The sequence below is a fragment of the Salvelinus namaycush genome, chromosome 15, assembly GCF_016432855.1.
Source record: "Salvelinus namaycush isolate Seneca chromosome 15, SaNama_1.0, whole genome shotgun sequence".
Classification (NCBI taxonomy): Eukaryota; Metazoa; Chordata; class Actinopteri; order Salmoniformes; family Salmonidae; genus Salvelinus; species Salvelinus namaycush.
Window position 1 is genome coordinate 38,207,410 of NC_052321.1, and position 71,937 is coordinate 38,279,346.

The following is a 71,937-nucleotide window of genomic DNA, read 5'->3' on the forward strand; positions in this document are numbered from 1 at the left end:
GTCTTCCAAATGGACAATGACCCCAAGCATTCTTCCAAAGTTGTGGCAAAATGGCTTAAGGACAACAAAGTCAAGGTATTGGAGTGCCCATCACAAAGCCCTGACCTCAATCCTATAGAACATTTGTGGGAAGAACTGAAAAGGCGTGTGGGAGCAAGGAAGCCTACAAACCTGACTCAGTTACACCAGCACTGTCAGGAGGAATGGCCCAAAATTTACCCAACTTATTGTGGGAAGCTTGTGGAAGGCTACCCGAAACGTTTGACCCAAGTTAAACAATTTAAAGGCAATGCTACCAAATACTAATTGAGTGTATGTGTAACGGATGTGAAATGGCTAGCTAGTTAGCGGGTACGCGCTAGTAGCGTTTCAGTCAGTTACGTCACTTGCTCTGAAACCTATTACTAGTGTTGCCCCTTGCTCTGCAAGGGCCGCGGCTTTTGTGGAGCGATGGGGTGACTGTTGTTGATGTGTGCAGAGGGTCCCTGGTTCGCGCGAGGGGACGGTCTAAAGTTATACTGTTACATTGATGCTGTTGACCCGGATCACTGGTTGCTGCGGAAAAGGAGGAGGTTGAAAGGGGGGTGAGTGTAACGGATGTGAAATGGCTAGCTAGTTAGCGGGTACGCGCTAGTAGCGTTTCAATTAGTTACGTCACTTGCTCTGAAACCTATTAGTAGTGTTGCCCCTTGCTCTGCAAGGGCCGCGGCTTTTGTGGAGCGATGGGTAACGACGCTTCGTGGGTGACTGTTGTTGATGTGTGCAGAGGGTCCCTGGTTCGCGCCCGGGTCGGTGCGAGGGGACGGTCTAAAGTTATACTGTTACATATGTAAACTTCTGACCCACTGGGAATGTGATGAAAGAAATAAAAAATTAAATAAATCACTCTCTCTACTATTATTCTGACATTTCACATTCTTAAAATACAGTGGTGATCCTAACCTACCTAAGACAGAGAATTTTTACTAGGATTAAATGTTTGGAATTGTGGAAAACTGAGTTTAAATGTATTTGGCTAAGCTGTATGTAAACTTCCGACTTCAACTGTATATACCCCTTGACTTTTTCCATATTTTGTTGTGTTACAGCCTTTTCCCCTCATCAATCTACACACACACACACACACACACTACCCCATAATGACAAAGCAAAACCAGGTTGCGAAATGTTTGCAAATTTAGTTTAAAAAATATGGAAACATTACATTTACATAAGTATTCAGTCCCTTTACTCAGTACTTTGTTGAAGCAGCTTTGGCAGCAATTACAGCCTCAACTCTTCTTGGATATGATGCTACAAACTTGGTACACCTGTATTTGGGGAGTTTCTCCCATTCTTCTCTGCAGATCCTCTCAAGCTCTGTCAGGTTGGATGGGTTTCTCCAGAGATGTTTGATTGGGTTCAAGTCCAGGCTCTGGCTGGGCCACTCAAGGACATTCAGAGACTTGTCCCGAAGCCACTCCTGCATTGTCTTAGCTGTGTGCTTAGGGTCATTGTCTGAGGTCCTCAGCACTCTGGAGCAGATTTTCATCAAGAAACTTTCTGTACTTTGCTCCATTCATCTTTGCCTCAATCCTGACTAGTGTCCCAGTTCCTGCCGCTGAAAACCATCCCCACAGCATGATGCTGCCACCAACACGCTTCACTGTAGGGATGGTGCCAGGTTTCCTCCAGACGTGAATCTTGGCATTCATGCCAAAGAGTTCAATCTTGGTTTCATCAGACCAGAGAATCTTATTTCTCATGGTCTGCGAGTCTTTAGGCAAACTCCAAGCGAGCTATCATGTGCCTTTTACTGAGGAGTGGCTTCCATCTGGCCACATTACCAGAAAGACCTGATTGGTGGAGTGCTGCAGAGATGGTTGTCATTCTGGAAGGTTCTCCCATCTCCAGAGGAACACTGGAGCTCTGTCAGAGTGACCATCAGGTTATTGGTCACCTCCCTGACCAGGGGCCTTCTCCCCCGATTGCTCAGTTTGGCTGGGCGGCTAGCTCTAGGAAGAGTCTTGAGGGTTACAAACTTCTTCCATTTAAAAATGATGGAGGCCACTGTGTTCTTGAAGACTTTCAATGCTGCAGAAATGCTTTGGTACTCTTCCCCTTATCTGTGCTTCGACACAATCCTGTCTCGGAGCTCTACAGACAATTCCTTTAACCTCATGGCTTGGTTTTTGCTCTGACATACACTGTCAACTGTGGGACCTTATATAGACAGGTGTGTACCTTTCCAAATCATGTCCAATCAATTGAATTTACCATAGTTTGACTCAAATCAAGTTATTTAAACATCTCAAGAATGATCAATGGAAACAGGATACACCTGAGCTCAATTTTGAGTTTCACAGCAAAGGGTCTGAATATGGACATTGTTAATTCTGGCTTTCTACTTCAATTTCAGAGCACTCTCTTCTGAGTGCCAGAGCGCAGAATAACTGATGAATTTATGAACGCTCAACACCTGTTGAATATGGCCAGTGTCAGTAAACGTTGGCAAAAAAAGCATAGTTAAATTGTTGCCAGCAGCACAGTTACAGTCATCAACGCAATGGATAACATGAACACAGCCTAACCAGCTCTGCTAGGGCAAGAAAAATGGTCAGAATGAGGTGTTCTCTCATTTGTGTCTGGAAGTAGCTAGCCAACGTTAGCTTGGGTGCTTGACCACTGGATTGTATTTAACCTTTATTTAACCTTTTAGGCAAGTCAGTTAAGAACAAATTCTTATTTACAATGACAGCCCCTGAACAGTGGGTTAATTGCCTTGCTCAGGGGAAGAATTACACATTTTTACCTTGTCAGCTCGGGGACTCGATCTAGCAACCTTTATGGTTACCGGCCCAACGCTCTAACCACTAGGTTACCTGCAACCCTACTCCTCGGCCAGAGCATCCAAGAGCAAAGCTCTCTGAATTTATGACCTGACAATCTGACTCTGGCACTCCAGACTGAATTTACAAAGGCACCAGACATCGTAAAATGTGTAGCTAGTAATATGTTATGCTAACAAGCTAGTAAGAGATTGCATAAAAACAGCATCAACTTTCAGTAGACAGGCACTAGTACGCTCAACTGAAACGATACCGCTCGTTTACAATATACTAAAATTAACTAATAGTATGTAGTATATACTCATTAAGTATGTAGTATACACTATGTTAGTATGGGTAGTCGAACGCACTGATTCTGTGTTAAATATTCGGTGGTACCACAGATAGAACAACGAGGCAGATATTTCAATGGATGTATAAATGTGAAGCATCCGCCTGGCGTTTCCACTCAATACCAAATATGGTAGTGAGAGGAACCCCACTGGCGGGCAGTGGGAGAAGATGGAACGAAATGGATTTTGGTCTACATTCTGCACATTTTCTCATCGATTAAACATTTGATCTCAATACAGTTTTCTATTCCACAAACTACAATATGTTATGAACAGAGTGAACTACGGTTTGTATACTTTACCCTTTGAAATGTAAAAAAAAAAAATCGCGTTTAGGACTGCAAAGGCGAATTGTCTTATTGCACACGCGCACTTAACAGAAAAGGCGTTCCCTCACGGAAATATGCAGATGATGCTTGAACGCGCCAATAGGATCGCGCTAGCTCGTTGTTGGCTCTGCCCGCCTCCTTGCTTGTTCTGCCCACATTGGAAGAGACAGGCTGTTGTCTATCTTGGTTTAGTTATACATTTTTTTTTGTTGGTACTCAATTTAGCTTTGTTTAGATTTTCTTCCGGGTGGTGGAAATCTAGCCGCCAAATTGAAATTATCCAAGGCGCATTAATGTGTTAGCGTTAGATATCGCTAATGCACTTAATTTGTGTTTTTTATATTGCCATTCGCTTACGCATATCCAACAATGGCTGAATAAAAAATAAAAAACTAACGTTACCATAGCTAGCTAACGTCTTATCTCACACGGCGGACACAATGGACGAGCCGTGAAAAGGTAACGTTAGCTAGCTAGCCAAACCAGGAAGCTAACATAACTGCGTGTGCATTATCAATAGTTTATACAGTTTTCATGTTTGAATACAGTTGTGTCAAATGTGCGTCATTTATCTTCCTAGTTTGTTATAAAAACGTTATTATATGCCTCGTTAAAAACAACTGGGAATTATTCAGTGCGTTTAAAACAACTGGAAACTCTGAAAAAACAAACTCCGACTGGGAAAAATCGATATGGTCATCCAACTCGGTGTTCTTTCTAGAGCTTCGGCCTTACGACCTGTTCTCAGTTTTGAACGCAGCATACCCTTCCACAGAGTTGTATTATTTTCCAGAGAACGCATAGAGCGCCGAGTTGATTATCCCTTTTATACCATGGCCATAATTTAACAAATGTACCACTAGAAATGTATTCAACATCCACTGAAGTAGCTAGTTAGCAAGTTTACTAGGGGTGTGTTCGTAAATTCACTCTGGCTATCTATTCCGATTTCAGAGCACTCATACGAGTGTGGCAGAGCGCAGAATAACTGATGAATTTACGAACACACTTGCTATTATTAAAATCGAATTTAGCAATGCCAATAATGTTTTTAATTTGACTTTTGCTTTCAAAAGCAGCTCAAACATAGAACATGTAAGCACTATAGCCATTGAATTCTACTTGCAGATATACTGTGCGTTTATAGGGAAATAATGCATGCGCTAGAATGCCCTTCAAACCAATCAGAAACGAGTATTCAACAATGCCATGGTATAAAATGTATTATCCAAATCTTTTATTTCCACAGATGTTTTGGGGTACTTGAACATATTGGAAATGGAAGCTAACAACTTGGCAGTGAAGCAGCAGGAATTCCGGCAGATTAGTCGCGAGGAAGAGCTGAATGCAACACTACAGGAACTCCTCACTAAAAGACCAGTTAAAAGTTTAAATAAAAGCAAATACACTAAGTAAGTTAGCTAGTTCATTTTCTGAGATCAATTATACGGATGTCACATTACCTATCAGTTGTGGTCTGAATCAATGGATGCTTATATAGCAGATGGGCATCTGTGAAACTCACTCCGCAGACTGAAGTGTCCCCACTTGACGCTTCAGGAGGGCGGTCACGTGTGTTTGCGAGGCAGAGGTCCTGAATTCGACCCTCGGTATGAACTGAATCGGGGGAAGCGGTAGTCGCTAAGAAAGCAGTGTGACGTCCTTTAAACATACTATTATGTGGAGGTGTTAAAGAATGTTTAAAATTTTGCAAACCTGTTTGATGCTACTTAAAACCAAGGTTAACATAGAGGGTGCAGCAGATGTATCTGAGAAGTCAATGTGTGGTTGTAGGCTGCTGCTTAGAGCTCTTACAGTAGTTCAACATTATGTATTTCTTTCTAGTCCCTCCAGAAGCTGAGAACTCTACTGGACAAAACAGGTGTTCCATGTGAGAGGGATGAGGATGACCTGGAGGATGGCTCAGAGAACTCACGACTTCTGCTGTTGATGGCCAGACACACAACTGCAGGACCTGCTTCATGGTCACCACCTTATCGGTACCTATAATCCAAACTTGATCAACAATCTATTTGTGTGTGTGTGTGTTGTATATCGCTTCTTTAGTTTAGACCATTGGTTCCCAACTTGGCCTATCCACAGGGGTGTACTTAAGACTTAGGTCGTCACTAGTTATCACAGCCACAGAGTCATGATTATGGTCACTAAACCCTGCTTATTTGTACAATTTATCTTCAAAAATCAAAATTAAACCTAACCTTAACCACACTGCTAACCTTATGCCTACCCTTAAATTAAGACCAAAAAAGCATTTTTGTTTTCATGAATTTTTACGATATAGCCAGTGACAACAAACGACTCGTTACCATAGGCCTACTGGTAAAATGTACACGAGGGGGTACTTCAGGCTACTCCAGGCCTTGCAAAATTCAGTTGGTGGTACGGTAATTGAAAAGGGTTGGGAATCACTGGTTTAGACATTATCACCAACCATCTATCCACACCTCTTTTGCCTTCGTTGTCTTTCTCAGGTGGGTATGATATAGGCGTCTACCTTGAGACATATAACCTGGAGATGAACCTGTTGTCTAATCTGAGAATTTGTCGCCACAACATCCCTCCATTCATCCCCATGGAGAGGCTGGTCAAGCAGAGCAACATGCAGACAGACGTCAGGGCTTTCCTGTATACCCTCAGCCAATATCTCAATGCCTACGTTGGCCGCAAGCAGCAGCTGCACCTCATCAAGGTATCAGAGTACCAGCCATCCACATTGATATCTGAAATAGAATATTCATGTTATTCGTCTTTTGCAGAACTAAAAATATGCGTTTGTCTGCTCAATGTAAGAGAGGTGTAATAGTCTTTGAATAATCTAGTATAAGAAACTTTTGTTGTGATAATGGCTGTATACAGTATGTTAGATCATGCTATTTGTTTTTCATGGCATTTTGAGATCCTTGCTCTGAAAGCTCCTATAGACAAAATGTATACACCATCGCTCAGACCAGTCTTCTCCCCCTTTTCCCTGTCTGCTTCCAGGAGCTTCATAGCTCTGTTCAGGTGATGGAGAGTAATACTCTCTATACTATACTGGTGCTGATGTTCACTATACCAGGAGAGAAAGCCGGGGCTGCACTGTGTACACTGGAGTATGCCGACCACACACACGATGCCTGCCCAACCGGGTCAACATAGTCTGAAGGTAGAATTCATAAATACCATCTAGATACTTAATATTAAATGACCTTTTAAGGGTTGTTGTTGATGCAACACAGGACAATATGTACTATGCTTTTCTGGAGGATGTTATCTTTAGCCATGTGCATGCCTGTTGCTTCTGTAAAATGATTGATACCTTGCTAGATGCGAGTGAAGCATTTCGCCACACTCGCATTAACATCTGCTAACCATGTGTATGTGACCAATAAAATTTGATTTGATGTGTGTGTGTAGACATCGCGCTGGCCAGTTCTCCACAATGGAAGAAGAACCACGCCCTACTCCTGGAGACCCCAGTACACACAGCCTTAGTGACCATTAAAAAGACCAGCAGTATCGCTTAGTCTGAAGACACAGTATGCTGTAAATATACTCCAGACTGAACCGTTGTTTATGTCAATGTATGAAGTTTATTTTACATTTGTTTTTATACTAATTTATGTCAGTCACTATCTAGGCTAGTAATTGTCAGATACCTATACATGTACTGTATATATTGTTGTTTTAATCTAGTCTGACAACCCTGTTTGTAATATAATGACAATAATACAGTATGTTGTTAAACTAAACTGGCATAGTGTTGACTCATTTGACTGCATCAGTTAACTTAAGGCAGTGGTACTATTCCCCTGAGCGACCCCATATAGACCTCAGAGTAAACCTAATGGTCTACATTTACAGTCCTTCAAAAGTGTATAATTACTTCACAAAGTTTACTAGGAAACCGTGTACATGAAACAAGACGAGAAGATCAGGTTCCCCCCCCCCAAAATAATATAACTGCTTTTTTAACCTGACTTGAATGCAATACTACTTTCATAGGGTTGTTCTCCATTTGCTCACTTCAAGTGTTTTCAGAAAGGTGTTTATTTTTTGGATTAGCTTATCCCTCTGACATTGTTTGAGTCTCTCCTTCTCTCCTCTATAGCATGTTGTTGTTGGCTGGCCAGCTCCTTTTCAGAGATACAGTCAATAGTGGACATTTGCCTCAGTTTCATAATAGAAAACACCCCTGCCTTGCTGTCTCTCTCTGTACTTCACAGAGTGCACTGCCCCTGCCTGTGTCTCTGCTTGGCAGAATGTACGGTTTTGGCCTGCACTGACTGAGATCTCTTCGAGCTCAGCAGTGGTGTTCCTCTATCCTCGACCCCAGCCGTTCTAGGTTTCTCTAGAATGAGATTACTGTGCGATGTCTGGCAACGTGAGACTAGTTTTCCTCCGTCATTGGAAAGAGATTAACTGGAGTCAATCTTCTGTTGTCAGAGACCGAGGCGGCACAACCCACCCTTGCCTTTTTAGTTTCTGATCTCTTTCATGGTTTTGTAGATAGCGGCGCGAGGTTCAGACTTTGAGAAGTAGTCTTTTTTGTGTTCCGTCATCAGTGTCTCCTGAGGATGTACTTGTGCCTCATGTCTAGCAGGTTCAGTATGTGTTGAAGAGTAACGTTCTCCTGGTGATTTCATAAACTTCACATCCAAAACAGACTTTATAGTTCTCTGGGAATTGTTGAACTCTGTTGGTATGTATCTTAAAAATAAGTTTTAAATAGTATAATAGTAGAAACCAACTTGGCTTTGCTGAAGCCTGCCAACAGCCTACCAAATGTTGAACTGTCTATTACAATGTAGAATAAAGCACATCAGCTGACTTTCAATAGTTATTCGTATTACCAGAGCTCCATCTTATTCAAGTATTTCTATGGTGGATTCGCAGCTGCAATTTATGGAAGATGGCTAAACTTTGGCGATAGCAATAGATGGTGAAGTCAAACACTTCAGTGGTTACCATCTGTGGCAACGTTTTTCCTAATGCTTATGACAAATCCAGCTCCAGAACCAGCCATAGAGCCAGCTGGCTAATATTTGGAATACGGTGTAGTAAAAAAGACCTCAACAACCAATAACATTAGCTAGCTAGATAAGGTTAACATGCTGTTGGAAATTCCCACACCCAATTTGTGAATATATATATAAGTAACCTAAACGTGCATTTCATCTCTAGGACAGGAAATTAGGGGGGGCTTTTAATTTGGTTAAATAATTGTGGTGCGTTAAGAACAGACTTCAAGTACAAAAGGACTTGTGGCGGATAACATGGACATGGATAATATATAGTTGGCTGGGTTTTCCGTGCATCGGCAAGACCGAACAGCTACCTCCAGTAAGAGGACGAGTGGTGGTCTGTGTCTATTTGTCAACAGCTGGTGCGCAAAATCTAAAATTAAAGAAGTCTTGAGGTTTTTCTCGCCTGAGGTAGAGTACCTCATAATAAGCTGTAGGCCACACTATTTACCATATATTTTTAGTGGCTGTCTATTTACCACCACAAACCGATGCTGGAACTAACACCGCACTCGATGAGCTGTATAAGGCCGTAAGCAAACAAGAAAATGCTCATCCAGAGGCGGCGCTCCTCGTAGCTGGGGACTTTAATAAAGGAAAACTTAAATCCGTTTTACCTAATTTCTACCAGCATGTCACATGTGCAACCAGAGGGAAAAAAACTAGACTACCTTTACTCCACACACAGAGACGCATACAAAGTTTCCCTCGCCCTCCATTTCGGAAATCTGACCAGAATTATATCCTACTAATTCCTGTTTACAAGCAAAAACTAAAGCAGGAAGTACCAGTGACTCGCTCAATATGGAAGTGGTCAGATGACGCAGATGCTAAACTACAGGACTGTTTTGCTAGCACTGACTGGAATATGTTCCTGGGATTCATCCGATGGCATTGAGGAGTATACCACATCAGTCACCGGCTTCATCATAAGTGCATTGATGACGTCCCCCCCACAGTGACCGTACGTACATATTCCAACCAGAAGCCATGGATTACAGGCAACATCCGCACTGAGCTAAAGGCTAGAGCTGCCGCTTTCAAGGAGTGGGACTCTTTACACAGACGCTTACAAGAAATCCTGCTATGCCCTCCGATGAACCATTAAACAGGCAAAGTGTCAATACAGGACTAAGATTGAATCCTACTACACCAGCTCTGACGCTTGTCAGATGTCGCAGGGCTTGCAAACTATTATGGACTACAAAGGGAAGCCCAGCCGCGAGCTACCTAGTGACACGAGCCTACCAGACGAGCTAAATTACTTCTATGCGCGCTTCGAGGCAAGCAACACTGATGCATGCATGAGAGCACCAGCTGTTGCGGACGACTGTGTGATCACGCTCTCCGTAGCCGATGTGAGTAAGACCTTTTAAAAAGGTTAACATTCACAAGGCCGCAAGACCAGACAGATTACCAGGACGTGTACTCAGAGCATGCGCTGACCAACTGGCAAGTGTCTTCACTGACATTTTCAACCGGTCCCTGACCGAGTCTGTAATACCTACATGTTTCTAGCAGACCACCATAGTCCCTGTGCCCAAGAACGCCAAGGTAACCTGCCTAAATAACTACCGACCTGTAGCACTCACGTTTGTAACCATGAAGTGCTTTGAAAGGCTGGTCATGGCTCACAACAACACCATCATCCTGGAAACCCTAGACCCACTCCAATTTGAATACTGCCCCAAAAGATCCACAGATGACGCAATCTTTATAGCACTCCACACTGCCCTTTCCCACCTGGACAAAATAAACACCTACATGAGAATGCTGTTAATTGACTACAGCTCAGCGTTCAACACTATTGTGCCCTCAAAGCTCATCACGAAGCTAAAGACCCTGGGACTAAACACCTCCCTCTGCAACTGGATCCTGGACTTCTTGACGTGCTGCCCCCAGGTTGTAAGGGTAGGCAACAACATATCTGCCACGCTGATCCATTCTACATACCTTTCTTCAATATACTCTGTTCGTCATCACACACTTGAAACATGACCAAATCCTTTACAATTCTTACACTGCAGTGGTTTGGGGACAAACTCTTACAGCGTATCTTACATAACCAAGCCTCACATACGTAGGTATTTGCTCTTTATCAAAAAACAACAAGACCGACACACTTTCTTTTTTCTCCATTCACCCAGCGGGTCAGACCCCAGGCACCAACCACACCAGAATTCTCTTCAGGTATTCAACCTGAACATACGTCATCACCCCTGAGATGACTCCTTTGATGGCTGTTCTACTCCGAAGTTCAAAACACAAAACTTCTGTTGTCCGGATTCTTTATAGGCCCACTGCAATCTTCCTCTGCTCTTCAGAAATACAATTAATCAAAATGATCATTTACACAAGTATTCTCTACTCCAATTTTAGACAATTTCCTTTTTGTTCCAGTTTTCAATACTACTGTTGTCCATTCAGAACATTCATCTTCACCAAATTTATTTGACTCGATGCTTAATTCGAACTCAGCATCCACTTCCGCCATCTTCCCTCGATCACCATTGATCATCTGTCCCGGTTGGGATTCGACCTATTTGCCCATTGACCTTCTCTTCAGTGGGGTTTATTGGCATCCAACGTTATGGTGCATTACCACCACCTACTGTACTGGAGTGTGGGCCAGAGACAGGGAGAAACTATCATGGCACAAGGCGAGACCCAGATGAAGACACAGGAGGAAGATGGTTGGAGTCTTAAAATGTTTATTACTCCAAAGGGGTAGGCAAGAGAATAGTTGTGGACAGGCAGAAGGTCAAAACCAGATCAGAGTGGCAGACAGGCTCATGGTCAGGCAGGCACAAAGTCCAGAAAACAGGCAAGGGTCAAAACCGGGAGGACTGGTAAAAAGAGAATGCAAAAAGCAGGAGAACAGGAAAACCGCTGGTTGACTTGGAAACCTACAAGACAAACTGGCCCAGAGAGACAGGAAACACAGGGATAAATACACTGGGGAAAACAAGCGACACCTGGAGGGGGTGGAGACAATAACGAGGACAGGTGAAACTGATCAGGGTGTGACAGAAACTAAGTCCTACCTGCCCGCCCCCGTTGCTCTTAAAAAAGATATCAAAATATTTGAGACTATATCTAATGATGTTCTACTCAATATACTCTTTAAACTCATTTCCTGTATCCCCTTCTCCCTCATACTAGATCTCAGCCTCTCTCTTTCCCTCTGATACTCCCCACACTGTAGCAATACATGCTCCACCGTATCTGTTTCCTGGCAATAATCACACTTTCCTATTGGATGCTTTCCTATTACATTTAAGGTCTTATTCAACTGGCTGTGTCCCACCCATAATCTTGTAAAAATAGCCTCCCTCTTCTGTCCCTTCCTGCCATCCTCCCCTCCTTGACTTTCCTCTGTACTTGAAATAAATGCCTGCCCTTAGTATCTCTATTCCACTGCTCCTGCCATCTCTGCACCATCACTGTCCATATCAGGCTTTTTGCCTCTGCCGTGCTCATTGAAACTACAACCTCAACATCCCCACTACTAAGTGCTTGTTTAGCCAGTACATCAACTGCCTTGTTCCCCTCCACCCCCACATGGGCTTGGACCCAAGTAAATCTTATCTGTATACCCATCTGTCTAATCCTGCAATGGGTTTGTAGCACCTCATAAAGCAGGTTTTGTCTGCTATGTGAGCTAAAGGACTGGAGACTCATCAACAACGCACATGAATCAGAGCAAATAACTACTCTGTCTGGCTTGACTTCCTCCACCCATTGCAAGGCCAAGAGTATGGCCATAAGCTCCGCCGTATATACAGCCAGATGATCTGTAATACGTTTCCTGACTGCCACCCCACATTCCTGTACTACAAATGCTGACCCAGTACGTCCTGTCCTTGGATCTTTTGAACCATCTGTGTAAATGGTCACAAAATCCTGATGGTATTCATACTACCCACAGTATCTAGACATCTCTTAAACAAATCAAATGGCTCAACACCCTCCCTATCTTAAGTCTCTCCAACACTTCTAGACAACTACTGGAGGTGGGAGTAGCCATGGTGGATTCACAGGTACAGCTACCATTGGACTAAACTCCCTTCCATACAGTCCCATCTCCTTCGCCTGGGTATTACCCACCCACCCAAAGTTTGTGTTCTGTCTTCGCTCATGTTCCCATCACGCCTGTAAAATCCCTTTCGCAGGATGAGAAACCCCATGTCCCTGAAGGTTGACCCAATAATTCATATCCGCCATCTCCACCTATAGGGTAGACACTGGGGAGGTCTGAAACGCTCCACTACATATTCTGAGTCCTTGCCCGTGTATGACATCTAGCCTTTCCAATGAGGTGGCGTCTAAGCAGAGCACTGGGTCCATAGTTCCCCTATCCTTCCTGAACCCACTCTGATGTGGTGATACTAGCCCCCTCCTCTCCAGGAAGTAAGTTAGCCTCTCCGTAATCATACATTCCATAATCTTACATACATTTGATGTTAAAGCTATTGGCCGATAGCTTGTTATACTGCATCAGATGTTGGATGTTATGCGTCCTTTTCAGTACTCTGAGTGCCCTGTTCCTACTCCTCACCATTGCGCCACACTCCTCCGTCCACCATGGGACTGCTTTCCCCGTCCTCCTCCCTGAACTCTTAGGTATAGCCTCAGTAGCTGCCCCCACTAACGCTGTTCTCACCCAGTTATTCATACTACCCACATCCCCTCTCATATCCACCCGAGCCATCACCTGCTCACTCAGCTCCTGAAACGGATCCCCTTTTGCCCTTCCAAACACCCACCTCCTACTCCCTCCGGCTTACTGTCCATACTATGGGGTAATGATCACTCCCTACTGTCGACTCCTCCCATACCTCCCACTCACAGATTTCGGCCATCGCACTAGATACCAGAGTGAGGTCCAAGGCAGACTCTTTCCCTGTGGCTACATCAATCCTGGTCCCTCGGCCATCATTCAGGCACACCGGATCTTTAATTTATCAGATTTTCCATCACTTAGCCATTTCCATCCATCCATTTCCCCCTTCACAGTGTGTTGTGCGCATTAAAATCTCCACACCACATTACCTTACTTCTATCCTGGCCCTCCACCCTCTCCAGCACTTCCAGGTCCAATATCTGACACAGATTATAGAAGTTCTCTACCACTAGCACCCCTCCTCTCAACCACACCTCCACCACCACATATTCCTGTTCAATACCTTTGCCTAGCATCCTGTAAGGAAGTCCTTGCATTATGAAAGTGGCACATCCCCCCTCCCCTACATCTCTGTCCCTACAAACCCCTACATATCCCTGTATGATAAACTCCACAGTCGGTTGGAGCCATGTTTCCTGCACACAAATCACTTCAGGCTTAGCTGGCACATCTACTGTACAATGAACTGCTTGAACTCCTGCCCATTAGCCAACAGGCTTTGAGAATTTCATTGTAGTACTACCACCATAACTAAGATCCAGTAATACATGACTCCACCCTCGGCTGATTGAGGTCATCTCGAACCTCTTCCCATGTCAACCCTGTCATACTCCGATGTCTCCCAGCAGCTTTCACTATTAGCTGAATCCTCTCTGTTTTAGACTCTTCTTTAGCGGTGCTATTGATAGCTGCTGCTATGAACGTCACCAGCTTTATCTTATCTATGTATAACATATCGCTGCCCACCTTCCCCGTAATCCCCGGTCTAGATCCTACCCATCTCTCCCTTGGTCCTGTATCTCCCTGGACCTGGACCACACTCACTGCCTCAGCATATGATACCTTTCTTTTCACTCTCACTTGTTGCACCTCCACCGCCTGCTTCATTGCCTCACACCCACCATATGCCACACTATGAGCCCCATTGACCTACAAATATCCATTTACATAAGTATTCAGACCCTTTACTCAGACTTTGTTGAAGCACCTTTGGCTGCAATTACAGCCTTGAGTCTTCTTGGGTATGATGCTACAAGTTTGGCACACCTGTGTTTGGGGAATTTCTCCCATTCTTCTCTGCAGATCCTCTCAAGCTCTGTCAGGTTGGATGCTCAACAGCTATTTTCAGGTCTCTCCAGAGATGTTTAATCGGGTTCAAGTCCAGGCTCTGGCTGGGCCACTCAAGGTCATTCAGAGACTTGTCCCGAAGCCACTCCTGTGTTGTCTTGACTGTGTTTTTAGGGTCGTTGTCTGAGGTCCTCAGCACTCTGGAGCAGGTTTTCATCAAGGATCTCTCTGTACTTTGCTCTGTTCATTTTTTCCTCGATCCTGACTAGTCTCCCAGTTCCTACCGCTGAAAAATACCCCCCACAACATGATGCTGCCACCACCATGCTTGGTGTTGTAAAGTGTTGGTCTCATGTTTCATGAGCTGAAATAAAAGATCCCCGAAATGTTCCATATGCACAAAAAATGTATTTCTCTCAAATTTAGTGAACAAATGTGTTTACATCCCTGTTAGTAAGCATGTCTCCTTTGCCAAGATAATCCATCCACCTAACAGGTGTGGCAAATCAAGAAGCTGATTAAACAGCATAATCATTACACAGGTGCACCTTGTGCTGGGGACAATAAAAGGCCACTCTAAAATGTGCAGTTTTGTCACACAACACAATGCCACAGATGTCTGAAGTTTTGAGGGAGTGTCCAATTGGCATGCAGACTGCAAGAATTTCCACCAGAGCTTTGCCAGGGAAGTGAATGTTAATTTCTTTACCATAAGCCACCTCCAATGTCGTTTTAGAGAATTTGGCAGAACGTCCAACCGGCCTCACAACCGCAGACCATGTGTATGGCATCGTGTGGGCGAGTGGTTTGCTGATGTCAACATTGTGAACAGAGTGCCCCATGGTGGCAGTGGGGTTATGGTATGGGCAGGCATAAGCTACAGACAATGAACACAATTGCATTTTATCGATGGCAATTGGAATGCACAAAAATACAGTGATGAGATCCTGAGGCCCATTGTGAGGCCCATTTTTTTCTGTGACCAACAGATGCATATCTGTATTCCCAGTCATGTGGAATCCATAGATTAGGGCCAATTGACTGATTTCCTCATATGAACTGTAACTCAGTAAAACCAATGAAATTGTTGCATGATGCATTTATATTTTTGTTCAGTATATGTAGGGGTAAAAGTGACTAGGCATTCAGGATAGATAATAGAGTAGCAACAGCCTGTGTGGAAAAGTGTGGCTGTGTGTGGCGCCAATATGCATGTGTGTGAGCGTATGTAGTGTGTGTGTTTGTTGGAGTGTCAGTGTAGTATGTGTGAGTGTGTGGGTAGAGTTTAGTGAGTGCGCATAGAGCCAGCGCAAGACAGTCAATGCATAAATTCAATAAACAACAATAATAAAGGGGGTCAATGTAAATAGTCCGGATAGCCATTTGATTAACTGTTCAGCAGTACTGCTTGCCGTGCAGCAGCAGAGAGAACAGTCTATGGGTGGCTGGAGTCTTTGAGCATTTTTAGTGCCTTACTCTGACACCGCCTGGTATAGAGGTCCTGGATGACAGGAAGTTTGGCCCCAGTGATGTACTGGGCTGTACTCACTTTCCCTCTGTAGCGCCTTGCGGTCTGATGCAGAGCATTTGCCATTCCATGCGGTTTAATTATGAATCAAGGGTTTGTGCTTGCAACATTGAATGAGTATTTGATAATATGTCTATTATATGCAAACAATTCAGTGTGTATATACAAATCTTACACATACAGAGAGATAAATCTATACAGAGAAAACATTTAATCAACATAGACTTAAGAGATTTTTTTTTTTTAGCAGATGTCATCCAGTTGGACCCAGTTGGTGGGTCCAACTGGGAGAGGATGTGGTAGCAGGATTACAAGATTATGTTATTTATGCACCAAATTGTTGTTTTATTTAATAGAGTAAGGTTCTTAGGACTCTCTCCTTTCTGAGTTAACTGAGAGGGTTCTTTATGGAGCTTGGGCTGGCAACTGATTAAGTGATGGCTTGCTGATTAAAAAGCTATAGCTGGCATTCCATAGATAAAATATGGTGAGAGTCACCAAGATAGAGAAAGCCTGGAGGAACAGACCAAAGGCCTCAGTATTCCTAATTATCCTAGCATCTGGGAGACAGCACCAGAGGCAGACGACCAGAGGATAAACCCAAAGTGGCTTATGGTGCCCCCCAATCTATATGGGAGGGGTGGAACCAAGCATTCTGGGTATCAGCTATATAAACTGTGCATTGTCTGTAAAGGGTAGGCTCTCAGCCTAACAGTCAAGACTGTTGGGTTGACGGTTTCATTATTGCAATAATTAATCAATATTAAATAAAAATGATTGTTTGAAGAAATGACCAAGTCTCTCTAAGCAATGAGTACAGTACAGTTTTTTGCATATCCTACTCCCCCTGACTAGCCATTATTGACAGCGACCCTAATGTAATTAGGGTTAAGTGGCTTGCTCAAGGGCACACCGATATATTTTTCACTTAGTCAGCTCGGGGATTTGAACTAGCAACCTTTCGGTTACTGGTCCAACGTTCTTAACTGCTAAGCAACCTGCTGCTCTCAAACCTCTAACTCTCACATCATGCAATTAAATAATTATGCCTTTCCCCGACAGCAATGTATTTGTTAATACTTCCTGAATGTAAAGTGTGTTTTTTCCTGTGCAGATCTGGTGAGAGCCTTCTCAGAAAGGGCACTACCTCACTTCTCAGACCCTATCACCCCCCCCTGCCTGCTGAGACCTGTGATCGACAGCATGTTTACCCTGGAGAAGATAGCTGATGCTCACAGACACATAGAAGCCAATATAAACAAGGGAAAGATTGTCATCAATGTCATGAACCCACAATGATGGGACCTCCAGTGACATCTCTCCATCTACTACCAAACTGAACATAGTTGTTTCACACCAAATGTAACATTTGGTTGATCAGCTTGGTTGACAATGCATATGACCTGAATGTTATGTGATTCTTATTATGTTGATATTTGTATTACATTCTATTTAGTGTTCAATCAAATTATTCTTATTTTTACTTAGTAGGCTGAAACAGAAATGGGTTGTTATTGGTATAATACAAATAGTTTGGCGCATCTGTGTTTTCATAAGGCATCAAGAATAAAGTATTTTTTTCAACAAGAACAATCAACATTGTTTGTAATAATGTAACGCTGTTACATGTTCCACTATATGTGTTCATTTTCCATGTGTCGCGGATAGAAACATATGGCAAAGATTCTATGCATATGGCCGCAATTACATTCCAGTACAACTAGAGCGCGTGTGTGATTTTATGCGCAAACCCGCCACAAGCGAACCCGGTCACTACAAACCGGAATTGGCAGGCTATAATGCATGTTCTACTTCCTGAAGTCACCGGCAAGTTTTGTTTTGGGAGATTTTGTTTCTTTGAGTCTACACTTGTTCTTTTTTTTGATTGGCAAATGCGTCAATAATAATTGTGCACGGACACCAGGAGACTATCGACCCCCGTCGAAACAAAGTGGGTAGAATGTGGCTGTGTGTGATTATTTGTGTTTTATGCACTTGACTTCCTCATGCATAGTTTATCTAACCAAGTGAAAGCGTAACTTTCCCACAATCTGTTTCAGGATCAGTCTTTAATGGCGGATCGATTATTTTATTTTCTCATCTATGTTTTCATTGTCTCAAATTAATAAACTACGGAGGTTTATTCAACTAGCATGTGTGAATGGTTATGCTGTAGGTCAGTACTGGGTGCGTTAGAGATGTCGACGATGAGTATCAAGTGTTTGTTCGCTAACGCCCAGGAAGCTCATATTCAAACTCCCATTAGACTGCTCTAAATCAAATCAAATGTATTTATTTTCTACAAGCATTATAATGTCAAAAGCAGTGGTCTCGTTCATGTCAGGGACAGCAAAAATAAAGGTGTGCCAAAATGTGGGCACTCAAATTATCATAAAAGTATAGCCCACGCTATACTCTACTGTAATCGATCGCACCCAGAAACCATCTAAAATGGGATTTCGCATTACAGACCAATAGTCTTGTAGGCCTACGTAAATCCGTTACTCTTACGAAACATGCGACTCACATAGACCTACACATAATACGCCATAGGCCTATAATTAATGAGAATAGAACATAATACCCTGATGTAACAGTAATAATCACAATAGGCTTGGCAATCTCTTACTGGCTCAACCAGGAGATAGTAGGCTAGGCAAGGTTCAGCGACCAGGAGATAGTAGGCTAGGCTCAGCGACCAGGAGATAGTAGGCTAGGCAGCCACAGATGTAACCATTTAACACTAGGAGAGCTGAGAGCATCATATTGACTCAAAACGAAAGTACTCTGCCATTTTTAAAGTTATGTCCTCCCTGTCCTTGACCTTTCCTAAATAAGCCTAACACACTATCTTTGTTAGAATCTTAATATCACAAACATAATTTGTTAGAATCTTAATATCACAAACATAATTTATGTTATAAGCAGTTTAAGATTAAGGCCTGACCATAGGCCTGACCATCCTGACCATAGGCCAGCCTGACCATCAGGCCTATGGTTTCAATTTCACGCCATATGTATTGAATTCAAAATAAAATAAATCGTTAACATGAAAAATAAAGTTGAGAATGTAAATATATTTTTGTGGATGGGTGAAATAATGGATGTTGAAATCAAAAACCAAACAACTGAAAGCAAAATGTATAGAATTGTAAACAAAAGTAAGACATCAAAAGCAAAACCCCAAAACTTGTAAGCAAATAATTTTTCAAATTATTAAAAAAAATATATTTGAAAACAAATGCAAAAATCGTTTTCGGTTAAACCTTCCCAGCAACCAATCCTATTGAATACATTTTGCCTCTTGCCCGCATGTACTACCTTTTGGTTACGCTACTCGTATCTTTGTTTTCACAGCCAGTCTTTTCGATTGCGAGTTTTGGCATTATTTTTCCGTGAAGGGCGGGGTTTAGAGGGAGGCGTAGACAATGAGTCCGCTAGTTTTGGAGTGACGGTTCGTCTTAACCCAATCAATGATTTGATTGTGTCACTGGCTCTGACCCTTCTAAACTTAGGTAATTAGGTAAATATATGAATGACCTGTTGCACAACGTTTGGCGCAGGTGTTGGTAACTGGTTCGCCATTGTTTAGAACATGCGTGCACATGGGGGAATGGATGGGATTCAGTCCTGTCGGAGGCAACACTGATTGCTACGCAAATGGATGTTGCACCTCAATTTAGCAAGGAACACAACCGCCAGAGGAAAAGGAAGATATTCCATGATGAGACCTCTGAAGAGGAGACAGCTCAGGACAGTGCAGCAACGATGTTTTGGGAACACAGTGGTTTTTACTGCTATGGACAACATCATAAATGACTTGGACACTAGGTTCCACACCACTGCAAAAAATGGTAGAATCATTTTCTGCTGTTCTGAAAGTTGGACAGATTAGTGAGGATAAAGTCCCTTCTGTGTGCCAACCACTGATCATGAAGTATCCCAGAGATCTTACACCTGAGTTTCAAAATGAAGTAAGACACCTGGACACTGTATATGCTGCCACTTTCCCCACTAACTTGTCCCCTCTTGGTCACCTGAATACAATTTGTAAGATGCAGCTGTAAAACATTTTTGAAGAAGTGTGCATTGCTGTACGTATATTTTGCACACTGCCTGTGACTGTTGCTGTTGGCGATAGAGCTTTCAGTAAGCTAAAACTGATGAACTATTTGAGGTCCCAGGACAGGCTTTGCAGTCTTGCCATGCTGTCCATTGAAAGTCAGTTAGCTAGGAAGCTGGACTTCAAAGACTTGATCAGTGACTTTGCTAGCAAGAAGGCTCGGCGCTGGGCTCTTGGTGAGTAAGGCTGAGCAAAGGCCAGTGATTAACTGTTAAATTGCATGGCTATGGATATTGGATCACTACACACATGATGCCCACAGACTGAGAACAGACTGAGAACAAGATATATCTCAAAGTAATGGCTGGATTGCCATAAAATTAGTTATGCACAATCAAGATCCCAAGTGGAAGAAACCTATTGATTTCCTCTAGCGCCACCATCAGGCCTTTTCATTTCCATTTTGTTTTCCATTTCCACTTTTACAGCTGCTTATTGTCTAGTTGGTATGTATACTTAGTTCAAAAATCTGCTTCTGATTTTATTATTTTGTTTGTTATGTCATTCTATAGATGATAATGTTAATTTATTTTAATTGAAGAGGTTAATGTATATTTAAGTTATATTTATTTTAAGTTATTTATTCATTTTAAGAGAATTTTCCATTCAAGAATTTTACCATTTAGACTGTAAAAGATGGCCTTCAGCACATTTCTTATAGAGGATATCAGTCTTGCATCAAATAGTGAATTCCACTTTATGCAGAATGTTGCATGTATGTCTGCACAGTGTTATATTTTCACAGCTCACTGTCAGTAAATATCGTACAATAAATATTGGACAACAAGAGAGTTGCAAGCCTGCAAAGGTAGAGTTATTTAAAGCTTTGAATGGGTCGATTGGGTTCTGGAGGTGTGTGGTTACAGCAATTGCGCAGGGTTGGTGTGGCCTTTGGTAGTGGGGCCCAATGTGATATCTTTTCATGGGGCCCAAAATCCCTCGTGGCGCGCCTCGGACTACACCAAAACTATATCGAAACTAATTTCACACGTACACTGAGATTACAAAACATTAAGAACACCTGTTCTTTCCATGACATAGCCTATCCTTGCCAAACAACTCTTAAATATTAACCCTTGAGCTCTATTTCAAAATATATATTTTTGGGGGCTGAATTACTGCCATTACTTGCAACAAACACTCAAAGCACAGTTGTGTATTTAAACTCAAAATATGCCATTCTGTTCCTTTGAAATGCATTTTCTTAAATTCATAAATTAATTCCAAAAGACCTGCCCTTAACAAAGTAATAATGATCTTTGTGATGGTGTTTATTTAAAGGGATTCTTTGGGATTTTGGCAACGAGGCCATTTATCTACTTCCCCAGAGTCAGATGACCTAGTGGAGACCATTTTTATGTCTCTGTGTCTAGTATGAAGGAAGTTAAGAGAGAAGAGTCAGGCCATGCTTATCGTCAACATCTCTAACACACACTGGTGCCGGGTGGGGTTAATGCGTAGTTGATGGGGTCGAATGCAGGCTGGTGGCAGACAGAAACATAATGTGGCACATTTTTTGCATCCTTGTGTCATGAGCTAAAACACAAGCAAAGCCTATGATCTTTCACTATATCCTCATGGCATACCAGTCATAGCTGTTGTCTTTATCATTGTTGCAGATCTAAAACATGGCGGAACCAAACCAAAGGCCTCAACGTAAGATGTCCACCGCAGGTGACAGTCTATACAATATACTAGGACTGGAGAAGGGGGCATCCGCAGAAGAAATAAAGAAGGCATACAGGTATAAACGGGTGAAAGTAGATCACATTTCTTCTTGGTACGGGACCTCCTATATGTGCACCAAAACATTTTCTGGGCCTAATCATAGAACTACATATAGAATCCCTGTTAATTCAATAGGATCTCTGTGGGCCTAGTCGTAAAGATTTGTCATTTAACTTTTAAAATGTATTACCTTTTATTGTGGCATAAACACAACCGGTCACGATGCTTTTTATCTGATTGTCAAACGATCACTTCAAAGGGCTCCTTTACTAGGCCTTTACTAGGTATGTTCATCCACTCGCAACATATTTCCAGCCTCCAAACAGTGGTGAATGGAAAGAGGCGATTGTCATTAGGCCAAAATGCATGTGTCCACTGCTGTCCGCACGCGCGTCTCTGCCATGGCAAAATGTCAGCGTTCTTGTCACATTTTAGAGTGTAGGCTATACCACCTGTTGTCATTAGCTCATTTGTCATGCCTCTGACATACGGGAATGATAAATAGTGGTGTAATAGCCTACAGTCTTCTTGACACTTCGATTTAATTATTGTGATGTTTTACTGGTACGGCATACGCCCACTATTTATTTTGCCGGACCATACCGCCTTACTTTCACCCCTGGTTATAAAACTCTCAACCACAGACAAATGCTTTGAGAAAGACTACAGAACAGTTAAAAACACATCTGTTTTCTTAATGAAAGCACCATTAACTGAAACGATAGCATAGGCGGTCCTTACTCTTTTTGGAAGATTTCTAGTGGATATAAAACAAAATACATATTTGCATACTGGTAACCTGATTACCTGCTCTGTGGTTTTTGCAAATGAGGTCAAATGATTCTCGTGTATTATATTTCTAAACTCAAACTTTCCCGTGACTTACTCATGTGAATAAAAGCAGCGCACGACTTTACGTTTCCCCGTGACAATATAAATAAAAGTCCTCCTCCTCCCAGGAAACTAGCACTGAGGCATCATCCTGACAAGAACCCAGACAACCCCGAGGCAGCTGAGAAGTTTAAGGAGATCAACAATGCCAACTCCATCCTCAACGACGAGACCAAGAGGAAGGTCTACGATGAGTACGGCTCCATGGGCCTCTATGTGGCCGAGCAGTTTGGAGACGAGAGCGTTAAATATTACTTCCTCATTCACAAGTGCTGGTTTAAGGTGAGAAGTCTTTTAGGGCTTACACATTTTCATATGCATACACTTTGCAGACGCTTATACCCAAAAGTTACTTATTGTACAGTGAGTGCATACTGTACATTTTTACTAAGTGCATGTGATCCCGTTAGAAATTAACTCACGACCTAGGCGTTGCTAAATTGTACTGCATGTTAATCATTAAGGTCATTAGGGTTCACAGAAATCAAAAATCGGGTTATTATAGTTTTCTAACACTTACAAGTGTATGCATGACAACTTATGTCAATTATGCCCTGTGTGAAACAAATTCCTTCTTTATTTCCCAGACCCTGATGGTGTGCTGTGGGATCTTCACCCTCTGCTGCTGCTGTTGCTGCTGCTTTTTCTGCTGTGGCAGGTGCAAGCCACTGGAGGGGGAGCACGGATACGTAGACCCAGACGACCTGGAGGCTCAGATCAGAGCTGAGCAGGACAGGGGTGAGTGGGGGCAAGGCCAGGGGGAGGCAAGGCCTGGGGGAGGCGCATGAGGGGAGGCGCATGAGAGAGTACTAGATAATCCTTTAAGTATTAGGCAGAGGCTGCGGATCCATATAGGCAACCGCCTCGCCCCGCCCCTTGGATCCATTTTCTCAGAACTGAAGATCCGATTCATGTTCTGCGCATGTGTTTCATTACCTCTACTTTACACACACATTTTTTGGGGTTACCCTCCCTTCACATTTCTTACTGTCAATCGTGAATTATAATTCTCCAAGTTTTACCGGTGAAACGTCCAAGCAGCATCTACATACCAACCATTTGATCTCAGTCAGTTTTATGGGGATATCCATTTAGATCTTGAGTTATACAGTGCTGTTTTGAATGATGTACAGGGAATTAATTTTAGAGCAAACTGTAGCATAACCTACCTGTGATTAAAGCACATATTTTGCTACTGGGGCATGCTGTTGAGTTTTGGCCACATGAGAAAAATGCGACCAATCGCACAACCATCCTAAAATCTCATAAGAAATTAGGTGGTGTTTTTTGTCTTACAGTAATGTTACACTACGCTATTATATTTGGTTCTGTTATGTAGAATACTATCGTAATGTGATTTTGCAGACATGTCTTTTTTCCAACTGTATTAAACAAGCACTATTTGCCACCAGTAGCCTGTAGTGCGTAAAGTAGAGAATCCTGCATATGCGCAAAACCTTTGGGGCCTTTAGCCATTTTGGCGCGGCAGGTAGCCTAGTGGTTAGAGCATTGGGCCAGTAACCGAAAGGTTGGTGGATCAAATCCTCGAGCTGCCAAAATCTGTCCTTCTGCCCCTGAACAAGGCAGTTAACCCACTGTTCCTAGGCCGTCATTGTAAATAAGAATTTGTTCCTAACTGACTTGCCTAGTTAAGTAAAATAAAGAAATACAAATTGGCAAGAGGGGTTCAGAAAAGTCAGATCTGCAGCCACTCCATACGTACGATGTCTGTGTGGGTCAATGTGTTAAACAATACATCTTTAGAAGCTAGTTTTAGAATCCGCCTCTTTGTTTAGAGCAACCAGGACATCACTTTAAAGATGGTCCAGTGCACATGCTTAAAGGGATGAAGTAGAAGGAGTCTGAAAATGTTTTTTCATTTCACAGCCGGTGGTGAGACTATAATTAATAATGGCTCAGCCAGGCCCTAGGGCAACCTCTGGCAACTCAGTTGAAACTCCAAACTGGGTCGGCTTTAACACTCTTTGTGCATTTTGTATACTGTATATCGTGCTTACTGCTTACGCCCGTTGATTAATGCTATTGTGGGCTAGCAGCTTATTAACCCATATTCTTTTGGCAATTGGAAATTGAGCTCCGGATGTGCTCACTAACTCGAACTATGCTAGTGTGATTATCACTGTGATTACTTTTGTTGTTGGGAGCTTTCTTTAGTCTTTCATGCTACAGCTCTATCGAAAAAGCTTGTCGTGTCCCTTCACACCACTAGCTGAACTCATTCCAATTCTTTCCCCCATTGCCAACCATGCGTTCTTTGTGATGTTGACATGATTAAGGCCATGCTTTAATTTTGTTCTGTTAATCAATGGCTGTTTACACAGGCAACCCAATTATTGGCAAAAAGCTGATCTGATTGGTCAAAAGACCAATTAGTGGGAAAAGAACGCAGCCTATGTTTACAAAACGTTTATTATCATTACTAATAGGAAGGGTTGGTTCAAAAAAGCAGAATACAAATTTGTATTTCATATAGACTAATAAAAGTATATTTTTCTAATAGGTGATTTCTGCCTGCTTGTGTCCTGGCTTGGACTTAAAGATAAGCGCTCAGTGAATTAACAGTACATCTCTGTTCTCCCTGCAGGGGAACACGAACCCATTGTGATCCAGCCTCATGCTGCTGCTAATGAGAAGACCGAGTTCGACCACGAGCAATCTGAAGCCAAACCACTCTGACCCTATACTCACCACAGCGGACCAGTAAAAACCTGTCAGCAAGACGTCTTCCCATAGCTTGGTCCCAGATCTGTTTGTGCTGTCTTGCCAACTTGTCTGCACAAACTGATATGGGACCAGGCTAGTCTGCCCACTCTGGTTACTCCCAACTAGGGTTGCAAAATTCTGGTAACTTTCCCAAAATTCACAGGTTTTCCCGAAATAAGGAGGGAATAAGCAGGAAATCTGGAATCCTCCATCCAGGATTTCTGGAAAAACAGCGAACATTACTGTGATCAGTTTCTGTGGTTCGTTTTTTAATCAGTGGCTGGTGCTTAAATCATGCAGTCGACCCACCGTACTATATGTGGCCAAAGCCTTATATTTGGATATATATCTTTTTATGTCTCAATATAAGGGTCTGTATGTGGCTCATTTTAATTATAAATTGGGGTCTGTGTTTACAAGAATCATACATTCTTATGATTGTGCCAACTGCCAAGTTGACCTTAATGCTGAGGGGATCTTTCTTTGTAGATTGAAAAATGTAGCATTTTTTAATAGTACAGAACAATATGTGCAGAGTAATGGCTTCTATGTATGCTCAATGGCGAGTGTAGGGAGGGTGTTTGAATAGAAACTGATGTGCCTCCCAAATGACACCATATTCCCTATGTGTAATGCACTACTTTTGACCAGAGCTATGTAGTGCACTACTTTTGACCAGGACCCATAGGTCTCTGGTCCAAAGTAGTGCACTATATAGGGAACAGGAAGCTATTTGTGAAAGAAGGGAAAGCGCAGCCTGAGTCTGAAGTTGTAAATTAATGTGCACTTTAAACGTCTTGTGGGTCGTTCAACAAAATGTGTCAATTTTGGGTAGGGTAACTTGGCAAAAACGTTCACGTAATTCTGTCATAAAGAGCACATGTTCAACTTTAATAAAAAACACATTTTACCATTGAGGTTAAATGGGTTAAAATCTTCTTAGAAGTCACAGAGGGTGCACAAAGGAACATACCAAAATGCTGAATCTTTGCACTTTATTAATATTAAAGTCTTTATTAATATGAATAATCAGCTGTATTGAAAGTTGTGGTCTACATTAAATGGCACTTTTTTTTTGTAAATATTGGTGCACAATTTCTACTTTAAATATTTAAGGAATGCAAAAGGGACTCATTTTGTGGAACGACCCTTCTAAGCATAATGATCCAGTTATAATAAGGGCCGCTGTGGACTGTCACGACCCCTTGTGTGGGAGCCAATCGCTGCAGCTTCAACCTATGAACCAATGTGAAGAGACGCCAAAAGTTTAAATGTGTTTATATGTTTGTTTTAGGCAATATTTTTGTGCTGTCAAGCTTTATTTTCAATTTTCCGAAGCTTATGATTCCATACATGTGCTCACTCTTCATTTTCTCATATGCCTCTCTTATACCTCCCTCTCAAAACAATGGAATAATATTGGAGTTCTTGTCATTTAAAAATGTCTTCCTGACCCATATGACTTCCCATTTCTTCTGATGTCTGTCCTCTTCTGTGATCTGGAGTCAGTGTCAAATTCTGTTTCTGTGCAGTATATATTTTATATGGAGCACTTCCTGAGCACACCTGCTCAAATTTTTAAACACTTGGGACACCAAATAATGCCATTTGTTGAAAGCCATTGTCTCACATACCAGCAATTCTCAGATTTTAAAGTGGGTTTCTTTTGTAGTTCAGCAGTATCACATTCAGTGAAAACTGAAGAAAAAATATATATAATGCAGTTTAAACATTGCTGTGATTATTTGTCCATTGACTTTAATTTCTCCCTGAGGATTTAACTGTGGTGGCCTTGTGTCAAATGCTGTTGATGTGATATTTAATCCATAGCTCTTTAATTTCCCCAACCTAATATGCAGGATTCCTCAAAGGCTTTATTTTTGAATTAATGTGTTACTAACATTCACCTTTAATAAAAATGTTTCCTTTTTGTTTTGATCCTACTTTCTACTTTATATACTGTTGATACTGTAAAATATTTATATAAATGTATATTGAATAAATTGGGGGTTATGTAAAGAAATTTCTGCCTATTCATTTCTCACAGAAGTTCTACAAACTTATTTTTCAGGAAAATACCATACTTCTACAGCATATGAACGCATGTAATGATCCTTGTTGAAAACCACACCTGATGAACAGGTGGCAGGTTTTCAACAGACGCAGGCATGAACCAGACCAATGTTAAGAGACTGGCAGAGTTCATTTGGAGATTTGTGTCGTAAACTTAGAGGTAGCAATGCCATAAGGACAGTGGTGTTTCCTTTTAGTTTAAGCAGGCACTTTTTAGCCTGTTTGATTCTTTCTAAACTTTCAGTAGCTGTTTTAGGAGGAGAATGAAATGTTCCGATGATGGATTTGAGAAACACCATCTCATTGAGGATGATACTACATACTCAATTACATTACTGGTGTATGTAGCACTGGCGTACCGGACCCCCCCCCCCCCCCCCCCCCCCGCAATGAGGGGAGCCCACAAGCTCTGGGGGCCCATGTGCCTGTCACGATGTCTATTTTTATTTAATAAACCGTTTTGACAGTAACCCTCAAAAGTAATTCATAAACCTTTTTAATTTCCATATGTACTAGGAAGATAAGTGTTTGTTTCTTGGGCTTCAAGAATGGGACTAAAAAAGAAACAAATTGAAAGTACAGTATGAGTGGATGTCAGTGAACAAACGTGGCCAACGCTACGACGGGGCCAGTGCAATGATTGGAGCTTACAGAGGTGTTCAAAAACACAGAGAGCCTAAGTGCTTCTTAGGTAGTTCTTTATGAGTTTTCCTTTAGAAAACGATCTCTCCGCAGAAGTGACAGTTTCAGGTGTGGTAAAAACAGCTTGATTGCCGTAGCAACAACAGGGAAACTGGGCAGAAGGGAGTGGTGCTTCAAATACAGCAGTTCCGTAACATCTTTAATTGAGGCTCTCATTCTCCTTAATTGCCGGCCTCGACACGTTGCGGAAAGAGTAACTGTATAGGAAGCTCTGGGGACAGATTGTCTGGATACTGGACAGCCAATAAATTGGCAGATGCAAACCGGTCATCTTTAGCAGAAAACAGTTCTTGAGGACTTGAACATAAAAAGATGTTTGCGATTTCTTTCAAACTGGTGAACTGCCGTTTGAGTTGTGTGGTTGCCATATCAACAGTCTCTTATCTCTGGTATATCTTGTCATGCATCGTTCAATACTAAGATTAAATTGTGTGCAGCGCAATGGACATATAGTGCATTCTGAAAGTATTCCGATCAAAACAAGCAATCGGAGGAGAAGGGCCTTGGTCAGGGAGGTGACCAAGAACCTGATGGTCACTCTGACAGAGCTCCAGAGTTCCTCTGTGGGGATGGGATAACCTTCCAGAATCAAATCAACAAAACAAATTGTCACATGCGCCGAATACAACAGGTGAAATGCTTACTTACAAGCCCTTAACCAACAATGCTTTAAGATGTTAAGTAAAAAATTGAAAATAAAAGTAACAAATAATTCAACATTAGCAGTAAAATATCAAGCAAGGCTATATATAGGGGGTACAAGTACAGAGTCAATGTGATTCAGGATTCCTATTTGACTCAGCCATGCCTCCTTGCCCATTCAACATTTCCTCATCTCCCACCCCTTCTAATGCAACTATCCCAGATGCGTCTTCCTCTTTTTCCCCTGCCCCGCTACACAGTTTCTCCCTGCAGGCAGTCACTGAGTCCGAGGTGCTAAAAGAGCTCCTGAAACTTGACCCCAAAAAAACATCTGGGCCAGATGGTTTAGACCCTTTCTTCTTTAAGGTTGCTGCCCCCATCATTGCCAAGCCTATCATTGCCAAGCCTAGAGGAGAGACCTAACCTGTCTCTCCTCTCTGGGGAGGTTCCCATTGCGTGGAAGGCAGCCACGGTGCGTTCTTTATTTAAAGGGGGAGATCAAGCTGATCCTAACTGTTATAGGCCTATTTCTATTTTGCCCTATTTATCAAAAGTGTTGGAAAAACTTGTCAATAATCAACTGACTGGCTTTCTTGATGTCTATAGTATTCTCTCTAGTATGCAATCTGGTTTCCGCTCAGGTTATGGATATGTCACTGTAACCTTAAAGGTCCTCTTACCATTGCCCTTGATTCTAAGCAATGTTGTGCTGCTATTTTTATTGACTTGGCCAACGCTTTTGATACGGTAGACCATTCCACTCTTGTGGGCTGGCTAAGGAGTATTGGTGTCTCTGAGGGGTCTTTGGCCTGGTTTGCTAACTACCTCTCTCAAAGAGTGCAGTGTATAAAGTCAGAACATCTCTTGTCTCAGCCACTGCCTGTCACCAAGGGAGTACCGCAAGGCTCGATCCTAGGCCCCACGCTCTTCTCAATTTACATCAACAACATAGCTCAGGCAGTAGGAAGCTCTCTCATCTATTTATATGCAGATGATACAGTCTTATACTCAGCTGGCCACGCCTGGGATTTTGTGTTAAATGCTCTACAACAAAGCTTTCTTAGTGTCCAACAAGCTTTCTCTACCCTTAACCTTGTTCTGAACACCTCCAAAACAAAGGTCACGTGGTTTGGTAAAAAGAATGCCCCTCTCCCCACAGGTGTGATTAATAGCTCTGAGGGTTTAGAGCTTGAGGTAGTCATCTCCTACAAGTACTACCAGACGAGCTAAATGCCTTCTATGCTCGCTTCGAGCCAAGCAACACTGAAGCATGCATGAGAGCACCAGCTGTTCCGGATGACTGTGTGATCAAGCTCTCCGTAGGCGATGTGAACAAGACCTTTAAACAGGTCAACATTCACAAGGTCGCTGGGCCAGACGGATTACCAGGACGTGTACTGCGAGCATGCGCGGACCAACTGGCAAGTGTCTTCACTGACATTTTCAACCTCTCCCTGACCGAGTCTGTAATACCTACATGTTTCAAGCAGACCACCATAGTCCCCGTGCCCAAGAAAGCAAAGGTAACCTGCCTAAATGACTACCGCCCCGTAGCACTCACGTTAGTAGCCATGAAGTGCTTTGAAAGGCTGGTCATGGCTCACATCAACACCAAACCCTAGGCCCACCCCAATTCGCATACTGCCCCAACAGATCCACAGATGACGCAATTTAAACCGCACTCAACACTGTCCTTTCCACCAGGACAAAAGGAACACCTATGTGAGAATGCTGTTCATTGACAACAGCGTTCAACACCATAGTGCCCACAAAGCTCATCACTAAGCTAAGGACCCTGGGACTAAACACCTCCCTCTGCAACTGGATCCTGGACTTCCTGATGTGCCACCCCCAGGTGGTAAGGGTAGTCAACAACACATCTGCCACGCTGATCCTCAACACTGGGGCTCCTCAGGGGTGCGTGGTCAGTCCCCTCCTGTACTCCCTGTTCACCCACGACTGCGTGGCCAAGCACGACACCATCATTACGTTTGCTGATGACACAACAGTGGTAGGCCTGATCACGATAACGATGAGACAGCCTATAGGGAGGAGATCAGAGATCTGGCAGTGTGGTGCAAGGACAACAAAGGAGGTGATCGTGGACTACAGGAAAAGGAGGGCCGAACAGGCCCCCATTAACATCAACGAGGCTGCAGTGGAGCGGGTTCGAGAGTTTCAAGTTCCTTGGTGTTCACATCAAACAAACTATCATGGTCCAAACACACCAAGACAGTCGTGAAGAGGGCACGACAACCCCTTTTCCCCCTCAGGAGACTGAAAAGATTTGGCATGGCTCACCAGATCCTCAAAAGGTTCTACAGCTGCACCATCGAGAGCATCCTGTCCGGTTGCACCACCGCCTGGTATGGCAACTGCTCGGCATCTGTCCGACACTCAGCTAAAAGTGTGTGCAAGAGTGTGCAAAGCTGTCATCATGGCAAAGCGTGGCTATTTGAAGAATCTCAAATATAAAATATGTTTTGATTTGTTTAACACTTTTTTGGTTACTACATGATTCCATGTGTGTTATTTCATAGTTTTGATGTCTTCACTATTATTCTAAAATGTAGAAAATAGTAAAAATAAAGAAAAACCCTTGAATAATTAGGTGTTCTAAAACTTTTGACCGGAAGTATATCTACGTGTATTTTTGGCTGAGTGTCGTCTGGTTCAGTTGGGTTTCCGTTATGACAGAGATGAAACAAGAAAAAGGCCAGTGGTCCTGGCGTTGGAGCATACAGCTGAAGAAGCATCTTCCTTCGTCAGAGCTCACACGCATAGGAGACGTTCTCTTTCTTTCTCAGACTCAGTCCTCAATTCCGTTCAGTCCAAAGAAATAAAGCTTGTTAAGGCACTAGGGTGCAGTGGAATGTTTCAGTCCCCTTAGGGAGATTTTTTTATTTCACCTTTATTTAACCAGGTAGGCAAGTTGAGAACAAGTTCTCATTTACAATTGCGACCTGGCCAAGATAAAGCAAAGCAGCTCAACACATACATACAACACAGAGTTACACATGGAGTAAAACAAACATACAGTCATTAACACAGTAGAAAAATAAGTCTCTAGACAATGTGAGCAAATGAGGTGAGATAAGGGAGGTAAAGGCAAAAAAAGGCCATGGTGGCGAAGTAAATACAACATAGCAAGTAAAACACTGGAATGGTAGATTTGCAGTGGAAGAATGTACAAAGTAGAAATAGAAATAATGGGGTGCAAAGGAGCAAAATAAACAAATAAATAAATACAGTAGGGGAAGAGGTAGTTGTTTGGGCTGGAAGGAGAGGCGGCCAAAGGAGGAATTGGTTTTGGGGGTGACCAGAGAGATATACCTGCTGGAGCGCGTGCTACAGGTGGGTTCTGCTATGGTGACCAGCGAGCTGAGATAAGCGGGGACTTTACCTAGCAGGGTCTTGTAGATGACCTGGAGCCAGTGGGTTTGGCGACGAGTATGAAGCAAGGGCCAGCCAACAAGAGCGTACAGGTCGCAGTGGTGGGTAGTATATGGGGCTTTGGTGATAAAACAGATGGCACTGTGATAGACTGCATCCAATTTATTGAGTAGGGTATTGGAGGCTATTTTGTAAATGACATCGCCGAAGTCGAGGATCGGTAGGATGGTCAGTTTTACGAGGGTATGTTTGGCAACATGAGTGAAGGATGCTTTGTTGCGAAATAGGAAGCCAATTCTAGATTTAACTTTGGATTGGAGATGTTTGATGTGAGTCTGGAAGGAGAGTTTACAGTCTAACCAGACACCTAGGTATTTGTAGTTGTCCACATATTCTATGTCAGAACCGTCCAGAGTAGTGATGCTGGACGGGCGGGCAGGTGCAGGCAGCGATCGGTTGAATAGCATGCATTTAGTTTTACTTGTATTTAAGAGCAGCTGGAGGCCACGGATGCAACTCAGCGTTTCGTCGTGAGTGAGCAGAGTGTGTTGTTCGGCAAAGTTCCTCTCAGGTGATTCTTCTGTTTGAGTGGAATAAGGCTTCCTCGATCTGTATTTTGAATTTCCAAGGAGATGGGATCATTTGTCCCACGGGCGTGGCCTCGCCTTGCAAAACTGGATCTGACTTTTGTTTCGTAAGTCCTCTTATTTATAGGGAGACTCAAAAGGCAGGCAGGCTCTAACGGCCGGACAGTGTGAAACACGAATGCTCTGTTGTTCAGGAAAACCCCGCAAATTAATGTTCTTATGAGATAAACCTGAGCCTCATGTTTTTCTTGTACAGAAGACTGTTTCATAATCTTTAACATAGAATATGTAGCCTTTACAAACACTTCTTGTGTAAAATCCATATATTTTATGTTACACTAAAATACCAATTATACTTATTGTATGACATAGGAAAATCAGAAGAAAGATATCACATTGTTTCAGGTTACATCAACGTGTCATGAGTCCTTCAGTTTTAATACAGTGAAGAAAACATGTTTAAATGTCCTTTTGTACTCTTGGTGCCATTTTCTCTTCGTTACAAAGAGTAACAATTCCTGACTGCCCTCTTGGGATACACATGCAGATCACCAGGTGGTCTGCTGACTTGCAGAAGGGTCTGGTTTATGTTTCCTGACCTACTCAGGGCCATTCAGAGTCGTAAAGAGATAAAGGGATAGCAGTTTATTGGTCTTGTTGAAAGGGGGCGGCGTCAATTACAGAACTGTAAATCTTGGCCTGGAATGTGGTACTCTGTCCATTCGTGGGCTCTCATTACAACAACACTTTCTAACTGGGTTAAGTTTAGACTGTAGTATTTTTTCATAACACCCGCAACCCATTAAAAACCTCCTGCGACCCAAATTAGGGTCGCGACCCACCCGTTGAGAATTGCTAGTCTACTGCATGTAGTACCAGGACCCCATGGACTGACACCACTATCACTATGAGGGTTGAGACTGAACTAAAGGGACCACTATGGGGGAATGACTTAACGCATTATGGGTTCTGTCATAGGGAGATCTTACTGCTGTACTCAGCACGAACCAGAACAAAATCTAGCATGTACTGGCTAGCTGCTTGAATAACATTTATGTTAACAGTGAGTGACAAGTTATTCTCTAATACTTTGTCGTATACCTCCTGAATGTAAAATATAGAATTCAATCTCTGTAAAATTGCTGTTTAAAAGCAGGAACATTTCTGAACGACCGCCATGATTCGGTCTTATGTAGCAAAAAAATATATATATATATTTTTTAAACATTGGATAAAAGTAGAGACTCAGAGATACAAAATTGTATATCATACACTGCAGTTGAAGAACAATAGGAAAGTAATTCTGCTTTGAAAGTTGATAAACTTCGAATCCCACTTGAGAAAATGGCCCTTGAATATTTTGGTACACCTACTGGAGCGCTCTTCTTTGTCTACACCCATTCAGCATCGTTCACACCCTCTTAAGCGTTAGCTCCACCCATCTCTTTAAGGATTCACATGTGAGACCATTTGCTAAACAGAGTGATTAGTTTAGTAAACATCCAAATATGAATCACCCCAGACACACTTAGCTAACTTGATGGGTCATGTAATCATCTGGAAAAGTGTTTTGTTTAGACATATAGTCTTATCTTTTGTTCAGATGTAGCTCGCTAAACAATGAACCGGCATAATCCCAACTCATACTACTACCAACCAATACAAACATTGTCATAGATGTAGTATGAATCTGCAGGTAGCTAAAGCTAACCAACCAGGTTCAATGTTAGCTCGCTAACATGAGGCTATAACTAAGAATGCAAACGGTTTCTGATTCGAATAATATTACTACACAGATCATACACATAATGTTCACTTGCGAGCCAGCAAGCTAACGTTCGCTAGCTAGCTAACAGTACAATTTAACTTGCCATGAAAACGACTTTCTGACAAAACTAGAAACATATAATATCTGAAAATATAACTAGACTCTTACCCGTATACATGGATGAACGCTTCACGACAGACTGGAAACATTTAACTCTTGCAGCTACATCTTGTTTTGCCAGCATTGTGTCAAGTTACACCAGATCACACTGACCGTGGCGTATCCAGAAAGTACCAAATCACTTTTTTCCAACTGATCTGTCGATAGCGCCTGCTAAATTCAGGGCATCAATATTTAGAAAAGTAGCAAAACTTTTGTAGTTCTCAATGGCTAACGTTATATATTTCAAAAACTGTGCGGTAGAAAGTATTATCAACACATACAGAGCAGCTCACGTCATAAACAGAAGCCTGCTACATGGCAGACCAATCCAAACTCATCTCCCGGCATGTCCAGACCATCCATTATCTCAGCCAATCATGGCTAGCGGGAAGGTTCCTGTAATTTCCATCACTAAACTAACTAGGCTCGTAATTTAACAATTTACGGATGGAATACAAGTTTGTTATTAAGGCACATGAAAGTTCACATGTTCCAGAAGGCATTTCTGCCCAAAAAAAGGCATTTAGATTTTTTAGAAATATGTTCAAATGACTCTCCTGTGTAGTGACGTGCTTTTGTGTTCCTGGTGTAGCACTTCTGTGGGAAAGCTCCTGTTTCTTTCAATATTGTTTTTCCTATTAAGATAACAGACAAGGTCTACCAAAACTAAATATATTGTCTGGTGTCGTTGTAACACATCATTTACATGTAGCACAAGGAATGTAGCACAAGAAATCTGATCATATTTACTTAAAGAAATACATTTGTCATATTTATTTAGTTTGTTATATAACAGATGTTGGATATGAACAGAAATACTGAAACATTTCAATCTCAAAGTTTGTTTTTTAAACTCTACACCTCAACTCCAAGGCATACAGAGTCCAAAAGCAGCTCTAACTTGAAAGTCTTTATAAATGCTGTTCAGTTTGTAGGCCTTTTTGTTGCCTTATTTCCCTCTAAATTCTTGCTGATATAACACCAAAGTGAGACAGTGGTGACTTTCAGGAACTTCACCCAAGAGGGTGAGATTCAATCCAAGGCCTCTTATAGAGCAGAGCACTGGACAGCTGACCATGCTCCACTCAAAGAAAATTTCCCTGACGTTCGCGGAGATCACATTCACGGTAAACACTGTGCATGTCAGCTCCCCGGGCGCCGAAGACGTGGATGTCGATTATGGCAGACCCCCCACACCTCTCTGATTCAGAGGGGTTGGGTTAAATGCGGAAGACACATTTCAGTTGAATGCATTCAGTTGTACAACTGACTAAGTGTCCCCCTTTCCCTTTCCCTCAAGCGTAAATTACCTTTAAAAAGGTCAAGAGCCATGCACTGCTATATAACATGCCTTGGATTGAAACCCGGACTTGGTTGTTCAGGCTCTGAGTAATGTCTTGAGCCGAGGGAACAGGCGCAGGGCATTCTGTGTCGTCACCTCCATCACCATTTCCAAGGGAACCCCTTTGATCTTACTGATGTACTCAGCGCAGACAGAGATATTCTTTGGCTCATTTCTCACCTATGTTAAAGATGCAAAAGCATGACTAGTGTTAGTAACACCATCTCTAAAATATATTCTTAGATGCATCAATCACTTTCAAACATTATTTGATGTACAACCACTTTCAAACCAGGATAAAGTCAATGGCATATGGATTTCAATCTACACTGAACAAAAATATAAATGCAACAGACAACAATTTCAAATATTTTACTGAGTTATAGTTCATATAAGTAAATCAGTCAATTGAAATAAATTCATTAGGGCCTAATATACAGATTTCACATGACTGTGAATACAGATATGCATCCTTTGGTCACAGATACCTTAAAAAAAAGGTAGGGGTGTGGATCAGAAAATCAGTCAGTATCTGGTGTGACCACCATTTGCCTCATGCAGAGTTGATCAGGCTGTTGACTGTGGCCTGTGGAATGTTGTCCCAATCCTCTTCAATGGCTGTGTGAAGTTGCTGGATATTGGCGGGAACTGGAACACGCTGTCGTACACGTCGATCCAGAGCATCCCAAACATGCTCAATGGGTGACATGTCTGGTGAGTATGCAAGCCATGGAAGAACTGGGACATTTTCAGCTTCCAGGAATTGTGTACAGATCCTTGCGACATGGGGCATGCATTATCATGCTGAAACATGAGGTGATGGCGGCTGATGAATGGCACAACACTGGGCCTCAGGATCTCGTCACGGTATCTCTGTGCATTCAAATAGCCTTTGACAAAATGCAATTGTGTTTGTTGTCCGTAGCTTACGGTGCATTTGGAAACTATTCAGACCCCTTGAATTTTTCCACATTTTGTTACATTACGGCCTTAATCTAAAATCGATTAATTATTTTTTTTCCTTCTCATCAATCTACACACAATACCCCATAATGACAAAGCAAATAACAGGTTTTATAAATGTTTGCAAATGTATAAAATATAAAACCCTGAAATATCACATTTACATAAGTATTCAGACCCTTTACTCAGGACTTTGTTGAAGCACCTTTGGCAGCATTTACAGCCTCAAGTCTTCTTGGGTATGATGCTACAAGCTTAGCAGACCTTCATTTTTTTTAAAATACATTTGCAAACATTTCTAAGTACCTGTTTTCACTTTGTCATTATGGGATATTGTGTGTAAATTGAAGAGGATTAAAAAATATATATATTTTAGAATAAGACTAACGTAACAAAATGTGGAAAAAGTCAAGGGGTCTGAATACTTTCTGGAGGCACTGTATACCTGCCCATACCATAACCCCACCATGGGGCACTCTGTTCACAACTTTGACATCAGCAAACCCACACAACGCCATACACGTGGTCTGCGGATGTGAGGCAAGTTGGACCTACTGCCAAATGGTAGAGAAATTAACATTAAATTACCTGGCAACAGCTCTGCAGTCAGCATGTCAATTGCACGCTCCCTCAAAACTTGAGACATCTGTGGCATTGTGTTCATTGTTTTGTGTGACAAAACTGCACATTTTAGAGATGCCTTTTATTGTACCCAGCACAAGGTGCAACTGTGTAATGATCATGCCGTTTAATCCGCTTCTTGATCTGCCACACCTGTCCGGTGGATGGATTATCTTGGCAAAGGAGAAATGCTCACTAACAGGGATGTAAAAACATTTGTGCACAAGAACTGAGAGAAATCTAATTTGAGTGTGTTTGGAAAATTTCTGGGATCTTTAAGTTCAGCTCATGAAATATGGGGTCACTTAGAAATGTCCTTGTTTTATATGTTGCATTTATATTTTTGTTCAGTATATATACTGTGTTATGTTTTATGTACACTAACGTTCAAAAGTTTGGGGTCACTTAGAAATGTCCTTGTTTTTTAAAGAAAAGCAAAAATGTTGTCTATTAAAATAGCATCTTGGAGTCTATTTACTACTATTTAATGAAGCTGCCAGTTGAGGATTTGTGAAGCGTCTGTTTCTCAAACTAGACACTCTAATGTACTTGTCCTCTTGCTCAGATGTGGACCGGGGCCCCCCACTCCTCTTTCTATTCTGGTTAGAGACAGTTCGCGCTGTTCTGTGAAGGGAGTAGTACACAGCGTTGTACGAGATCTTCCGTTTCTTGGCCATTTCTCGCATGGAATAGCCTTCATTTCTCAGAACAAGAATAGCCTGACTAGTTTCAGAAGAAAGGTCTTTGTTTCGGAACATTTGGAGCCTGTAATCGAGCCCACAAATGCTGATGCTCCAGATACTCAACTTGTCTAAAGGCCAGTTTTATTGTTTTTTATATCAGGACAACAGTTTTCAGCTGTGCTAACATAATTGAAAAAGGGGTTTCTAATGATCAATTAGCCTTTTAAAATGATGAACTTGGATTAGCTAACACAACGTGCCATTGGAACACAGGAGAGATGGTTGCTGATAATGGGTCTCTGTACGCCTGTGTCGATATTCCATTATTTTTTTTATTTTTTTTAAATCTGCCGTTTCCAGCTACAATAGTCATTTACAACAGTAATTAACAATGTCTACACTGTATTTCTGATCAATTTGATGTTATTTAATGGACAAAAAATTAGCTTTTCTTTCAAAAACAAGGACATTTCTAAGTGACCCCAAACTTTTGAACATTAGTGTATATTGCATTTTGTTTTTGAGTGTAAATAAATAAATAAGTTAACAATCCTACCTGTTTCTCTGGACCCAAGGCAGGTGAATCGGTTTCTAGACACATGCTCTCCAACGGCAGCTGTTTCACTAGGTTCTGCTTCTTGTGGGATTTATTTTTATTTTTAAGGAAGTGACATAAGTTCAAATTAGCACATGACATAGTGACATAGTTCAGACAGTACAAGACTCACATCTGTTCAGATAAAATGCATCAACAATTTTTTTTTCTAACAACGAGCGAACAAGTGCTGTAGTGTTAGTACTACTTAGTGTGAGAAAACAAATCAAATCACAATTCATTTAAAGTGAATTTAACAAAAGCCTTAATACACTTACAGAAAAATAAAGTTTTAATTAAAAAACTCTTTACCTGTTCACTTCTTACTATAGATGGAGGAATGGAGAAGTAATACCCAGCCTTCACTCCCTCCATGGCAACTGAGGGTTTCCCATCAAAAGCATGAAGAAGAGCTTTCTCAACACCTAGTGGAAAGTCAAAATCAATCAAATGTATTTATAAAGCCCTTCTTATATCAGCTGATGCCACAAAGTGCAGTACAGAAACCCAGCCTAAAAACCCCAAGCAATGCAATGCAAGCAATGCAGGTGTAGAAGCACGACGGCTAGGAAAAACTCCCTAGAAAGGCCGGAATCTAGGAAGAAACCTAGAGAGGAACCAGGCTACGAGGGGTGGCCAGTCCTCTTCTGGCTGTGCCGGTTGGAGATTATAACAGAACATGGCCAAGATGTTCAAATGTTCATAGATGACCAGCAGGGTCAAATAATAATAATCACAGTGGTTGTCGAGGGTGCAACAGGTCAGCACCTCAGGAGTAAATGTCAGTTGGCTTTTCATAGCCGATCATTCAGAGTATCTCTACCGCTCCTGCTGTCTCTAGAGAGTTGAAAACAGCAGGTCTGGGACAGGTAGCACGTCCGGTGAACAGGTCAGGGTTCTTGTAAGGTGCAGGCAGAACATTTGAAACTGGAGCAGCAGCACGGCCAGGTGGAGTGGGGACAGCAAGGAGTCATCAGGCCAGGTAGTCCTGAGACATGCATTGTTTACTATATGAATTAACTTGGCAGATTCCGTGGCTTCAGAAAGTATTCACACCCCTTGACTTTTTCCACATTTTGTTGTGTTACAAGGTGGGATTAAAATGGATTTGTCATTTTTTGTCAACGATCTACACAAAATACTCTGTCAAAGTGTAAGAAAAATGTGAACCTTTGTAAAAATAAAAACAATATTTTAAAAATACTAAAAATAAAACACTAATATATTATATATGGATTCAACCCCTGAGTCAATACATGTTAGAGTCACCTTTGGCAGTGATTACAGCTCTGAGTCTTTCTGGGTAAGTCTAAAAGCTTAAAACACCTGGATTGTACAATATTTGCAAATCATTCTTTTAAAAAATTCTTCAAACTCTGAAGTTGGTTGTTGATCATTGCTATTCGGCCATTTTCAAGTCTTACCATAGATTTTCAAGCCAATTTAAGTCAAAACTGTAGCTAGGCCACTCAGGAATATTCAATGTCGTCTTGCTTGGTAAGCAACTCCCAGGGTCTGTTGGAAAGCAGACTGAACCAGGTTTTCTTGGATTGTGCCTGTGCTTAGTTCTATTCCATTTCTTTTCATCCCAAAAAACTCCCTAGTCCTTGCCGATGAAAATATGAAGAGCCCTTCTCTGTGATGGGTTGGGTTGTATTTGCCCCAAACATAACACTTTGTATTCAGGATATGAAGTTCATTTTTTGCAGTATTACACGCCGACACAGTTAGAATGTACATTTACAAAACAGGGGACCATGTATATACAGTTTATACTACAAATGTAACAAAATGTGGAAAAAGTCAAGTGGTTTGAATACTTTCCGAATGCACTGTATACAAAAGTATGTGGACACTCCTTCAAATTAGTGGATTCGGCTATTTCAATCACACCCGTTGCTAACAGGTGTATAAAATCGAGCACACAGCCATGCAATCTCCATAGACAAAAATTGGCATTAGAATGGCTTTACTGAAGAGCTCAGTGACTTTCAGAAAGGGAAGAAACACCAGGAGAAGAGTTCCAGTAAGGAGGGGGTGGTTAACTGTGCCTGTACATTGATTTAGAGTTGCCCTAAACTGTTTATTTTGAGTATCATGTTGATTTTGGAGGTCTACACACTGGGAAGCGTATTGTAATTTAAATTAAAATGCATTGAGTTACCGATCTGTCATTAAAATGCAACTCGCGACAGTAAAACAGATACAAATGGGGTCTGTAATGAGAAAAGTTAATACTGGTAATATAAGTAGTATAAACTGTATATACATGGTCCCCTGTTTGTAAATGTACATTCTAACTGTGTCGGCGTGTGCTAAATCGAGGGTCTTGAATATGAGTGATAGACTCAACGTGAAACACTAAGGACTGTCATTCTAAATTTGGGTTGTATAACCATGATGGGTTTTATAACCATTGATAGTAGGGGTTTTGTTTTACCATGTTATCAGTATTCTAATGTTAAAGCGCTTCAATACATATGGCTTTCTGGATGATACAGTACAATTGATATGAGCATGTTTTAGTATGTTAATAACTATATAAGTGGAATAGCAGTAGTGACTAACATGTTATGGGTTAGATGGAATGATTTATGTGCAAATGCATTTGTAGCCAAAGGTTAAGTACATACAGGGCATGTGTTTGAGACAGAATGTTTGCTGCACAAGGGTGTTAGTTGTAGATTCTAGCGGAGATAGTGTTTTCATTTCAGACATTATTGTAACTTTCAGTGAGGGGTTTGCCAAATAATGTACAATGCTTGAAATAGCCAAAGATCCCTGTATACAGGAGGCCATCTTACCAGAAGGGAAGTTCGCTGTAGTAGTAGCATCACATCTTCTGCAGAGTGTGCCGAAGGATAAGTGACCATTGCTGTACATTCATACCCCAGGGTGAGGGTAACTTGACTATTGTAGTGGAACATCTGAAAGAGCTCATCAGTGATCTCGCAAACAAACACCAAACGAAGCGATTGCCTTGCGTGTGGTGATGAAGCGTGTACCGATGTTTAATTCTTATGTTATTTTTCCCCTTCTGAGAATGAATTGCACTATGAGAAGGTTTGAAACTCAATGACAAAGGAGGTAATTTACGATTGTAATGTACTAAGTGTAAGAAAGTCTTCAATTTTTCCTCTTTCCCCTCATGTTAATGCTTGTTTGATGAAAATGCTTGTAAGTAATTTTCTATTAGGTTGAGACATAGTCTCAAAAGGGTGGACTGTGGTGGAAAATTACTTTTAGACATCATATGCTGTTTTTTCTTAAGAGAATTGTGCATTGTTAAATGTTAGTTGCTTTTTTGCTGACGCAGGCTTGTCTTGTGTGAATTAGTCATACATCTGGGTGTACAGATAAGAACCGGGTGCGACCACAGTATGTGACATCCCATTTGTACTAACTGTAGGAACTCATCTGTGTGGAAACTTGCAGGAAGGAAACAGACAATGGTGGCAACGTCAGCTATCAATTTGCACAGACAAGCAAAACGCCTTTTATACACTATGTTCCCCACCCGTTTGCACATATCTGCTAACTGCCACATAGACAAAGAGGTTGGACTTTACCATAAAAGCTAAGAGCCAACTCTGTTCGTTAGGCTCTTAATTCTGCACCTTTGAGTGTTAACCGCTCCATTTTTGCAAATCTTATAATAAAGTTGTTGTTTGAAGAAACTAGTCTCTCTTCTTCTGGTTAGAATTTCCACGACAGCTGTTATTGTGAAGTGGTAACGTAGAGGAGCAACAACAGCTCATCCGTGAAGTGCTAGGCCACACAAGCTCACAGAACGGGACCGCCATGTGCTGAAGCATGTAAAAAATCATCTGTCCTCAGTTGCAACACTCACTACAGAGTTCCGAACTGCCTCTGGAAGCAACGTCAGCACAATAACTGCTCATCTGGAGCTTCATGAAATGGGTTTCCATGCGTTTCCAATTCCCCTGTGCACAAAGCGAAGTCCATACAGAAATGGTTTGTTGAGATCGGTGTGGAAGAACTTGACTGGCTGGCACAGAGCCCTGACCTCAACCCCATCAAACACCTTTGGGATGAATTGGAACACTGACTGCAAGCCAGGCCTAATTTCCCAAAATCAATGACCAACCTCACTAATGCTCTTGTGGCTGCATGGAAGCAAGTCCCTGCAGCAATGTTCCAACAGTGGAAAGCCTTCCCAGAAGAGTGGAGGCTGTTATAGCAGCAAAGGGGGGACCAACTCCATTAATGCTCTATTAATGCCCATGATTTTGGAATGAGATGTTCGACGAGCAGGTGTCCACATACTTCTGGTCATGTAGTGTACATAGAAATATATGAAATTACCTTGTTCCTTTAGCAGGTGTATAGTAGGTCTGCCTGCAGATCTTGAATGGACATTTCTAAACAATTGATACACCATGTTACAAAAAACATCTGACAAGATATATTGATTAAAACAAATGGACTGCGAGGAAAATGTATCAATGCCAACAACAACGCATGATCAATAATTTTGATTTGGTTTATATTAGTGTAGGACTCACAGCGGAAGGTCCAGTTGTTTTGCAATCTCTGCCTGCCGAATAAGCACCTGTCTTTGACTGTCTTTGTCTGCGTCACCATTGACAAATCTGGGGGTGAAATCCAAGCCTACCTATAAGTGAAGGCAATGATGACTGATTATCAGTGATGTAAGATCCTCAACCAACCACTTAGTTACTGTCTAGTGTGGATCTAACCCCAGCCCCAGGCTTATTACCACATACAGTGCATTGCAAAAGTATTCATACCCCTTGGATTTCTTCAATACAGCGACTACAGCTGTGAGTCACTCCAGTGTAGATTTAACCTTGTGTTGTAGGTTATTGTCCTGCTGAATGGTGAACTACTCTTCCAGTGTCTGGTGTAAAGCAGACTGAAGCAGGTTCTCCTCTAGGATTTTGCCTGTGTCTAGCTCCACCCGGTCTCTTTTTATCCTGAAAACTCCCCAGTCTTTGCCGATGTCAATCATACCCATACCATGATGCAGCCACCACCATGCTTGAAAATAAGAAGGCAGTTACTCAGTGACGTGTTGTGTTGGATTTGCCAGAAACATAAAGCTTTGCATTCAGGCCGAAAAGTGTATTCCTTTGCCGTGTCTTTTTGCAGTATTACTTTAGCGCCTTGTTGCATTCAAAATGCATGTTTTGAAATATTTGTATTCTGTATATTTGTATTCTTTCACTCTGTCATTGAAGTCATTATTGTGTAGTCACTACAATGTTGTTGATCCATCCTCAGTTTTTTCCTATCACAGCCATTGAACTCTGTAACTGTTTTAAAATCACCAATGGCCTCATGGTAACACCCCTGATCCCTTCATTTCTGTCCTGCAGCTTAGTTCAGAAGGACGACTGTATCTTCAATGTGTCTGGGAGTTTTTAAAATTTTTATTCTTAAATTTTACCCCCTTTTCTCCCCAATTTTTGTGGTATCCAATTGCTAGTAATTACTATCTTGTCTCATCGCTACAACTCCCGTACGGGCTCGGGAGAGATGAAGGTCGAAAGCCATGCGTCCTCCGAAACACAACCCAACCAAGCCGCACTGCTTCTAACACAGCGCGCCTCCAACCCGGAAGCCAGCCGCACCAATGTGTCGGAGGAAACACCGTGCACCTGGCTCCCTTGGTTAGCACGCACTGGCCCGGCCCGCCACAGGAGTCGCTGGTGCGCGATGAGACAAGGATATCCCTACCGGCCAAACCCTCCCTAACCCGGACGACGCTAGGCCAATTGTGCGTCGCCCCACGGACCTCCCGGTCGCGGCCGGCTGCGACAGAGCCTGGGCGCGAACCCAGAGTCTCTGGTGGCGCAGCTAGCGCTGCGATGCAATGCCCTAGACCACTGCGCCACCCGGGAGGCCGTGTCTGGGTGTTTTAATACATAATCCACAACATAATTATTAACTTGACCATGCTTAAAGAGATATTCAATGTCTGATTTATTATTGTTACCCATCTACTAATTTGAAATGCTCCCTGGTCTTTGTAGTTGAATCTGTGCTTGAAATTCAATACTTGACTGAGGGACCTTACAGATGTTGTATGTATGGGGGACAGAGGAAGGGTTAGTCATGAAAAAAAAACATGTCAACGCCTATTATTTCACAAAGAGTGAGTCCATGCAACTTATGTGATTTATTAAGTCAAATTCAACTCCTGAACTAATTTAGGGTTGCCTAAACAAAAGGGCTGAATATTTATGTAACAACTATATTTTAGTTATGTAAATTTGATTAATCTTTTAAACAAATATACATTTTCTTCCACTTTGACATTAGAGTATTTTTAGTAGATTGTTGACAAACAAATGCAAATTAAATGTATTTTAATCCCACTTTGTAACATGATAAAATGTGAAGAAATCCAAGGGGTAAGAATACTTTTGAAAGGCAGTGTATATAGAGTTTTGCCTGCTGGACGAGAATAGTGTGGATCTGTATCAATTTACACACAAAATCAATACAAAGACTACTTACCTCCCCAATAGCAACAAGATGGTCTTTATATTTCTCTATCAGGGGCAAAGCAGCATCTAAATCCTGCATAGAGAAAATATGACCATTTAACAAACAGTGCCGTAGTAGACATGCATTATGTTGATGATGGTGGTGGCGATGAAGATTATGATCTTTGTTTGGGGCACATACCTGGAGTAAGGCTCCTCTCTGTGGCTCAGGAGCTGTACCCTGTATAGGATGGACTCCTAAACAAGGGAAAATAAAGCCTGGGAACCTCTGTGACAGCTGTATAATCTTTTCAAACTCTCCGACATTTTCTGCTACTGCTAGTAGTGCTAAAAGCCCAGCCTGAAACAAAATAAAGTTGTATTGGTCACGTAAACATATTTTGCAGGTGTAGCAAAATGCTTATGTTCCTAGCTCCAACAGTGCAGTAATACCTAACAATACACACATTAAAAATGTTCATAGTGTGTATAGACATTATGGACAGTATATGAATAGAAAAGGTGTGTACAGCAGTAGTTATATAGAATTAGCCTTGTCTAGAATACTGTATATACATATGAAGTGGGTAAAACAGTAACGTAAACATTATTAAAGTGACCAGTGTTCAATGACTATGTACATAGTGCAGCAGTCTCTAAGGTGCAGAGTTGAGGACCTGGTGGTAGCCGGCTAGTAAAAGTACTAAAGTTCAGGGTAGGGTACTTGGCAGAGGCCGGCTAGTGGTAAAATGTATACCATTAGGACACGCCAATGACTAGGGGCCCTCCCTGGACTACGACATTCGCAACAACAACTGAACAAGTTACAGTTACCTTTTTAGAATTCTCAATCACATCTTCTATGTCCTGAAAGAAAATACAATAAATCGATTAAAGCATTAGACAAAACAAACAGACTGTCATATCTAATACAGAACCAATAATTGGTAAAGCTTTAATACAATATGCGTGACGTAAAAGTCCTACATTGTCGAAATCTCCTGCAGAGATGTGACAGTGGCAGTCAATAAAGCCCTTCATGGATAATTTTATTTATTTAAAGGTGGAGAAATTGAGACTAAATAGGCTATAATTTTCATAGAAACATGCTCTGCAAAAGCTCTCCCCAAATTGTCACGTAAAGAAAATATTGTGGATTCCACTTCCTGGTTCGTCACCGTTTTCATTATCCAATCAGCGTCCAATGAGCGGAGTCTATTGTTTTTTTAGCAAAGGTGTTCCTGTTTTTCTCATGTGATTAATTTGCGGAAGCATCATGTGATATCAGCAAGCTATTTTAGTTGCAAAACTTAACTGAACGCTGATTTCGGTTACCTGACTTCGTAGGAGTTATGGCTTCTTCAAAGTTAGCCCTCATTTCTGTCGCACTGCTCCTGATGATTACTGTATGCAGTTGTAAATATGAGCCTACCTGGGAATCCATCGACTCCCGACCTTTGCCAGAGTGGTATGACCAGGCCAAGTTCGGAATATTCATTCACTGGGGAGTGTTTTCTGTTCCAAGCTTTGGTAGCGAGTGGTTCTGGTAAGCTGGTTAGCCTATACTTTTGTGCAGTACAGAAAGTAATACGCTGTTTCTTCATCATTAGTCCTACTTTAAATGCACAATCTACATTTCCTGCTGTGGTCAATTCAATAAATGATATAAATTACTGAAGAATTTAAATGTTTTGATCAACTGTACCTCACTCCCCAAGCCCATATTTAAAACATTATGTTTTATCATTTGTGTGGATGTTTATTACAGGTGGTTTTGGCAGGGGCAGAAGATAAAGTCCTATGTTGACTTCATGCAGAAGAATTATCCCCCAGACTTCAAGTATCAAGACTTTGCACCACAGTTTACAGCTGAGTTCTTTGATGCCAAAGAATGGACTGACATCTTTGCCTCATCCGGGGCAAAATATATTGTCCTCACCACGAAACACCATGAAGGTGTGTGTGTGTGTGTGTGTGTGTGTGTGTGTGTGTGTGTGTGTGTGTGTGTGTGTGTGTGTGTGTGTGTGTGTGTGTGTGTGTGTGTGTGTGTGTGTGTGTGTGTGATGCATTATCCACTGATAAGCTGTAGCCATTTTAATAAAGTAATACATATGATTCCACTAGATTAGGCCTAATAAAAATGTATTTGTGGTTTATTGTTATTGTTCTATCTGCAGGCTTCACTCTGTGGGGTTCGGAGAACTCCTGGAACTGGAACGCAGTGGACGTGGGTCCAAAACGTGACCTTGTCGGAGAAATGGCTGGAGCACTCAGAGCCAACAGCGACCTGCGTCTGGGACTGTACCACTCTCTGTTTGAGTGGTTTAACCCGCTTTACAAGCAGGATGCTGCCAACCTATACACTACCAACCTCTTCCCCACCACTAAGACGCTGCCCGAGCTGTATGAGATCATCAACAAGTACAAGCCGGAGCTGCTGTGGTCCGATGGAGATGGGGATGCTCCTGATAAATACTGGAACAGCACCGGATTCCTGGCTTGGCTATACAACGAGAGGTACTGTCATAGAGATAATAGACAGAATCTACCACACTCCCAAAACATATTAGTGAAGGTGCTAGAGGCAAAATGCAAAACTGGAGAAAGCAGAAAAAATCTGCACACTTCCAGTTGATGCAAATTTCGGTAACTCTTCATTTTAAGGGGTCCTTATTAGTGTAATTACACTGTAACAAGTATTGTAGTTAATTGTAATAACTCATAGTTACACTGTATTAACATGTAATTGGTGGTAATTGCAGTCTGTAATGCTTGTTACAAATGGACAAGTTTCCACTAAATTCTTCAATTTAGTGTTGAGTTTCTTCATTGTTGCAGCAGATTCAGTAATAACTGTCACAAGGTTGAAATCTCTTGTGGACCGATGCACTGGGTGTCCGAGATTACAACGGTTGGAGGCTCGAATGGGCACTCTTCAAGATGTTGTTGCTAGGACTTGCCCCCCAAAAGTGTACCATCTGGGTTAACTTGGTTGAGTTTACAATAACAGATCAGAAATAGGTCAACATTACTAACTGGGGCCTACCGTATGGGTGTCATCCCAGATTCTATTAATAAAAAACGTATATTTAATGTGTACGTTACCCATTATAACAACGTGTACCTCCTTGCCATCCAAGTGATCCACAAATACACCACAGAGTACATGTCATATCTGCATAAGTACAATGTAATTACTAGGTGTTACACAGGATTTAGCTTCTTAGAATGAAGTGTATCTTGAGGGATACTTACTTGTCATTAATGTGTACTTTTATATAGTACATTACCGATCCTGACAACCTGGCCTTTATTTTAAGGCTTCCGGAAGTGCCATCCAAGTTGGAGGATAGACACACTAGTACACCACAAAGTGCATGTAATATCTACAAAAGTACAATGTAATTACTAGGTGTTACACAGGATTTAGCTAGTTAAAATGAAGTGTATGTTGAGGGGTACTTAATGTGTATTATATAGTACATTATCCATCCTGACCCTTATTTTAAGGCTTCCTGAAGCACCGTCCAAGTGAGCAAATAAACTCACTAGTACAACACAATGTAATTACTAGGTGTCCTTACTTGTAATTATTGTGTACCTACAAAATAAGTTACCCATTCTGACAATCTAATCATCAGCTTCTAAAAGTGCCATCCAAGTGAAAAAATAAACACAATAATATACCACAGAATACATATCTGTAATATCTGCATAAGTACAAGGTTTTTGTTAGTTCTTACCAGGATTTAGCTATTTAAAGTGAAGTGTAACTTTTTATAGTTACCTATGGGCAATTTCTATATAATTACTCATTACCATATGAAAATACCTAGAAACAAAAGATGAGCTTCAACTTTAGTCGACTTAATTGCAACATGTAAAAATGCCTGTCACTTCTTACAAAATAATAAGGAATTTTATTGTTAGATTAATAATTAGATCAAACAAAGGCGTGTGTGTGTGCCTACTCAATAACATAAAAATAACTATTCTAGTGGTGACTCAAATTTGTAGCCTATAGTATGCTGAGTAGCCTAGATGGCTAGCTAATTGAGAAAAATGGGATTTTCTTTTTAACAATGGAAATCGCAACCGTCTAACTATCTTCATCAGTTTTTTTTCTTGTAAGCATTTTCCCATCCTGGAGTCTGAGATCTTGTGGGAATCTATGGTAGAGAATAGAATGTATGACAATTTAGCATAGGCACTATACATTTTATAGTTGAGGCATATAGCTAGCTAGGCCTAGCTAGTTGTTGTGTTATTCAGTTAGCAATATTAGTGCTTGTCTTGACACATGGCTAGCTAGCTAGTTAACGTTAGCACCCCAAAATCAACAGATTGCATTGAAAGTCTATTCTGTGGATGGTAATTAGCTAGTTAGTCTAGTTGGTAGGCCCAACAAAAACGGCAGCTAACATTTGCTAGCTAGCTACAGTTAGCTAACTTTAGCTAGCCAACACTAGGCTAGCTAGCTAGAAAACCCTAGCTAACTAACCGAGGTAAAGACAGTTTCAGGTTGGATATTCGACGGATATTCACGCTTTCAAACCTCAATAGCTTTCAAACCACTTGAACCACAGACTCCAAATAAGTGTCACGATGTTGGAAAAATTGTGCACAACATTGCACAGGTCTTATTTTCACAATTTGGACATTCATTCGCTTTGCAAAGCTAATAAACATGTGGAAATGTGAGCAGAATTTTGTATTCCTAGTTGAATTAGTTAGGGAGCATAAACAAAGTACAAACTTTTTTTACATTTGAATTTCAAAAGCTCCTTGGTCACTGACTTCAAACAAGGTTCAGAATGTACACTCGGTGGGCCTACACATTGCACACCCTTTAGTTTGTCCATTTTCATCTCACTCACTTTTACATGAATTTTCAACGTTTAGAATTTCAATATCTCCTTGGTGATGTGACCTACTGACCTCAAACAAGGTTCAGAATCCACTGACTACCCTTCTATATTGCACACCCTTTAGTTTGTCCATTTTAATCTCACACGATTTTAAATGAATTTGCCTGCCATGCCCCCCTGAAGGACAGTGTCACTCACACACCTATTCACTTGGGCCTTCTCCCTGGGGCCTTCCTGACCTCCAGGTAGGCCCCCATTGACCTGGTGACCTCTGACTCCTGAACTCTAGGCCTAAACTCCCTGCCCGCTTACCTGCCCTCTCCCTGGGCCTGAGCGTGTATAGCTTACTCCCTGGAACTACAGACCTCCAGGCTTCCACACCTACTCTCCCTACCTGGTCAACACCCCTCTCCATTGGCCTTAGAGTATAGCTTACTCCCTGGAATTACTAAGACTTCTATAGTCCCGCTGTCAGGAACCACGTGCACCCGGTAACCCGAAACAGGCTCTGTAAACCTGGTGACCCGCCCACCTTTTTACTGCTCACAGACTAAGTCCCCACTCCAACCTCCCTGGCGTGAGTGCTGCCCCCAGCCCCCAAATCTGGCGGCCCCTGCTTGGACTCGGAGTGCCCCCCCCACCTTGATGGAGGCCTCCTTGTACACCTGGTAACCTGAAACAAGCTCTGTGCACCTGGTGACCCGTCCGCTTTTATCCACTCAGAAACTAAGTCCCAAACCTCCACAGCCTGAGTGCTGCCCCCAGCCCCTGAGTCCGGCCGCCCCAGCTCGGACTCTGAGTGCCACCCGCCTTGGGGGAGGCCTCCTTGTGCACCTGGTGACCTTTTGACTTCCACAGAGTCCCAACCTGACTCACAGTCCCACCAGAGGACGGGCCCGGGCGGATGGACGACCACCACCTAGCCCCCTAACTATCCAGAGTCCAATGTCTTATGCCTTCTACCCGCCTGCCTAGGCTCTCTCACACTGTGTCTGGCCCTTGGCCCTTCTCCGTGCACCTGGTAACCCGTAAGTAAAGAAGGAGGATGTTGTAGGAAGATGCCTTCCGTCCCCGACAAAAGCTTGGATCAAGGGCTGACTCAATAGATCGCAGCGAGTGAGCTGCTACGTACGAAACCTTGACCCAGAATCCGGTTGTCTATGAGTGATTTAGCACCAGGTTACCCACAAACATGCGGTGTGCATCAGGAGAGGGGCAGCAAGCTCAACAGGGTCTGCTTTCCCCACTGATTCCGTCAAGCCCGTTCCCTTGGCTGTGGTTTCACCAGATGGTAGGTAGGGACAGTGGGAGTCTCATTCATCCATTCATGCTCGTCACTAGATTACGATGAATTTGGATGCCTCAAGAGACTCTTAATTATCTCCCGCCGTTTACCCCAGCTTCATCGAATTTCCTCGCTTTGATATGGGGGGGGGTCACAGCCACGCCGAAGGTGGTTTGAGTGCGACCGCGAAGGGTAGCATGCTACGGTCAGATATTATCAAATTGACATCCATTTGAGTCACGCCCGGTGGTATCATCAGAGGCTTTTCTGTCTTACAAACTGGGCATCAGTTGGGTGTTTTTACACCCAATCAATATCAAGTGCCAGCGCAATACTTATAGGCTTGAGAACCAAATACCCAATGCAGTATCTAGCGGCACCATCGACCGGGTGCCGGAAGAAGCAACAGAAAAGAACCATCCCCTTTCCTCACCTTGACATGGGGGGGTCACAGTCACCCCACAGGTGATTTGAGTGCAACCGCAGCAGGTGGGTACGCACCGTTAAATTTCATCAAGTTGACATTCAGTGATCCGTGCCCAGTGGGAACCTAGGCTTCTTCCGTCCGTTTTATGGTTCCGCAGCAAATCAATGGGCGTGGATGGTACTACCCACATCAGATGTAGGCCTCCCTCCCCAGACAAGCTGGAGATACCTCTCCCCACTTCGTAGGGCATGAGACAGATCCATGCAATGCCCTATCACTGCGGAGCCAATGGGTTTAGTCTCCGCCTCAAGTCTAGTGAGCGTAGAGGAGACCTCCCCGGCGAGCGCTGTAGCTGGGGAGATCCGCAAGAAGGGCCGGGCACGTGTCCAGAGTTGCCAGACCCAACCCCCCCACCGGTCCGCCTTCGGCCCGCCGACAGACACCACCCCGACGAACCCCCGCACGCAGCCCCTTGCGAGACCACGCACGAGAGACTGCGAGATGGGCCGCACAACGAACTTCCAGTGGTTGCGAGCGGAGGACGATGGAGCGACTGCTCCCACAGCCGCGGCTCGAGCCAAGCCCCGCTTCGCACCACAGCCCGACCGACCCAGCCCTTAGAGCCAATCCTTATCCCGAAATTGCGGATCTTTTTTGCCAACTTCCCTTAAATACATTGTTATAACATGCCAGAAGCTGTTCACCTTGGAGACCTGCTGTGGATATGGGTACAGCCTGGCGTGAGATTTCCACCCTCTCCCCCGGAATTAAGGGCCAGGGAAAGCTCACCGGACGCCACCGAAACCGCAACGCTTTCCAGGTCTTGGACCCCTCTCTTGGGGCGAACCCATTCCAGGGTGCCCTGTCCTTCACAAAGAAAAGAACTCTCCCTGGGGCTCCCGCCAGCTTATCCGGGATCAGTTGCGTTACCTCACTGGATGCCTCGTGGCGTCCGTCAACGCCAGTCCGTGGACATTCTGAAAGTAGTTTGAGGTCAGTAGTTCTCATTACCAAGGAGCTTTTGAAATTACAAAGTTTGAAAAATGTATGTAAAATCGTGTGAGATGAAAATGGACAAACTAAAGGGTGTGCAATATAGAAGGGTAGTCAGTGGACATTTTGAACCTTCTTTGGGTCCAGTAGGTCACATGACCAAGGAGCTATTGAAATGTAAATAAATAATTTAAAATGGTGCGAGATGTATATCGACAATAAAAAAGTGTGCAATGTTTGTTTATGCCATCGGGTTTGCTAGAACCAGTTTGAACGTTTCTTTTTATGAGTAAAGGTTAAAGAGCTATTGAAAATTTGATTTGTCATTATGTTGACGGTCCCTAATTGCTGTTGGTTGACGTAAGGAAAACTACAGGCGAATATCCAACCTGAATCTCTCTTTACCTCGGTAGCTAACTACCAATGTTAAATCGTCTAGCACAATTATTGTATCCAAAAAAGCAAAACAAATTGCATGGGAAACTTTCTGTCCTGTGTTTACGTTTTTGACCTACAACGCATATGTTTCTTTCACGGCAATCTTTCATGTCTGGATTTTGCACACTGACCATCTACTCGACCGCCGCTCTTTTCGCACTGTTACATGTCAGTGTCAACACATGTAGGCACGTTCGAGGTCGTCGTTATGTTGAGTGTGTTGCGCAAATGGGCAGATCTTGACATGATGCAATAATTCCTGGTATAAATAAATAATTGCACCAATGCATCCCATCCAAAGGGAGTGCTCCTCATCAGTGAAACCCTTGCAAGGTTACATGATGGAATAAAAGTTTGTCTTATGACCATTTTTAAATGCATTTATAAACCATTATTCAACCACGCTTAATAGCTATTCGTGCTTGCCAAATTGTAAGCCTATCTCACAATTTGAACCATAGCTCTTTATTAATGTGTCTAAAAATGGTTAATTGATGGTTAAAGTAATTGACCCATTGTCAATTGCACCACTAAATTATAACTTTTTATTTGTTTGATGTGAACCCGTTTTTTGCCATTGGGCCTGGGCATCAGACTCCAGATCTTAATTGCAGAGTTGTCAATGAGGTGGTCGGTTTTCAATTGGCTTACACTTATCACGTGTTTTACGCAGGCTGAAATATGGTGCGTTGGGATCGGAAACTTTAACATTTGTAACAAGCATTCGTTGTTACACACCTGTAATTACAGACTGCATTTAACACCAGTTACATGGTATTACACTGTAACTACAAATTATTACAGTAGTGTCCAGGGAAACTGGCCGTAAATGTATACAAATCTACACCAATGTCTTTTAGAAGTTTATAGGTCTATTTAATGTGTCAGTTAATGCTATGGAGTATGATGTATGCACCAACGGTATAAACATCACATGCGTCATGATATGATTTCATTGAATGTGCCCCCCCCCCCCCCCCCAAAGCCCAGTGCGAGAGACCGTGGTGACCAATGATCGTTGGGGCTATGGAAGCATCTGTACCCATGGAGGCTACTACACCTGCGATGATCGCTACCAGCCCGGACACCTGCTCAAACACAAATGGGAGAACTGCTTTTCGATAGACAAAGGTTCCTGGGGTTACAGGAGAAACGCCCAGCTTAAAGACTACTTCACTATCGAGCAGCTTGTGGCGGTCAGTTTTAAATGGTTCTGAAAGCACTTTATTTTATGGTAAACAGGAGATTCAGATCCTTAAGATCTCTTACTACCCAATAAAACTTCTTCCAATACCATAACAAACTTTTTGTAGCTGAATCGGTCATAATCCTGTTTAGTATGACCTCATAAACAGCATAATTTAACTGTAAAGTGCACTCAGTCTAAAGTCTTTTGACTTGTTTTTGAAATGCTGCTGGTCCTGTATGTTTCTTGTATAACACTTTACAACTGTTTTTTTTGGGTAACCTAAATGCTCTACTCTACAGCATGACTTGCTTGGCTTCATTCTTCTCTGCTAGACTAATAATTGTACACTACAGTAGAATATGTACGAAACTAGTAGAAATGTATTTTGTTACAGACTGAAATGTGGTTACTTTTCCAGCCCCACACAACTAAACTCCGCGACAAAATGTTGCTGGGAGCAGTGCAGGGTCGGCTGCATTCCTGCCTATGGAAGATGTTATAATATTTCATATAGCTGTCATAAAGGCTTTATGAGTGCATACTTGTGTCTTGCGTGATTCAGACGTTGGTGGAGACTGTGTCCTGTGGCGGGAATCTGCTGCTGAACGTCGGACCTACGCACGACGGACGCATCGCCCCCATCTTTGAGGAGCGTCTGAGGCAGATGGGTCAGTGGCTGGGGGTCAATGGAGAGGCCATCTACAACACCACCGCATGGAGGGCCCAGAACGACAGCATCATACCTGGCATCTGGTAAGTTCATAATGATAATAGTAATAGTAACTAGATTCTCTTTTTTTTTATCATGAAGAAATTTTTTTACTTTCTTCAGCTGTCCAGAAGTAGTTTTATGTTAGTAGAAGAAGTTTAGAAGTTAGAGGCTATTTTAGTAATTTTTTTAATGGGTGAGAGCTTTGGCGTTTGTAACAAGCCTCAGCGCCCCATGGTACAGTGTCCAGCATACGTAATGACACATGACTTATTTTGAAAATAAAAACTCAACTTGAGATTGAGCTTTTTCACAAGACCTAAAAGTAAGACAGGTAACAAGAAACACAGGTATTTGTAAGTTGATACCCTTTCTATGTGCTTGCCCTGCATGGTGACTATACATGGAAGTTTCATCTTAAATTTCCTGAAAACCATCAACTTTTTTTGTCACCATTTCAAAGCGACTTCAGCTGATAGAGCTGAGCCTGGACAATAGTAAAGGCACATTGCAGTTCAGCAAAGGCCTTTTTCAGTGTTGCTGCACAACAATACATTTAAAAAATTACATTTTGGGTTAGGTCACGGCACGATAAAATGGTCAATTTGACTTACAAACATCGGACTACAAACACTACCACAGACAAAGCCTGACATGCTGCCATCTTGGTTTCTCAGTCTACTGTATGTAGATTGAGTGTAATATTATTGACAGTTACTGTTGGTGGGTTCTACAATCCTGACAAGTTTTTATCAAATTTGACAAATTGGAAATGGCCGTTGTTGCCCTAAATGGAGTGGCAATTTGACCGCAATGACTATTCCTTCACAAACTGTCAGACTAGTAAAGAGACTGTGTCTGAAATCTGTCATGCCTACTACTTACTAAAACTACATACTGTGTACTAATCGTACTACATACTATTTAGAACATACTGTTTAGTAAAATGTGCTAGGACCCTTAATCAAAGCTTTATCAGCATTTCAGGATCCAAGAACAAGGCCAAAGCCCCCCGTTGTTATGTTTAGTCTTAAAATACTTTTTAATGTTCTGAGAGATATGAGGAAACATGTTTATTAACAAGAGGGGTAGATTCTAGAGTTAAGTTGGCAAACAAGCAGGGTTTGTGGAGCTTGTGATGAGGATGCTTAAAGCCACACTCCTTAATTTGTCAATACCCTCAGACTGGGCCACCAACAAAAATGTTAACAATGGCGCAAATGCATTCTATGACCTTTTCTCATGCAAATAGCACTTGATTTACACGACACATCTGTAGTTCTTAAGTAATTACTCCGTAGCAAAAGGAGAGTTCATCAGAGCAGCCAGCACGCAGGCTCTTTCAACGTGATGGCAAATTCAACACATGATGCTTACTTCCAACAGAAGCACACTGTGCGCAGATAAATGTAACCCCCAAAAATCGATGCAAGGTGGAAAGGGTTAAAAACATTCATGTTCTGAGAGATATGAGGAAACAAAGGTTTAATAAAAATAGAGGAATAGATTACTGAAATAATACTAACACAGCTGTATCTCCTGATTTGGTAGAATATATTTATATTATGATTGCTGATTTTGTAAAGCAGAGAAGTAGACTAAGTCATACTGTCTAAGTTGTTGGAAAAGTGGTCACATTTTCAGTTGTGTTTAAAAGTTGAGATAAAAAGTAGTTTGACGCCTTTACTAAAACAGCTGTATCGTTTGATTGGTGGAATATATTTCTGTTCTAATTTTAAGATTTGAACAGCAGAGAATATAACTATACCAAGTTTTCCCTTACATTTTAAGTTTTTTTTCTAGCTTGTTGGGAGTGGTCAAAGTAGCTGATTTGTGTCAAATCAGTTTACACTGAATGGAATGTTGGAAGTCACATCTTAAGAAGGGGAGTTTTTAACAATGGGAGCTTTAGAATGTTGAGGAAATCCCATCACTCACTCCTGCAAAAAGTATACATGTTACCAAAAAGTTGTAAACAAGCAACCTAGTCCGGACCAGTCTGCCTGTTTTTTAAAGTTTGAATGGCATTTCAAGTCAGTAATAAATACAAGATTTAAAGTGTGATTCCTAAAGCTAATAATAATAATTTATTATTATTAACACCACAGCAGGAGACCAGAATGACAGCATCACCCCTGGCGTCTAGTTCTTAGCTAGTAATTTAGTTCCCCGATTCGTGTGGCAGAAAGGATAGGCCTATATGTTCTATGGTCACAGTATGCCTACCAGACACTCTCATGACAGGCTTTCGATATAAGCCCACAAAAGGAACCATATGTTCCAAAACTTGTTTGTCCTCTAGTTTAAATCAAAGTTAACATTTCTTATAAAAAAAGGCACAGCTTTTCACTAATAAACGGCTCATTATTGCTTTTGACTGCGTTCCAATAGGTACACTGCTAAACCACAGGACAAGGCCATCTATGCAGTTCTCCTGGACTGGCCTCCAAGTGGATATGTTGTTCTGAATGAACCTATTGTTTCTACAGGAAAGACTCAGGTAAGATACAGGATCACACCGCTACTTTTTGTATACCTTTTCACATGTAGAATGTGTAATTAGATTGAAAATATTGTATTATTATTAGTGAAAAGAAAATGTATGATATACTGACTGAATGTCCATTTAAATATATACAACCAGGTAGTGTTGGTTTACAGTTGATGAAAGGGAACAATGCACCAGGTTTTTTTTTACATCTGGAAAACAGGACAGACTGGTAGAACAGCTACCAAATCTGCATTTCCACTCTGATCACCTGTTATTTGCACAGGTGGTGCTGCTTGGTCACAAGCCACTGTACTGGGAGCCGGTGAAGCCTCGTGGTCTGAAGGTGTTTCTGCCTGAACTGTCTTACAGTCAGATGCCATGTCGCTGGGCCTGGACCCTACGCCTGACAGGTGCCGCATAGGAAAGAATGCAGGGTCGTGTTTATTAGCAAAAAAAAATACAAACAGAAAACAATAACAAGTGCTTCTTATTGAACAAGTTCAGATAGTTTGTTTGTCCTTTTTCTTCTGTTCTGTGCCTACTGAATATGACCCAGTTTTAAGCAGAGGGGTGCAGTGCAAGGCCACTGCAGACCTGGCGGGAGGGCTTTAATGTTGGACGAGCTGTTTTTTCTTGCTTCTCAACTATGGGTGCATTTGTTTTGCATTGCCTGGTGAGTTTGCACATTTTAGACCATTCCAATGGTCCTGAAGTGAAACCTCCACCCACCTGGGGCACCTGTCAATTCAAATGAGCACACTCAGTTTATATAATTGCGAGGAAGTCAAAGAGCTTGCAGGTCATGTGCCACTCCTTTACAGAAGGGATATACTTTTGCTTAGACCATGGTTTAAACCATTGGTCTAAAATGGCTAGCTGCTAGCTTTTATCAACCCAACCTAGCCAATTGGTCATTTTAGACCAATTGTTTAAACCAAAAGTTCACAAGTTTTTTAAAAAGTGTGTGTGGGGAGGACCTTTCTTTGTGGAGAAGGATGGTAATTCTGAAACTGAGGCCAGTATAGATCCTGAATGTAAACAAAATTGTTTCATCTGTTTTTTTATTTTAGTTAAGGCTAATGAAATTGATTTTAAATTACTTGAATAATTCTTGTGATGGGTGTTTCATAATGATTTTTGCACTTTTTCTATAAGGGATTGATACTGTATGCACTGAAATTGAACATGTGAATTTCAAAGGCTTTTATCAGATTTGTTTTTTGTTTTCAGGATTGTGACTGACCATCACAGCAACTTCTTAAACTAATGCCAATCCATATGTAATTTTATTAGGAATTGAATGCATTTGATACGTTTTAATTGTTGTATGGCTTTACAAATTATATAAATAAAATTCATTTGAATTGAATTAACCTCTAACTGTTATCATATATTTTGGCCAACAGAATTGTATCCATAAATGCCACAGGTTATTGTAAAACAGTAATGATACATAGCATAGCCTCTTCCAGTTTCGGGAGAGAACAAAGTTTCTCGTCTGTCAAATGCTTGGCCGATCAGCGGTACGCGAGCCCCCTCTACAGCCTAACGTCAGCCACTATCAAGCAACATGTGGTAACATGTCTAACGCACCGATGCATGTCACAATTCGACAGACCAGCGCGTTCAGCTATAGAGAATGGAGGCAAATATCCACTGCATTTCTCTCCGACTGTAAACGCAACCTTGAATAGGATACGATTAGAACTAGTGTAGAACGAGTCAAGCACACGATTCCAACACAGGTCCTGTATTCCCGATTTACGGTATAGGCTATGCGGTCTTTTTGTTGGTCAGCATGCGCTTAAATTCAACCGTCAGTCGTTGTACCTAATTTTAATTTAATGTCCAGAAGTAAAAAGGCACATTTCTTAATTCTAAGCCTTCAATTGTGAACGATATCTATATGTCCAGTCTGTGAGCATTGCAACGTGTCTCAATGTTGTCTGTCTACTCCTATCTGTAATGCACGCGCTTGGCCTGTGCCTTTAGGAGATGGGAGGTGCTCCGGAATTGTTACGAAAAAGTTCCATGACGTTAAATAGGGGGTGAGCAAGGGGTTCTCATGTTCCATCGGTCTAATTCTCAGGATAGGATACTTAGACCATAGGAGACACCAGTTCCGCAAGAGAAAGCACACTGCTGATGTATGTTAGACTGGTCATATCTGTTCTTTCTCTTATCCCCGAGAGGAGGAGGACATTTGATTCCAGCCAGGATGCCAAGACAGGAAAGGTTTTCTCTGATCAAGCCATATCTTGAAGGTGGACATGAAGATATTTATTCATTCATATTTTTAAAAGGCTTGTTTCTATTGAAGAACCCTTATGGATCTATGTAGAATCCTTTTCAGGAACTTTTTTTTTATACCAGAGAATGTTTCAGTTGAAGTCGGAAGTTTACATACACTTAGGTTGGAGTCATTAAAACTCGTTTTTCAACCACTCCACAAATTTCTTGTTAACAAACTATAGTTTTGGCAAGTCGGTTAGGACAGCTACTTTGTGCATGACACAAGTCATTTTTACAACAATTGTTTACAGACAGATTATTTCACTTATAATTCACTGCATCACAATTCCAGTGGGCCAGAAGTTTACATACACTAAGTTGACTGTGTCTTTAAACAAATTGGAAAAATCCAGAAAGTCATGGCTTTAGAAGCTTCTGATAGGCTAATTGACCTCCTTTGAGTCAATTGGAGGTGTACCTGTGGATGTATTTCAAGGCCTACCTTCAAACTCAGTGCCTCTTTGCTTGACATCATGGGAAAATCAAAAGAAATCAGCCACGACCTCAGAAAAAGAATTGTAGACCTCCACAAGTCTGGGTCATCCTTGGGAGCAATTTCCAAATGCCTGAAGGTACCACGTTCATCTGTACAAACAATAGTACGCAAGTATAAACACCATGGGACCACACAGCTGTTATACCGCTCAGGAAGGAGACTCGTTCTATCTCCTAGAGATGAATGTACTTTGGTGCGAAAAGTGCAAATCAATCCCAGAACAACAGCAAAGGACCTTGTGAAGATGCTGGAGGAAACCGGAGCAGAAGTATCTATATCAACAGTAAAATGTGTCCTATATCGACATAACCTGAAAGGCCGCTCAGCAAGGAAGAAGTCACTGCTCCAAAACCGCCATAAAAAACCCAGACTATGGTTTGCCACTGCACATGGGGACAAAGATTGTACTTTTTGGAAAAATATCCTCTGGTCTGATGAAACAAATATAGAACTGTTTGGCCATAATGACCATCATTATGTTTTGAGGAAGAAGGGGGAGGTTTGCAAGCCGAAGAACACCATCCCAACCGTGAAGCAAGGGGGTGGCAGCATCATGTTGTGGGGGTGCTTTGCTGCAGGAGGGACTGGTGCACTTTACAAAATAGATGGCATCATGAGGAGGGAAATTATGTGGATATATTGACGCAACATCTCAAGACATCAGTCAGGAAGTTAAAGCTTGGTCGCAAATGGGTCTTCCAAATGGACAATGACCCCAAGCATACTTCCAAAATTGCTTAAGGACAACAAAGTCAAGGTATTGGAGTGCCCATCACAAAGCCCTGACCTCAAGCCTATAGAACATTTGTGGGCAGAACTGAAAAACCGAGTGCGTACAAGGAGGCCTACAAACCTGACTCAGTTACACCAGCTCTGTCAGGAGGAATGGGCCAAAATTCACCCAACTTATTGTGGGAAGCTTGTGGAAGGCTACCCGAAACGTTTGACCCAAGTTCAACAATTGAAAGGCAATGCTACCAAATACTAATTGAGTGTATGTAAACTTCTGACCCACTGGTAATGTGATGAAAGAAATAAAAGCTGAAATAAATCATTTTCTCTACTATTATTCTGACATTTCACATTCTTAAAATAAAGTGGTGATCCTAACTGACCTAAGACAGGGAATTTTTACGAGGATTAAATGTCAGGAATTGAGAAACATTTACACTCAGTTTATTTGGCTAAGGTGTATGTAAACTTCTGACTTCAACTGTACATGTAGAACCCATTGTACCTTTACTTGGAGAATAGTAGCCTGAGAGCCTGGCTGTCACTGCTCTGTTTCCTGCTCCTACAGGTGTGACACTGGCAAAAGAGCACAAACACCTTGGCTCCCAGGCTAGGAGAAATTGTTAACAAGATGAGGAACCTTAGCAGAGATGAGCATTTTGTTGCCATGGGAATCCCACATCGTTTCTCTCTTTCAGACCCCTTCCTTTTTCATTCTATTTCTCCCATTGCAGACGTATGGATTAAATAAGTGTTCCTCCTCAATCTACACACAATACCCCATAATGACAAAGTGAAAACAGGTTTAGATTTCTTTTTAGCAAATGTATTAAAAATAAAAAAACACTTTTCACAACTATTCAGACCCTTTTGCTATGAGACTCGGAATTGAGTTCAGGTACATCTTGTGGTAAATTCAATGGATGGACATGATTTGGAAAGGTACACACCTGTCTATATAAGGGACTCTAACCCGGAAGCTTATAAGAAATCCTGCTATGCCCTCCAAAGAACAATCAAACAGGCAAAGCGTGAATACAGGACTAAGATCGAATTGTACTACACCGGCTCTGACGCTCGTCGGATGTGGCAGGGCTTGCAAACTATTACAGACTACAAGGGGAAGCACAGCCGAGAGCTGCCCAGTGACACGAGCATACCAGACGAGCTAAACTACTTCTATGCTTGCTTCGAGGCAAATAACACTGAAATATGCATGAGCGCTCCAGCTGTTCCGAAAGACTGTGATCACGCTCTCCGCAGCCGATGTGAGTAAGACCTTTAAACAGGTCAACATTCACAAGGCCGCAGGGCCAGATGGATTACCAGGACGTGTACTGCGAGCATGCGCTGACCAACTGGCAAGTGTCTTCAATTACATTTTCAAACTCTCCCTGTCTGAGTCTGTAATACTAACATGTTTTAAGCAGACCATCATAGTCCCTGGGCCCAAGAACACTAAGGTAACCTGCCTAAATGACTACCGACCCATAGCACTCATGTCTGTAGCCATGAAGTTCTGGTCATGGCTGGTCATGGCTCACATCAACACCACCATCCCAGAAACCCTAGACCCACTCAAATTTTCACACCGCCCCAACATATCCACAGATGATGCAATCTCCATTGCACTCCACACTGCCCTTTCACACCTGGACAAAAGGAACACCTATGTGAGAATGCTATTCATTGACTACAGCTCAGCGTTCAACACCATATTGCCCTCAAAGCTCATCAATAAGCTAAGGACCCTGGGACTAAACACCTCCCTCTGCAACTGGATCCTGGACTTCCTGACGGGACGCCCCTAGGTGGTAAGGGTAGGTAACAACACATCCGCACGCTGATCCTAAACACAGGGACCCCTCAGGGGTGTGTGCTCAGTCCCCTCCTGTACTCCTTGTTCACTCATGACTGCACGGCCAGGCACGACTCCAACACCATCATTACATTTGCCAATGACACAACAGTGGTTGTGGCCTGATCACCGACAACGATGAGACAGCCTATAGGGAGGAGGTCAGAGACCTGACCATGTGGTGCCAGGACAACAACCTCTCCCTCAACGTGATCAAGACAAAGGAGATGATTGTGAACTACAGGAAAAAGAGGACAGAGCATCGACAGGGTTACAGTGGAGCAGGCTGAGAGCTTCATGTTCCTTGGTGTCCACATCACCAACAAACTAACATGGTCCAAGCACATCAAGACAGTTGTGAAGAGGGCACAACAAAACCTATTCCCCTCAGGAGACTGAAAAGATTTGGCATGGGTCCTCAGATCCTCAAAAGGTTCTACAGCTGCACCGTCGAGAGGATCCTGACTGGTTTCATCACTGCCTGGTATGGCAACTGCTCGGCCTGCAACCGCAAGGCACTACAGAGGTATCAGAGGCGGTGTCAGAGGAAGGCCCTAAAAATTGTCAAATACCGCACGGCAAGCGGCACCGGAGCGCCAAGTCTAGGTCCAAGAGGGTTCTAAACAGCTTCTACCCCCAAACCATAAGACTCATGAACATCTAGTCAAATGGATACCCAGACTATTTGCAGTGCCCCACCCTCCCACACCCCTCTTTACACGACTGCTACTCTTTGTTGTCATCTATGCATAGCCACTTTAATAACTCTACCTACATGTACATACTACCTCAAATAACCGGTGCCCCCGCACATTGACTCTGTATCGGTACCCCCCCTGTATATAGTCTTGCTATTGTTATTTCACTGCTGCTCTTTACTTGTTACTTTTATCTCTTATTCTTATCCGTATTTCTTTTAACTGCATTGTTGGTTAGGGGCTCGTAAGTAAGCATTTCACTGTAAGGTGTAACATGTTGTATTCGGCCCATGTGACTAATAAAATTTGATTTGATAAGGTCCCAAGGTTGACAGTGCATGTCAGAGCAAAAACCAAGCCATGAGGTCGAAGGAATTGTCTGTAGAGCTCAGAGACAGACAGGATTGTATCGAGGCACAGATCTGGGAAGGGTATCAAAACATTTTTACAGCATTGAAGGTCCCCAAGAATACAGTGGCCTCCATCATTCTTAAATGGAAGAAGTTTGGAACCACCAAGACTCTTCCTAGAGCTGGCCGCCCAGCCAAACTGAGCAATCGGGGAGAAGGGCCTTGGTCAGGGAGGTGACCAAGAACTCAATGGTCACTCTGACAGAGCTCCAGAGTTCCTCTGTGGAGATGGGAGAACCTTCCAGAAGGACAACCATCTCTGTAGCACTCTACCAATCAGGCCTTTATGGTAGAGTGGCCAGACAGAAGCCACTCCTCAGTAAAAGGCACATGACAGCCTGCTTGGAGTTTTCCAAAAGGCACCTAAAGGACTCTGAGACCATGAGAAACAAGATTCTCTGGTCTGATGAAACCAAGATTGAACTCTTTACCCTGAATGCAAAGCGTCATGTCTGGAGGAAACCTGGGACCATCCCTACGGTGAAGCATTGTGGTGACAGCATCATGCTGTGGGGATGTTTTTCAGCTGCAGGGACTGGGAGACTAGTCAGGATTGAGGGAAAGTGTAACGGAGCAAAGTACAGAGAGATCCTTAATGAAAATCAGCTCCAGAATGCTCAGGACATGAGACTGGGGCAAAGGTTCACCCTTCAACAGGACAACGACCCTAAGCACACAGCCAAGACAACACAGGAGTGGCTTCGGGATAAGTCTCTGAATGTCCTTGAGTGGCCTAGCCAGTGCTCGGACTTGAACCCGATCTAACATGTCTGGAGAGTCCTGAAAGTAGCTGTGCAGCAACTCTCCCCATCCAACCTGAATGAGCTTGAGAGGATCTGCAAAGAATGGGAGAAACTCCCCAAATACAGGTGTGCCAAGATTGTAGCTTCATACCCAAGAAGCCTCGTGGCTGTAGTCACTGCCAAAGGTGCTTCAGCAAAGTCTGAGTAAAGGGGTCTGAATACTTATGTAAATGTCATATTTCTTAAAAAAAAAAAAAAAAGTATACATTTGTACAATTTTCTAGAAACCTGTTTTTGCTTTGTCATTTTCGGGTATTGTGTGTTGATTGATGAGGGGGACATTTTTTTTGGAATCAATTTTAGAATAAGGCCGTAACGTAACAAAATGTGGAAAAAGTCAAGGGGTCTGAATACAAATGCACTGTATTACTTATATCATTATTGGCTCACTACTAGAGGATTTGTGTGTGTGTTTGGTTTTACTATCCTTGTGGTGACCAGAAATCCTCACAAGGATTGTAAAACAAGGAAAATTGGGACATTTTACCGGTCTCCACAAGGAAAAAGGCTATTTTAGGCTTAGGGTTTGGGTTAAAATTAGGGCTAGGCATTTGGTGTTAAGGTTAGGGTTAGGTTAAGGTTTAGGGAAAATAGGATTTTGAATGGGAATCAATTGAATGGGAATCAATCAACAAGGATAGTAAAACAAACGTGTGTTTGTGTGCACAGAGCACAGATATTGGGAATGCCAAGCAGTGTGTGTGGTCTAGGGGACAGACCATGTGTGCGTCCCAACTGGTACCCTATTCCCTATATGGGTCCTGGTCAAAAGTAGTGCACAATATAGGGAGTAGGGTGCCATTTGTGACAGACATTATATTTATAGATTGGCAACTTGACCTTCACTGCACAGTATCAGCCATTTTAGTGTCGCTCCTCCAGATACTGAATACCGACAGGTAGCATCATGGATTTAGCTGCAATGCAGTGCACTCATGTTTAGCTTCAAGCCTAAATTATTATCCCTAGCTGTACTCGTACTACACTTAGTAAAGCAGTCCCATATATATCGACGTTTTTTCTTCTTGATATGTTGCATTTGGATTAATATAATTTAGAGTGAATGTAAGTTGTTTTATGGGTATGTTTTAAAAGAGGAATTTAATGCCTAATATCTGGACAGAACTGTGAAGTTTATGTGAAAAGATAAGGGCATTTATATTATTTTCATAAAACTGTTACATACGTTTAGTAAGCAACCCTTTGCTATGCTGTGTAGGTTTTATGTTAACAATTAAGCCTCTCCTAAAATGTTTTTAACTACAGTACATAACTGGTGCAAACCCTGCCAAGGACTCCTTCTCATAGCAGCATCCAGTTGTTCTCACCCAATAACACCTACTGAAACTGAAGAGGGGGAGTCATGGCAGTTATTCATAGTTGTGTTAATTGTATTGTATTAAAAGGGCAAAGATTCACACAAATAACAGAGATGCACATATTGTATCCATAGTTATGGTACATGTAATGATTTGTGCACAGTGTTCAAATATACTATATATACAAAAGTATGTGGACACCCATTCAAATAAGTGGATTCGGGCTATTTCAGCCACACCTGTTACTGACAAGTGTACAAAATCGATCGCACAACCATGCAATCTCCATAGACAAACATTGGCAGTTGAGTGGCCGTATTGAAGAGCTCAGTGACTTTCAATGTGGCACCATTATAGGATGCCACCTTTCCAACGAGTCAACTGTAAGAGCTGGTAGTGTGAAGTGGAAACGTCTAGGAGCAACAACGGCTCAGCCGTGAAGTGGTAGGCCACACAAGCTCACAGAACGGGACCGCCGAGTGCTAAAGCGTGTAAAAATCGTCTGTCCTCGGTTGCAACACTCACTACCGACTTCCAAACTGCCAGCACAAGAACTGTTCATCGGGAGCTGCGTGAAATGGGTTTCCACACAAGCCTAAGATCACCGTGCGCAATGCCAAGCGTCAGCTGGAGTGGTGTAAAGCTCGCCGCCATTGGCCTCTGGAGCAGTGGAAACGCGCTCTCTGGAGTGATGAATCACGCAACACCATCTGGCAGTCCAACGGACAAATCTGGGTTTGGCAGATTCCAGGAGAACGATACCTGCCCCAATGCATAGTGCCAACTGTAAAGTTTGGTGGAGGAGGATTAATGGTCTGGGGCTGTTTATCATGGTTCGGGTTAAGCCCCTTAGTTCCAGTGAAGGGAAATCTTAATGCTACAGCATTCTAGATTATTCTGTGCTTCCAACTTTGTGCCAACAGTTTGGGAAAGGCCCTTTCCTGTTTCAGCATGACAATGCCCCGTGCACAAAGCTAGGTCCATACAGAAATGGTTTGTCGAGATTGGTGTGGAAGAACTTGACTGGCCTGCACAGAGCCTTGACCTTAACCCCATCAAACTCGTTTTTGGGATGAATTGGAACGCCGACTGCGAGCCAGGCCTAAATGCCCAACATCATTGCCCGACTTCACTAATACTCTTGTGGCTGAATGGAAGCAAGTCCCCACAGCAATGTTCCAACATCTAGTGGAAAGCCTTCCTGGAAGAGTGGAGGCTGTTATAGCAGCAAAGGGGGGACCAACTCCATATTAATGTCCATGATTTTGGAATAAGATGTTCAATGAGAAGGCGTCCACATACTTTTGGTCATCTAGTGTAGATCAAATTCAGTTTAAATTAGAACTTTTTTAAAAGATGAAAGAAATAATTGTAATTATGTTGATAAACAATTAATGCTTAAAAATGACTGTGGGTGTAGATGTGACTGCAGTAGTATAAAGGCTGCACAGCATACAGCCAGCTCAGACTGAACAAAGCATTGATAAGGGAACAGAACGGAACAGAGCTTTATTGCCCAACCAAGGATGGAAAAGTTCCTTTGACATCACTTTACAAGCTGTATGCTGCACTTCTATATAATAAGACAGTTTGCTCTCCTGCGGTTGGTGTCCTAATTTTAGCCAACAAATTATGCTTTGGGACATTTTCACCGTCGTTGGTCCACTTCTGAATTCAAACAGTTTAACCACCAGGTTCGGAAGATAGAGAGAGCATGGCATAGGAGCTAACCAGACCGTGGAAGAGTGGTGTTAGGCTATAGTGATTCAATCTCATTCAAATTGCAACCCCCTCTTTATACTGTACAAGTGCATACCTATATATGATGAGGATATACAGTACCAGTCAAATGTTTGGAGACCTACTCATTCAAGGGTTTTTCTTTATTTTTATTATTTTCTACATTGTAGAATACAGTGAAAACATCAAAACTATGAAATAACACACATGGAATCATGTAGTAACCAAAAAAGTGTTAAACAAATCTAAATATATTTTATATTTGAGATTCTTCAAAGTAGCCACCCTTTCCACACTCTTGGAATTCTCTCAACCAGCTTCATGATGTATTCACCAATTAACAAGTGCGCCTTGTTAAAAGTTCATTTGTGGAATTTCTTTCTTTCTTAATGTGTTTGAGCCAATCAGTTGTTGTGACAAGGTAGGGGTGGTATACAGAAGATTGGTCAAATTTGGTCAAAGACCAAATCCATATTATGGCAAGAACAGCTCAAATAAGCAAAGAGAAATGACAGTCCATCAATACTTTAAGACATGAAGGTCAGTCAATCTGGAACATTTCAAGAACTTTAAGTTTCTTCAAGTGCAGTCGCAAAAACCATCAAGCGCTGTGATGAAACTATCTCTCATGAGGACCGCCACAGAAATGGAAGATCCAGAGTTCTCTCCTGCAGAGGATAAGTTCATTAGAGTTAACTGCAATTCAGATTGCAGCCCAAATAAATGCTTCACGGAGTTCAAGTAACAGACACATCTCAACATCAACTGTTCAGAGAAGACTGCGTGAATCAGGCCTTTATGGTCGAATTGCTGCAAAGAAACCACTACTAAAGGACACCAATAAGAAGAAGAGACTTGCTTGGGCCAAGAAACATGAGCAATGGACATTAGACCGGTGGAAATCTGTCCTTTGGTCTGATGAGTCCAGATTTGTGTTTTTGGTTCCAACCTCCGTATCTTTTTGAGACGCAGAGTAGGTAAACGGATGACCTCTGCATGTGTGGTTCCCACCGTAAAGCATGGATGAGGAGGTGTGATGGTGTGGGGGTGCTTTGCTAGTGACACTGTCTGTGATTTATTTATAATTCAAGGCACACTTGACCAGCATGCCTACCACAGCATTCTGCAGCGATACACCATCCCATCTAGTTTGTGCTTAGTGGGACTATCATTTGTTTTTCAACAGGACAATGACCCAACACACCTCCAGGCTGTGTAAGGGCTATTTGACCAAGAAGGAGAGGGATGGAGTGCTGCATCAGATGACCTGGCCTCCACAATCACCCAACCTGTCACGCCCTGACCATAGAGAGCCCTTGTTTCTCTATGGTGTAGTAGGTCAAGGCGTGACTAGGGGGTGTTCTAGTTTAACATTTCTATGTTGGTGTTTTGGTGTGGTTCCCAATTAGAGGCAGCTGGTAATCGTTGCCTCTAATTGGGGATCATATTTAAGTAGCTATTTTTCCCACCTGTGTTTGTGGGATATTGTTTTGTGTTTGTTCATGTGCACCACTACTTTCACATTTCGTTATTGGTTTATTGTTTTTGTTTAAAGTTTCACCGTAATAAAGATGTAGAACTTCAATCACGCTGCGCCTTGGTCTGCTCATTACGACGATCGTGACAGAATATCCCACCACAAGAGGACCAAGCAGCATGTTCACAAGATAAAGGAGTTTTGGACATGGGAAGAAGTGATGGGTGGATGCAAAACCCTTCCTTGGCGGCAGACGGACGGTAATAATGGAGGACAGCGACGACGCCAGGGTTTGCGGCCACAGAAAGCCCAAGGACAACCCCAAGATATTTTTTTGGGGGAGCACAAGGGGTGGCCGGTCGAGCCGAGGCAAGAGCCAGAGACCGTCAGGGAGGCAATGGAGAAGTTGGGAGAGAGAGAGAGATGAAAGAGGTGTTGTGCAAGTGTGTTCTGCTCAACATTCGACCAGAAGATCCGGTTAGCAGTCTGGTGAAACCTGTGCTGGCTCCACACATCAGATCTCCAGTGCGCCTCCCCAGCCCGGTACGTCATGTGCCGGTTCCCTGCAATCGCCCTAAAGAGCCAGAGACCGTCAGGGAGGCAATGGAGAAGTTGGTAGAGAGAGAGGAGAGAGATGTTGTGCAAGTGTGTTCTGCTCAACATTCGACCAGAGGATACAGTTATCAGTCTGGTGAAACCTGTGCCGGCTCCACATCTGGACTCCAGTGCGTCTCCCCAGTCCGGTACGTCCTGTGCCAGCTGCCCGCACTCTCCCTGAAGTGCGTGTCACCAGTCCGGTGCCACCTGTGCTGGCTCCATGCATCAGGCCTCCAGTGCGTCTCCCCAGTCCGGTACGTCCTGTGCCAGCTCCCCACACTTTCCCTGAAATGCGTGTCACCAGTCCGGTACCACCTGTGCCGGCTCCACACACCAGGCCTCCGCTACGACCCGCACCACTACTTTCACATTTCGTTATTGGTTTATTGTTTTTGTTTAAAGTTTCACTGTAATAAAGATGTGGAACTTCAATCACGCTGCGCCTTGGTCACAATCACCCGACCTCAACCCAATTGAGATGGTTTGGGATGAGTTGGACTGCAGAGTGAAGGAAAAGCAGCCAACAAATGCTCAGCATATGTGGGAACTCCCTCAAGAATGTTGGAAAAACATTCCAGGTGATGCTGGATGAGAGAATGTCAAGAGTGTGCAAAGCTGTCATCAAGGCAAAAGGTGGCTACTTTGAAGAATCTAAAATCTAAAATCTATTTTGATTTAACACTTTTTTGGGTTACTACATGATTCCATATGTGTTATTTCATAATTTTGATGTCTTCACTATTCTTCTACAATGTAGAGAATTGTCAAAATAAAGAAAAACCCTTGAATGAGTAGGTGTGTTCAAACTTTTGACTGGTACTGTATGTGTTTGTAGTTGTCACTGATCACAGTGAATTGTTTCCCATCACCCAGAGGGGAAGTAAGTGTGTGCTGTGTTTTGGCCCAATGAGGAGGGTAAATCCCAAACTATACTTCACTATGAACCCTGATTTTACTTAGGTCTGTCTTCTGTGTATTTGGGTCATCCCAGGTTTTCAGACTAGTGTAATCAGGGATCCCAGACCCTGGTAGAATCCCTTTTGGTGTATAAAGGACCCACCCCGGGAAAGTGTAGCTGAATATTCTATTCTATTCCCTCCTGGACCCGCTGAGAAATGAACCTCTAGCTAAGAAAATGTTGCTGTCTGTTGTGTTCAGGTCGCTGGTAAAAGCAGCGTTTTGGTATATGAACGGTTTAAACATTGTTTTGCCCCCACACTGAGAAAGTGTATCTGTCTGCTGTGTTTTGGACCCACACTAAAAAAGTGTAAATGCTGTGTTTGAGAAAATGTCTTTAAACGTGGGCTGTTGTATAATCCCTCACAGGGCCCCTTTGCTATTTTTGTGCCTGGGTCTGTCCGCGTCATGCTTGGGTATTTTCTCTGTTGACTAGCTCACGTCAATAGATATTCGAATGAATACTCAGTCAGCCAACAGCAGCGGCAGAAACGTAAGATTGATGAGATTTTACTCCTCGCTAAATCTGATCATTGTTGTTATTACTATAACCCAGGGATGGAGAATGGACCGCTGGAATTTGCAAAATGAGGTATGTCACATGTGACTGGCGATATGGGACAAGAAGGGAGTATACGAGTGTCAGGTTTGTATGAGGATTATATTTGCATGTCTG

General features: G+C 42.4%; 3 protein-coding genes and 1 long non-coding RNA gene across 5 annotated transcripts; 3 read left to right on the forward strand and 1 right to left on the reverse strand.

Moving 5' to 3' along the window:
• Nucleotides 1-3,699: 3,699 nt before the first annotated feature.
• On the forward strand, nt 3,700-7,205 carry LOC120059952. The gene is made up of 6 exons (XR_005478185.1): nt 3,700-3,948; nt 4,739-4,901; nt 5,335-5,489; nt 5,982-6,199; nt 6,493-6,655; nt 6,907-7,205. It is a non-coding gene; the product is annotated as an uncharacterized LOC120059952 (long non-coding RNA).
• Nucleotides 7,206-17,807: 10,602 nt separating this feature from the next.
• On the forward strand, nt 17,808-27,416 carry LOC120060512 (dnaJ homolog subfamily C member 5B-like). Its single transcript, XM_039009882.1, has 5 exons — nt 17,808-17,963; nt 21,755-21,879; nt 22,823-23,036; nt 23,342-23,492; nt 25,360-27,416. Exons 2-5 carry the CDS (start codon nt 21,764-21,766, stop codon nt 25,449-25,451), a joined length of 573 nt encoding a protein of 190 aa, XP_038865810.1. The 5' UTR covers nt 17,808-17,963; nt 21,755-21,763; the 3' UTR covers nt 25,452-27,416.
• An 8,620-nt stretch (nt 27,417-36,036) lies between these two features.
• Nucleotides 36,037-46,645, reverse strand: LOC120060513 (putative deoxyribonuclease TATDN3). 2 transcript variants are annotated; one of them, XM_039009884.1, is made up of 9 exons: nt 46,470-46,645; nt 46,317-46,349; nt 45,685-45,843; nt 45,514-45,576; nt 43,536-43,645; nt 43,336-43,391; nt 39,322-39,434; nt 38,971-39,048; nt 36,037-36,327 (listed from the first exon to the last, which is right to left on the reverse strand). In XM_039009884.1, exons 1-9 carry the CDS (start codon nt 46,521-46,523, stop codon nt 36,184-36,186), a joined length of 810 nt encoding a protein of 269 aa, XP_038865812.1. In that variant the 5' UTR covers nt 46,524-46,645; the 3' UTR covers nt 36,037-36,183. The 2 variants fall into 2 exon arrangements, with proteins under 2 accessions (XP_038865812.1, XP_038865811.1); XM_039009883.1 differs by having other exon boundaries at nt 38,971-39,051.
• A 57-nt stretch (nt 46,646-46,702) lies between these two features.
• fuca2 (alpha-L-fucosidase 2) lies at nt 46,703-59,251 on the forward strand. Its single transcript, XM_039009885.1, has 7 exons — nt 46,703-47,028; nt 47,251-47,438; nt 47,660-47,999; nt 54,479-54,689; nt 55,245-55,435; nt 57,783-57,891; nt 58,166-59,251. Exons 1-7 carry the CDS (start codon nt 46,835-46,837, stop codon nt 58,301-58,303), a joined length of 1,371 nt encoding a protein of 456 aa, XP_038865813.1. The 5' UTR covers nt 46,703-46,834; the 3' UTR covers nt 58,304-59,251.
• Nucleotides 59,252-71,937: the final 12,686 nt, after the last annotated feature.

What these genes read in the sequence shown, in the direction of transcription:
- LOC120060513 (XM_039009883.1), bottom strand. Translation starts at nt 46,523, where the DNA reads ATGAAGGGCTTTATTGACTGCCACTGTCACATCTCTGCAGGAGATTTC. An exon ending in TGATTGAGAATTCTAAAAAG is followed by an intron (nt 45,844 to 46,316) that starts GTAACTGTAACT and finishes ATTTTGTTTCAG; the next exon opens with GCTGGGCTTTTAGCACTACT. An exon ending in AGAGAGGAGCCTTACTCCAG is followed by an intron (nt 45,577 to 45,684) that starts GTATGTGCCCCA and finishes TTCTCTATGCAG; the next exon opens with GATTTAGATGCTGCTTTGCC.
- LOC120060512 (XM_039009882.1), top strand. Translation starts at nt 21,764, where the DNA reads ATGGCGGAACCAAACCAAAGGCCTCAACGTAAGATGTCCACCGCAGGT. An exon ending in TTCACAAGTGCTGGTTTAAG is followed by an intron (nt 23,037 to 23,341) that starts GTGAGAAGTCTT and finishes TTTATTTCCCAG; the next exon opens with ACCCTGATGGTGTGCTGTGG. An exon ending in CAGAGCTGAGCAGGACAGGG is followed by an intron (nt 23,493 to 25,359) that starts GTGAGTGGGGGC and finishes TTCTCCCTGCAG; the next exon opens with GGGAACACGAACCCATTGTG.
- fuca2 (XM_039009885.1), top strand. Translation starts at nt 46,835, where the DNA reads ATGGCTTCTTCAAAGTTAGCCCTCATTTCTGTCGCACTGCTCCTGATG. An exon ending in CACCACGAAACACCATGAAG is followed by an intron (nt 47,439 to 47,659) that starts GTGTGTGTGTGT and finishes TTCTATCTGCAG; the next exon opens with GCTTCACTCTGTGGGGTTCG. An exon ending in GCTTGGCTATACAACGAGAG is followed by an intron (nt 48,000 to 54,478) that starts GTACTGTCATAG and finishes CCCCCCCCAAAG; the next exon opens with CCCAGTGCGAGAGACCGTGG.